We start from the raw sequence: 66,809 nt of genomic DNA, 5'->3' as shown, positions 1-66,809 counted from the left end.
AGATTTTATGGGAACATCGCATCACATGAAAATACTATGGGACCCTTGGATGGCAAGGTCGCGGCCTGCATTTATCGTCACTGAGGCTTGTGGCAGGTATGTACTAGAAGAGCTGATAAAAACCCAGACACCTTTATAGTTCTTTTCAAAGTGTGACTATTCTATCAAAAAACATTCACTATGATTTCTAATTCAGACCGCATTTGTATTCTATCGGAACGGGGCCAACCGATAATCCCTTAATAGTATACAGAGACGCTGCCCGTTCACTTTTTAGCTTCAAAATACGCTAGCTTTTATTAAGCTCTATAGCTTCCAAACGTCAACAATTACAGTATATGAACTTCAGCTTGTAGGAGGAAATATAAGGTGGATAAAATCCCGTTAACAGTCGATGTAATTAGTCTTAAAGGGCATAGTCTTTTATTGGACAATAAGTAGTTACCAAATGTAACCCCCTAAGGTTTGAAGTAGCGACTGCCCTTATACCGTCAGATTTATAACTATTTCTCGTCTAATCCGCCTTGCGAAATCTAATCACCGTAGTCTCTAGTTGTCTGTTTTTTTTCTATGATTTCAGTAAACTTTACTTTAGGTTCTATTCATATATTGATTTCTGAAAAGATTGTCTTCTTTGAAAAATCGCTGAAAAAAAATCCGTCAGGTTCGTAAACAACATGCGCGTATAAAGCAAGATTGTTCGTAGTATGGATCGGGTGGAACACGACTAATGCTGAAATTTCTTTGGTAGCTCTTGAACATTTTTGAACAGTCAAATATAGATGCCACTTAATCAGAAGCAAAGAAGAATTAATTGGCCAGTTAAATGGTGAAATGGTTTTTAAGTATAAATCAGAAACAGGCATCTGCCAACGACTTACCTCTTCTACGAGGATTAGGCGGATTAATATTGGCTATATCTGAAACGGTGAGCTCATCTAAACGGCGCTTACCAATCAGAGCTTCTTTCAATTATGCCCTCGCAGAAAACGTAAGAGATTGTTTTCTTTTTCAGCGGATCGGGAAGATTTCTACCTACGGACTCTTGGTACGGCTGTGCTCTTCAAGATTCGATTGAAAAAGCTAGGCTCAATCCTGGAGCGCTCTTAGGCTCTCCAGCGAAGCCTGCAGGCTAAAAATCAGTTCGAGACTGCAGTTATCGCTTTTGCATGCTAGAATTATATTGTAGATATGTGCTTAGTGTCAATTTGCTACCAATCTGGTGACTTTCTTTGTTGAAGGGGTGCCTTGACTGTTTCGGACGCGATTTGTTTATACACTCCGTGTCCTTCGTGGCCGTTGAAGTCCACTGGCCTAGTTGGAAAGCTTGGGCTAATTTGTAATCATTATGTTTATTTGTCAGAATAGCGCGTCGAACGTGTACCAGGTGATTTTATTTTTTCTAGGATTTTAGTGATGATGCAATGACACAGGCAAAAGTCTCATTCTTTGACATATGGCCATAGAATCCTAAGGCGACGAACAGTGTTGCCGATGCCGTTCTGCCGAAAGCCTGCTAAGGATCATAGGGCTCAGCTTCTGTACCTGCATTTGAGGCTTCACAAAGGACAAAAAAAAACGAAGAGAACATTATGTTTTCGCATCTATTAGACTTCAAATCACCATAGGTTCTTCTTATTTTAAGATTACATATATAATTAACAATGCGTAAGCGCCTAACATTATTTCTTTCTTCAGCCTTATGTTTTGCCACTATTTTTCTCTTCAGTGTGTCTATCAAATATTCAATTTAAGGCATACAAGAAAGGACTTTTTTGGTATTTGTTATCTGACTGATGTTACGTTTGGTGTTACGCAGTTGTTACTCAGACAAGTACTTTATGGATTAAGCAGTCTGTTGCCTCCAAACAATTTACAGCATTTTGGTACTCAAGACAGAGAAGTAATGGCCTCGGAAAAGGGGTAGGTTGCGATATTTGGATAAAGCCACCTAGTGCTTGTATGCTTTCACAAATTTCCTGATTTTTAGGGTTATGCTTGACATCTTAGGTGAATATACATCGTACTTTTGTGGACCAAGGTGACGCAAAATCTGTTCATGATCTCTTTCAAATCACCAATCTGTATGACTCGTTTTTATGCTATTTGTTCTTACAGCCTTGATAGTTATTACGCTATTTGTGTGTTCTCAGAGAAGCACTCGGCCGACGTAGGTTTTTAGCAAGTATTAACTAGGAACTTCCGCTAATCAAGGCCCATTTGTTAAGCAACGGACACACAATCTAACCGTCTAATGGTCATGCCATCCGATTATTACAAACACTCAAGCCTAATAAAACAATTCTTTTTGTCAATGATTATACCATAGATAGATGCTCAGCAAACACACAAACTATAAGTTTGAGAAAGTTTTATGCGGGCTCTCAATGTTCAAGGCCTTGTTCATTGTTTGGCCAGCTACCTTGGATTTGACAGTTCGCCTTTCTCAACTCCCTACTATAAATGAGACTCTTTTCCATCAACGTTGCTGTGACAGCGATCAACGAGGAGGAGATCTTTTCAGCCAAAGCTAAGAGTCTGGAGTAATGTCTAACACCTTCAGTACCAGACGTAAACCATCAAAAACATTAGCTGGACCTTGGTAAAGCAGGCTGACCACAGGCTTTAACATTTTTACTAATTGGATTTCACGATGTATAACCATGTAAGTCCTGCTTACGATACGTAACCAGGAGAAAACCGCGCATCAACATTCGGATCTTTTAGTTGCACCTAGATAATAAAGTTGCTTGACGTTTCTTGCTAACCATTGGCGCTTTACTTTCAGCCACAAAGGAGGTGCTGCTGACGTCGATCTACTGCCGAACGATTGGCAGCTTTCCCACTCGTTCCTCCGTAACAAATAGATCTGCAAGCTGATGAAAAAAAAAGTAGTTCCACCGTATGTTTTCACAGGTCTTGCCTAGTTGCCCCTAGAAGCTGCGCGTTATTTACGTTAATAAAAGTTCCTAGCGAGTTTCTGATTTCTTCTAATTAACTTTTCCAATTGAAGTTACGGAAATAGTGTATCGACAGCCGCAACGTCGTTCGTAGCATCATACTGTTAGATCCTTTGTTTTTTGCAACGGCTGGCTGTATTTCAAATGACGCATGTCACATCCTTTTCGCTCACAGGATTCATTATAATCGTTTTATCTTCATTAAGAAGACGACGGGTATTTTCTGTGTTCGGTTACACTTAGCGAGCTATATAGAAGAATCATAGGCACTACGTGCTTAAATTTGGATGCTTAGCGCTATATTTAAGATAATCCATTCGTGGTACCCTAATTTCAATAGCAATTCGTCACAAAAGTTAACCCCCGAACAACCTGTACGAACCCTCATCACAGTTCAAATGACAAAGGAGCTTCCATACGTAACACGTTCTAAATTGAAATAAGCGATTCAGGAAAGGCGAAGAAGGAGCAGGCAAATGTGCGACTACGATACCCGACAATATTCTCCTACATCGGCAAACAACTTTTTCCATTTGCAACCGACCCCTTGATCCTGTCTCTTCTAACTTCGTTGAGCTTAGATACGATTTTTGCGAATGCCCCAGATGACGCATCCCAAAGCAAATGCGGCCCTGTGCCCTGTGGGTTGGTTATTTCTCAGCATTTCCTTAGTTCGAACATTGGATACATTATTTACATAGAGAAAAAAAAAACTCTTTTTCCTTGTCTTGTAGGTCTTGGTAGGCAGTACATGATCCCGTAAAAAACAGTAATCGTGCGCGTTTAACCAGGAAACGTGACCTTCAGAAAGAATGAAATAATCTGTTCCATTAGCTATATGTATTTGTATTTTTACTACTGTGCTAGTATTAATAATATTGTTTGACATCGTTAAGTTCTACTACAAGTACTGATCAATGATAGCATCGTTGTCGGATCTTCTTGAGCGAAAAAAGTAGCAGTTACAGTGACGTAAAGTTATTGTGCAGTGAATATTTATTACCTACGTATGCATATGATTTCAGCCAACCAGGAAATGATAAAGGTTCTCGAGCCTATGTCAGATTTATTTCTGCAGTGTTTACCTGTCTTTGAAAAATACCCATTAAAACTAAGCTCGATTTTTGTTGCGGCTGAAGAGCTGTGGGCTGATTGCGCCCCAGACGGGGCCATTAGAAACAAGGCAAGTGATCCAAGTGGGCATGGTTCAAATACGAACTGGGAAAAACTGTTATTTACGTCTAGCCATTTTGGCTATGCGAGCTTTCGTTACTAATGAACTTTACTGTTACTACTTGGTATTAATACAACTAAACCGTTTGCAGGAAATACACAACCCAGAAATGCAGTGCCTCACTGATAGTCTCAGGCGGGCTATACCAAAGACGTTAACTGGGGCAGAACTCGACTCGGCTGTACAGGACTTCCACAAGTGCGTTGTACCGAATTTGCCGCTTAAAAAGAAGAACTTTGGTGCAGTTATGCATTGGTACCTTGTCTTGACAAGACTTTAAATGTGTCCTATCTGTGACCACTGGGAGACGCGGAGGCCTGTTGCGTTAATCCTTATAAAGGTGTATGGCTAACAAGTTTTTCCTATATGTTGAGCGGTCGTTTTTCATTTTCGACACATACTTAACTATAATGATAATTTTTTAATATCAATATGTATATAGACTAGATCGACTCTCTGTTTTCGGAACTCAAATAAAAGCGTTTGCAACGATACCCTCCTATGATATATCGATAGGTAGTTTTGGCTAGAAGGAGATGGAACCTTATTGTATACAAGTTCATGTCTATTTTGTATTGAAAAGTGGGCAGAACTGTTATGTAAAGTTATACATGTCCGTAATGGCAACTCCTTCTACGCTGTCAGCTATTATAGCGTCGGTGGAAAATATTCATACCCGTTAATATCTATATAGATATACACATATGTTCAAGCCTACGTACACTGAAATTATAACAACACGAATCGGTTCTTCATTAGACTGCCATAGAGGTAGAGAGCTCACGAAGTCGTTCGGTAATTTTCCCGCAACAGATTTACACCCGTAGCGGTGTATTTAGATGACGTGAGGCGTATGCGTAGAAATACAACAAAGTCATAATGTTATTAGACATTTGGTATCCTGCGAGAAGTCTCACTACCGGCCGTAGCTCTCCCGGGTTCAATGAAGTAGCTCTTGAAGTAGTTCTTTTTTTGTTGGGAACTATTGGACGGAAAGTTTGTCACGATAGTGTCAGACAGATTTTTCATGTGGCCTTACACTTAGATCCTAAAAAAAACGGTACTTGCTTGAATTTGCAATGAGGTATGAGAGACCGAATGGAAGATTGTTGTAGACAACATTTTTAAAACCTTCAATCGATAATGACCGCAATGAATTCTTTAAGGCAAGTTGATTGTTATTCCCTAGTCGGCTTTTTATTGACTGAAGATCATTTCAAATATATAAATGAGATATAAATGAGCATGCGTCTAAACTTACCTAAATTACTAAGTTTTTAGTTATTGGAAAAGATCGGAGAGGTATGAAAGAGACATTTCTGGTTCGACCGAGTTGCAGATCAAATTGAATTCATGAAGAATCCGAGGCAGTATTACAACACTTTATAAGTATAACGGTGGTTAGTTATTTACCTATAAAAAAAATGTTTCTTATATTTGAACTTATATTCGATATGTGCAAGTTCGATATACAACAACCTTTTATTCGGTCTGAGTGAACTGTAGAAGTTATCTATTTAGAAAGCAAATGCGTGAGATCTAAATGGATTTTAATTGTTCGAAATAATTATTTATGAAGAAAAAATTAAGAGAGACACAAGTGAGAATGAAGCTTTAAACGTACGGAAGAGAGCTTCTACCCGGGCGCAAGTGAACTAGCTGGATGAATGAGGTTGTTTATGCCCAAGTTATGAAGCTAAATATGTTTTTCCGTCATTTGAAACGATTCTTTGAAAAACATAACCATCAGTACCAGTGATGGTTCTGTTCTAATTTAGAGAGTGATAATTAGATGAAAATAGAAATACTTTATGCCGGCGGACCTTTGGTGCGGCATGCAATGTGTATCTTTAAAAACTTATTTACAGATAAGACACGTAAATACATATCGACGATACTCTTGAAATGTTTCATATAGCCTAACTCTGACCCAGTTAGTACGTGATAGGCGAGAGCTAGTATTTCCTTTTTAGCAGTTTTTAATAGAAACAAAATAGAAAATATTTGCGAGAGCCCACGTTTACGATATCTGGTTAAACTTGAATTATATGAAAAATGTAGATAATGTTTTTATCCTTGTCAATACAGTACCAACTGTATATATATATATATAGTTAAATCTATATGATCTTGTTGAGTTTATTAGCTTCCGATAATCATCTGATAGTGCTTCCAGATATTTATGTTCATTTAAAGAGTTATCGTAGTTACAATAGAGGTCAGCTCCTCAAAGGCGAAATGGGATCTTTCCGTACTGGTTACGTTTTGGAGGGTTGTAACTATGAGGTAATATCCTGATCTTACAGTTACCATGTGTAAGATATTTTTACATCAGTAAAGATAACATTTAAAGATAACCATTGACAGAAGATTCGATGATGATATTTGTCTTGCCGAAGATTTATTGAAGTGGTCTTACACTTATAATAGATGTACGTGTACAACTGCTTCAAGAACTTTTGGCAGCCGATAATATTTGTACTAAAGGTCACTCTTTTATTTTTTTTTTGAATATTCCTATGCACGTATAAATGTAATTGTTGTTAATAATAGTTCTCGCATTAACAATATAACAATTAAGTCAGCTGTTTTTACTAAGCAGTCGAAACTGGAGGGTCCACAATAGCCATTTACTTGAGCCAACGAAATTGAATCGGTATAGTAACTTGCTTTCGACACCGAAGCTAATGCTAACTCTTTAGCAGTAACGTTCTCTTGCCTCGGTCAGTATGTTTTGATGGGTCGCTTCATGCGGAACGGCAAAATTCAGCGTTCTTGTTACCCAACCTAGATAATAAGAGGCCTTTTCGGCTGCAGTTTGTCACCATAGGTACATAGGCATGCCGTAGTCAGCCGAGAGGTGCAGTTATTAAACCGGCCTAAGTATTAGCGTCAGACGGCGTCGCTACCAATGAAGTGGACGAGACAGAGAGATCCGTCGAAAACCCGCTTCAGTCGATATGTTAGGTGCTTTTTTCAAGCCTTCAAGTAGGAGAGTGGTCGACAGGCCCACAGGAGAGAGCTCTGGTGTTTTGAGACTGGCCGATCTCATCGAAAAGTGTCTTTTCCAAGTGTTTATGTGGGAAAAAAACGTGAACCTTCATGTGGCCAGTTTGTAATAACCGTGCAAAAATATTCAGAACTTGTAACCTTTTTACTTACCCTATGCGATCTATATGGGAGCAGAAAACCTAATAAAGGTATTTTTTATTTATGGAGATATCTTACGAGGCTAATGATATATAAAATGCACAGTTGCAAAAATTCAGCGGACGGAAAACAGCTTGTCGATAGGAGAGGACTGTAAAATCTCGTGTAGTATAACCAACGTAACGACTTTCAAGTGAATATATATGACTGGTTTGTCAAGGTTGAGCAGCTAATGGAAGCTCTCATGGATGATCGTCTTTTGCGATCAGAATATTATTAACTGGACTAGAAGATCTTTGATTGCAGTCGTCTTCATCGGCATTTCTTTAGCGATTGAGAGACACTCTACGAATATGGACAAACATATGGCGAGATACACACATCGAAACGAAATAACATACCTATACGTTAAAAATGGACCGTGCTGTATCAAGCGCAACCTGGAAGAAAAACCCTCAGCCAAGTTCTCAATTTTGTGTCTGTTCGTGTTCGTCGTGAATGCTCACTCTCATGCCCAACGTTGGCCTAAATTGCATCCTACCTCTTGATCAGTATGGATTTTTCAATAGTTAGCACGCTTCATCATTACCTTATGTGCGTTCCGGTCCATATTGTATGCCAACTCGCCAATGTTATTTCAGTGCACTGCGAACATTTTGTTGTGTGCCTATTATTCTACATTTATGACAGGATGGACGCTGTCCGATATGCAGGTGGTCAGGGTCATCTTCTCTGTAGCCACAGTCCATCATACTAGGTATTGACCTCTATTCTACTCTTGCTACATGGTTTTGGCTACGGCTGCTCATTCGTAAAACGCTAAACTTTGAAGATATATTTGTTAGAATCATTGGTATTCTGCAAAAATTTGCTAGAACCTAAGTCATCAAAGTTGAGATCTTCAGCAATAGTTCGCACAATCACACGACTTTCAAACTACAACTTCCATTGTGGCGATTACCTATACCTCAATATTTCCTCAGTGTCCTACTACGAGTAACGTGTTTTCACTATTAGCGACGCTCCCAAAGTTGACAGTCTCACGCCACGTGTTCGCGTGGTTGACTCTTGAATCCGAAAGTCCCAAGAACGTCTTCGAAGGCGTCAGAATCGGCCCTACTAACACCGTGAGGATCACCTGTCGAACAGCTCTCTCTCTCTCTCTCCCTTTCTCTCTAGACACGATCGCCAACGGCAGACGAATAGAAAGATGTCCCGCAAATGGCTATCAAAATGAATGTCATAAGAGGAGAAGACGCTTTGCGAAACAGTAGGCGTCAGATGGGTACGACAAAACGGGCTTCAGGTGTGTCCAAGCCAAACCCGTTTATCGAACGGTATAAACCCAACTTGGAAAATACGTTATCAGCCTCCTCTTGGTAACATGGTTTTGTCGCTGTTAATATCATTACCATGAATATTATGGGTCCTTACGGGGTGTCATGAAGTGGTTTTTCAGTCTTTGTCATTATCATTGGTTGGTTACACAGGTTTCTAGGAGTTATTCAGTGATGGTTAGCAAAAGATAGTACTATCGCTCTTGTAATATGTATATATTTTTTATGACGCCCTTTATAAAAGTGTAGAAAATTTTCGTTTTTCCTAATAACCCAAAGTCATTTAAGTGGAAGTACGATGAATACGGTGGGACCCGCTTTGGTAACGATACAACGACTTACGGCGTATTAGTGGTAAGCGCTGGCTATCTATATGAATATGAGTCACGTTCTGACACAGTTTCTAACGTTTGACAATATATAGGATAACTAAAACGTAATTTATCACGTAGTGTCTGCATGGAAAAGCTCATCGTTTCATTAGGTATGGTCTCAATAAAAGAGCTAGAGGACGTTGGAAGTCGACGCGCCGTACGATTCGTTGAGTGTTTTTTATCTGTCCGAATCGATCAGGCTGGGCAAGTAAGTTGGCGGGTCAGAATCTACCCGAATAAAGAAATCAATAACAGACACATTCGTTCAGCTAACACTCAAGTTGGTTGATATGCCTTTAGCTGCCATGCATACACAGCTTGTTTCACGGAAACCTACGGACAAACGACCTTACGCAACGACGAGATTAAGGAAATCGCTAAGATATGATAGCAGTTTGTTTCGCTTTGGGAGATTCTTAACTAACGAGCACCATGTACCCAGTGACCGCTATCTAGCGTAAATTTTGCGTGAAACAGTTTTCGTTTTGGAGGATGCTTTACCACCCCTGGTTGTCTAGATCGAAGTGTATAACGTCTACTATGAACGAACGGTGAGAGCTATCTTCAGTAACCTAATTCTCCTTGTGGAGACTAATATTAAGTCGAGTACACAATTAAATATTTTATTTTAAATAATAATGGAAATTGCCTATCGATGAGGACAAATAGTGTTCCTTTGACACGGAAAGTAGCGTAACAGCTTAGCTCAATACAGAAGATACTATTTTTTGACACTGTCACTACAGGTATGCTTTCAAATGAGCCGGTTCGATAGCTTTATGCTGCTTTTGTTGATCGTTCTTGCTTACAAAAAAAAAAAAGGTATATTTATAAAAAGAATGTTCAACGTTTAAATGTTAAAATGGCCATTTACGAAGCCAAAAAGCCCAGCATGTGTAGTATAATATTTACCTACTTCGATCCATTTGACTGTTTATGTGGCACTTCATTCGTATGCGAAAGATGTCATCATAATCTATCATGTATTAGTATATGGGGCTATGAAACGTTGCTGGCTATAGCTGCTGTTCGTACCGAAGTCACTGTGCTATCATTGTGCTTGCACCAAAGACCTGGCTTCACTTCGTGACGCTGTTTCGTGGGTCGTTAGGCCCTAGAATCGAACGTTGAAGGTTATTGAATTTCAAACGTCGCCTATGGTTCGTAAAGCGTGAGCCAATGCATCTATCTCTTAAGCGTTATCGACGACCTATGAATTCAGACCCACCGAGCCGGACGCCCTATTCAATGCTAAAAAGATTCAAATCTGAGACTGAAAAATCCAACTACGTTACTCTGCTATATCGCGCGATGGCTTCTAGCTGATGACGCAAATAGGAGACATTATTTTCCATTGAAATCTGCACAGAGATGCGTGTAGCGTCCAATTCCATGTATTGACTTTCAGCAAAGCAGCAAAAATTAGAGGGTATCAAGATTGTATTGTAGAATCGTGGTGAAAATTTATTTTCACCTCAATGTACATTCGCTTGGGTTATATCACAAGTCTTATTTCTGAACTATCCGTTCTTAACGTACAATCAAGCCACGAAGAGGAGCACAGAACAGCTGAAATAAGATGTTCCTAAAGTAATTGGTGAGTTTCTATTCATCTTGTTTATCTTGGGTCAAAACGGCTCGTATCAACCTTCTCCAAGTCACATGTTTAGGTATATAATTTTTTAATAATAAAAAATTTAAAAACAAAAAAACGCTAAGTGGTTCGATAGTCTGAGAAGGTTTTTCAACGCGCAGACTAAAACATCATTTTACGGCTAGATACTTCTTTACTATTGCTACGTGTGCTACTAAAAAAAGCTCTACTGTTGAAAAGTAAAGTACACATTTATATTGTATAATGATCTCACCCTTAATTTTCATTTAGTTTCGAAGCAGAGAAAGCAATGATGTCAAACACAATTCGAATTCACATACATGCGTGTTTCTGAAGTCATCTCAATTTCAGAACTACACTAGTAGAATTGTACCTCAGTGCTTCTTCTTCAAATCAAGATGCTTTATTTTATCATGAAAAATTATCGGAATTTTGAAAATCACGCGTGGTTTGTTGATCGAATTGGGACGCAACGATCGGCCCATCTGCTCTCTTACGTATGGTCCTCTATGCATTTTATGGAAATCGTTCGACTGATGGTCGCGTCACTCATTCACTTTCTGCCAATCGTAGAACAATGTCACGATGTATAAGCTGCAAGAAGCTTGAAAGCCTATTGCGCAAGGGAGATTGTCAATGAAAAGTTAGCGCATAGTTCAGCATAGATCCAATACAGCGAAACAAGATAAAATCTATTTATTTGCGAGAAAAGTTAAATTTCAGCACTTGACATTGAACTAGTGAATGAGCTAGCACAGTCAAACCCTACCCGAAAGCTACTGGACCTAAATGAAGATATCTATTTCAATTTTTACACGTAGATTAGCCGAAAGCCATTATTTTTCTTTATAATATATGGAGTTATTAATTTATGATAAGTGCTCTCGTCAAGGTACTACATCTTAGGTCACTCGAGGTCTTCGTCGATTTCTAGCAATTACCATATCGTAAACATCATGCCCGTGATTTTTTCATCGCTGCAGTGTTGCCGGCAATGCATCAATGTTGACGTTTCGTGGACTTTTTTTTTGTTAGACCTCTTCATTTGACACATCGAATCTTGCCCCTTGGCTGTACTACTATCTAAAGGGAAGTTCAAACGCTCCTCCCCCTTCATGGCCAGTAGAATAGAAACCGTTTTTCGCTATCGTACGTGTAACGCTCGAGGTCATCCATCCTATCTGATCTCGACGGATTTCGATGAGGGAACATTATTAGCGAGTTCGTTATTAGATACCTGAAAAATCCCCATAAAGAGAAACAAATCGATATTTTCAACCGAACTAACACCGTTCCGCTTTGTCAACATATTCGCTACGCGTTCGCTACTAACTTACGATCTTACATGCTATTTTACTTTTCTTAAAGTTATCTAAGTATATTGATAACAACAAATTAACTTTTCCGTTAAGCGAACACCCTTGCATCGTATACTCTCGTAGCAAAAATCCAAAGTAAACAGTAGGCGATGCAGTGACATATCAGGCAACTTAGTATTGGCATCACGACAATTATAAGACTACTAGACGACTCTCTCGGTATAATTGAATCAATCACTGACCCACAGGTCAGTGTTTTTATTAAAACTGTCACCGATTAGCATCATCTGGCCATTGATCGATCCTCTTCCTCGGACAGAAGAAAGGCTCGCCCCGTAAGGCGGACTCTCTAAAGCCCGTGCTTGCATTGTAAGGCTTGTATAGCACTGCACAGAGCTAGCGTGCAAACATTCAAAACAGCAAGAAAATCATTTCGTAACGCTCTCTGCTTATCTGGATATCCGCTACGAACTGGGGCAACTTAGACTTACCGGGCGTGCGTAAGTAACACTTTTTGCATCAATTTTTTTTTTTAATGTTTTGGTGGACCATATATGCCCTGCTTTCATTATATTCACCGTATGCTCGTCAACACAAAATTTAAAAAGTCATCACACTAGACTCTATCCATCAATGCGGAAATGATCTGTCTGATCAAATCTATGGACCAGATACGATTTTGTATATGCATATATGTATTTGACGATCGTGCTTGGTCCTAATAGCGCTTATAATTAGTGATAACCTATGTATAAGACAAGTTAGATATCGTTTATAGAATTGTTTGTCACACAGTGAAATACTGATTCGATAATAGGAGGGGATTTCTTTGGCACGTTCATGTTCATCAAGGATAAAGCTTGTTAGCTATGTAACCTGTGCATAGTGATTAAACTTGAGTCCTTTAATTCAAAAACTCTAAAAGATAAGCCTTGCTGTCCATGGTACAATAGGAATCAATTTCAATCTAATTACGGAAATGAAGTACAATGACATTTGGGCTTCTAAATGAGACTAGAAGTTACCGAAACTACTCAAAATATTGCAAAAAATCTCTAAGGCCCAAATATTTGGCAAATAAAAGGTCTAAAAAACTTTAAATGAAATAAAGAAGAACATTAGTTTTGTCCTTGTTCTTCTGAATTTTCTCAACCAATTTGATCGGCATTATCCAAGATTTCGGGATCCGAAACTCGTAGATAATTCTGCTCGTAGAACATTGAGCAGTTCTGCAGGGCTTTTGATCTAAAACTGAATTAAGTTTGTACCGATTGTAAGTGACAACACTGTTTAAGTTAAGAGTCCCGTACAGCAATAAGAAAGTGCATAAAAAAAAGTTTTCAGTTCTTAAACCTTTTACTTAATGTGTTGTAAGATATTGCACTGCTTGTATTCCTTGCCTTGTATCTCTTGCTTTTCTCGTTTTATTTATCCTAAATTACTCCCTTTCCAAGATCCCGACATCCTCTTTGAGGTGCCAAGACGTTAAGGACACACGGTGATCTAGGTTTGAATCCGGACATAAGCACACTTCGTTTCGTGCTAAACTCCACCGGCGGATATAATGACCAACGGCAGTTCGGAAGTCACATTCGAAACATTTACATGCTGTCCTACCCTGCAACAAGCCTACTCAGAAAATTTGTCAAACAGGAGGGCTATTATAAAAAGTTTACCTTGACATACCAAAACATCCTTCAACTGTCTACATAAGTCCGTTCTAATTATATAACTACTTTACGAAACCCAGCTTTTGACCAATTTATTAAATAATGTATTGTTCATTAATAATTTTTGGCCACCTTTATTCAGGCTTCTAGCGAGTTTATAATACTATCCTTTCGGAAAAATGCATTTATGTTTTTATATATTAGTCCATAGACGTATTTGTATGAATAATTGAATACATTTGTATTAAGTAGATTCGGCGAAGATAATTTAGGGAGGTGAAAGCTGTCTTGGCAGAACACAAGGTGTGGGGAGGCAAAAAAACCCCACCTGAATGTTCATGCACTATGCCGGCCGTTCCTTGGAAAGCGCCGCCTGCTACCCTAGAAGCTGTTAGAGCGTCATATTTTATTAACCGTTTGTGCCAAATCGGAAATGGATTTCGTAGCAATCCATTGTCTCATATAATATTATTTCTAAACAAAAATAATAGTCAAGAGGCATGCAAAATGAGCTGGATCAAAACAGTAACAAGTAGCTTTCTCAATGCAGATCAGTGACTGTCTACGAGCAAACTCGACCAACATCTGACGTTCTTCAGTTACTTCAACATGGCCATGGTGGTCATTCTTCTCGATCTGCTGAATCTGCGCTTCCCCGGTACATCTTACTCACATACGCCTAGGTCACGTGCACGTAATGAACGACTCTTTCGGCAGACGACAGTTACCCTTTTAGTAGTCAAATTTATAACATGATTAGCAAACATAATAATTCCAACTAATCGAAGTCCCTTGTTGCGTGTTTGGATCACCGGCAATGACAGGTATTGACGCCATAGAAAAAACACGACAATAAGCTTGCGCACTCAGCGGCTCAATGGAGGGAACGGGCCGAGGTAGTTATGTGAAAGGGAGAGAAAATAAGGGATTCGTTGATCTGCTAGATGAAGCAGCGCGGCGGGATCGATTCAGGCGTTCAGACATGACGCAGTCTAGTTAACGACCCAAAAACCGGTACCAACGACGGCTGAGGGTAATTATCTAGAAGTGAATTGAAAGGACAAGTGATTACAAGTAGTCAGTTCTAGGATCTTTTGGCTTTTGTTATATTCCGGTTTGTATATATATATATATGTATAGCCAATAGTTCGAGCCGCTGTGTACCTGCGAGTATACGTTTGCATGTATTCGTCCATATCCCAGGAGTACAGAAATTAAAAGGAGAACCAATACAGAACAGTGACTTATAAAAACGAAAAATCGATTAACTTGTATGTATTATTCATATTAGGCGGAGCAAGTGTGTTACGTAAAAATATTTCATTAAACAATACGGAAACCGTCCGACCATAGTAAAAAACGCTTTTTGAGGCAGAGGCTAGCAGGGTTCGGCAATTGATGTTGTTTTTCCTACTGGAACGGCTGAATGACGTGGAAAATTGTAGTCCTTTTGTTATGGATTCGTGTTCGATGTTCTTATTTCAAGAGGATGCGTACAAGCGCGAGCGGATAGATTCCAGTAACTGAGTAGACTTAAATTCATATGGCAAAGCCGGCCTCTTTCTGCACCCCTGTCTAGTATATTCCTAGGACCTCCAAATCCTCTTATTTCAAAGGTTATCCACGACATGACGAGGCTTGATTACTGCACCTACCTGGTGCAATTGGCGCTTTACCCTAAACCAAAAAATACGGCATAGTTCAATTCTGGCTTTCAAATCAAACGAATATTTTACGGACACTTTTGTAACATTATTCTAAACTCAAATACTACTATGATAGTATAGCAAAAGTAAATTAGATTCGAGGATGGAAAATAGCATATCTGCAGCCGATAGGAGCTCAACCTTTGAATTTTTGCAAATGACGAAGGAAGCGCATATCGATCAAAGCACGGTAACAGAGGCTGCAAGCAAGCCAGACGAGTGTAGACTCAATGCAAATTGCAAACGTCCATAACCTCGTTCCCAAATGAGACAGCTGAAGAGGTCGGGTTATCTTCGGCCACTGTAAACCCACTAAATTATGTAGATCAGTAATTGCGGATCAACCATATCTGATCATGAACGAAGAGGCAATCATTATATAATTGTTTAATATAAGAAAATCGTATACCGGCAAATCAGTAGAGTTCTCGCGAAACAACGTTTATCAGAAGAGGCTTATCAAAGCTAGTTTAGACCGAGAACATACGATCTTTAACTGTTATAGAGAATCCTCAATTGGGCGCAAAAACACCTTCGCTTTTCGCGAACGATCATTTTGCTTACAATCATTTCGGTCGACATTTATCAAACACTCAAATTGTACAGAAAATAATTTTCAACGACATGCTCAATGATGACTTTCTATCTATCTATCTATCTATCTATGACAAATCATTTCTACGTTCTGTTCGATTTGATGATATGCTTGTTCCGCTTCTAAGATAATTTGTGCGCAAAAAAAAAATGACAATCGAACGTGTATGCTGTTCATAGATGTGCTTAAACGAAACACTGTCGCCAGGCATAGACATTGTTTTCGGGACATAGAGTTGTTGTCCTTCGAGGGTTTGTGTGCCTTTATCTGAGTAATTAGACCCACATATGTACGTAATAGCATTGCGTCGTCATCATCACTAGCAATTCACAAACACGCTGCTCTCGTTCTCTGTACAATGGCGTACAATATCGATTATAAGAAATAAAAACAGAGGCCGGTCTACACTAGCAAATAGGAAGGCTCATTATGTAAACAGCGGTAGCCATTTGCATAGTAAGCATCCCTATTCTCGCCGTATTACAAATGTGGAACAAATAGTTGTGCCGACTATTGCACGTCCCTAAATAGACGTATAATTTAAATTGTATACGTATTGTGTATTTGGTTTTAAGGTAGCATATAGTTATCTAAATTTTATGTGAAATTTTTTATCGACCAAAAAAAATTAGCTTTATTTTTTCCGATCTGCATGCTCACATGTTGTCGAACAGTAGACCCCATATTTGTTCAGTCCGGCAGCGAACGCTTAGGCTCGCGCTCCTGGATCAAAAACACCGTTAGTTACCACCATCACCTACGATTTTTTAGTCACCGTGATCGTTGGATAGCTTTGCAATTATTTCAACAGGTCTCGAAATTTAATACTGATCGATATCGAAAACCGATTTATGATCCGCCAGTAATTTCAGTTACTTGGGCATGAAAGCTGTAGCAAGCAAAAACACTTCCTACACTTAGCTTATTATGTATACACGCTTTCAATTAAAATACAAATAGCATTCAACAAGTCTACACCATCAGCATCTTGTACCCTAGATGGCTCTACCCTTACATTAATCATTGATTCCCTTGCTTTTGCACTCCTCTTCCCCGCCGCCTCTCGACCCCCCCCCCCCCCAGGTACCTTTTTTATTTAACAACTTCTTGAAAAGGCGCACTGCTTCGCAGCCTAACTTATAACTTAGGGCAGCTTCAGCAAATCGCGGTTTCTTGTTACGGCCTTGGATCAATCGCAGAAACGAAATCAATACCGTATCGACAACACACTGTTGTGAGTTATTGTGCTAAGGGGCCGTAAGATACTGGTCACGGTGGTATATAAGCGCGAGAAAGGGCGACTTTGACCTGTTTGGCCCAACAACCGCGCGGGATCGACCCAGGCAGCGGCCGAAGCATGAACTAACAGGCGAATAAAGATCGTGTTCCGCGAAGACACCGAAGGATTGTCGTTATCGTTATTATTATCGGTCCCTAGCGTTAGCGGGACGAGTGATCTAGCCGGTCCATTGGTGTACGTTCTGATGCGGATGAATTTTAGTATATTGTTAGTGCCTATGAAGAAACACCGACGGCTGTATTTACGTCGACAGGGTACAGCTCGAAGGAAATTCAACAGGACCATATGCCTTAATTCCGATCCTTGGGAGTACGAGACGTTCACTGTAATCGCTGTGCTGATTCTTTTTATAAAGGCCCTTTCCAATACGTTGATAAATCGTCACCCGGTGCTGAATTTATATGATGCGAAGATACGGTGCTCTGAGGAGCCTTGGTCGATTCGTCCTGTTTGTCATTAAAGTCAAGTAACGGCATTTACACAAAGCAAAATCTGAAAAATTGTTTTTCTGTAGAACCTAGACCGAAACCGAAAATAGAAAACCGAAACGTGTGGCAGATTTCTGAAATTCGTACTAAATTTATGAAATTTATGCTAAAAAACAGCGCGCCAGTTGGTATTGCGAAAACGCTTTGCCGAACGATAGTAGGACAATGAGCACGATAATGATGTCCTAATGTTTCTGTTGGAAGAAAATTGATCACTAACACGACGTCGCATACCGCGTTAATGTACGAGGGTAAAAAGCACATTTTTGAATTGTATAATAGTTCCGCATGAGCATAGCACTGCATATTTTTAGGCTATTAGATCGTCAAAGCCTAATTAAAGACGATTAAAAAAAGGTTGTAAGGGCCTACGCGCAATTGATTCCTAAAAAAGACTGCTTTTAGGACCCTGGCCTCTTATCTTAATAGCCTTTTGTCAACTTTGTACCTGCCACTAAAATCCACGTCGAACAAAGACGCTTGCAAAGACGAAAATAATAGTCATGTCTATAATGACGTTATCATTATTTTTCTCTTTAGGTTTATCAGATTCCAGTTAATATTTTATTTTTCTTAATAATAATATTTGTGATGAGCATTCGGTTAGCTTTTAGGCGTCGCAGCCGTCGAGTTGCCCCGAGAGTTTGAATACATCAGACAGTATTCAGTCCAAAGTTGACGTTGCTTGACATGGCCTAGCGGGTGCCATTCATCCACAACAGAAGGCAATGGGGGTAGATGTACATGAGTGCCCTTGGTCACTTTCACATGTGTGACGGGTAACGATTTGCCGGGCGGTACCCTCGAACAGGGGGCCGCAAGCCGAACATTTCGTCTTCGGTCGTAATTCGCGATATAAGGACGGAAATTGTAGGAGGCGGTAGCGGCCATCAGCCGTTCCGGATGTTGAGAGAGAGGTTACACAACGGGTAAGGGAGAAAGCCGAAGAGGACAAAGCTTGGTTGGCTCCACCGACGAGTAGCGGACGAGCTATGGACTAGAAAATCTACCATTGCTTTTTAGTTTTTTGTCTGAATTCGAATCGTGCCGGGTGTCGGTGCCGAGTAGTCGGTATAAATAATGTAACGCTACAGTCCTGCGAACATCACTTCATAGAAGAAGCATTACTACGCAAACCAGCTACATGGTTTATAATTATTGTATAGCCTTCGCTTAGAAAGTGCGGATTCGCTCATTGACGCGCATTTGTTCGTGTTGCACGAAAGTGCCCGGAGGTAATTCTGATTCTAGTAAAACGTGTTGGATATTAGATAAACAAATAGTTTCAACAGTGCTAAGATAAAACGTTTTTAGAAAAGACAACGGTAAGAGGTGAGCAATTATGTTGCATCCCCACAAACTCGTTTCATTATCACAATTCAGGAACGCATTATTAACAGTTGTCAAGGATATCGATTCTTCTTTCCAATGTGTGTACCTAAATGTTAATGTAATCGTATAAAAAAGCATCGACCTTCAATTGAAGAGTGCCTTGGGGAGACTATTTATTTTAGTCTTTAATCTTGCTAAAGTTCCTGAGGAGATCGTCAGCGACTATGACAACGAATAGAATCAGAATGAATTATCTCCTTTGCGAGATAATAAATTTAACTAAATACCGAGGGTAGAACCGAGAAGTCGAGCTATTTCGTCCGAAGGGATTAATCAATACACAGATAGTACGTTCTTCAGTGAGAACTTCAAAGTGGCTTAACATAAAAAGAAAACTTAGGGCCACGTAAATAAGAAACATGTTCATATAATGCGCCGTTTAGAAATCACAACCACTGTCTGAAGGGGTTATCACACGGCCCTGTTATAACGCTAAATAAGGTGACGAGGTTTGGTCTCACGAGCGGAATAGAATGGCATTAAATGCTAGGGGCCTAGAAGTTCCCTATGGCATTTTCGTGAGGCAACCTAATTATTTGATTCCTGATCTTTATTAATCTGTAGATAAGCAAAATTATGAAGCCTTTTCTATTTGCAGTGGTGTATCAGATGTATATATAGAAGATGGCGTGGTGTACCAAAAGATTCTAATTACTGACAAACGCATACACTATTATTTGAGAAAACGACAACTAACTTCAGCTATTGATCTGTGCTTTTTACGAAAAGTTTTTTCCATTTTTGCCAATATTGAATAAAAGAATAAATAGATTCGAAGTGTTAGTGTGGCTCTGCAACGATCTATCTGATTCCTAAAAGCAACAGGGTCCTAATAGATGCGGATCGTCTAATTCCGATAGAAAAACTTCCCTCATTTTTCCTGATCACTTGTTTTTAGTAAATGGTCGACAACGGAAAAATAATTCACAACAGACGTAACAAAGCAAGTGAGAACCGTATCTGGTAAACTACGCCTGGCATGCAGACGTTTTCTACTCGTAGACAATTATTATGAAAATTTAAAAATAATTTCTTATTTCTATATCGAAGCCCATCGATACTTATATTAGATAATAGTCGACTGACCAGTAACTGAATTAAGTAAAATTCGTAGATAAGGAGTGATACGATACTACGAATTATGTACGAATTATGCAGGTTCTGTGAAATATGAATCATAAAATGTAATTTTATCTGTAAATTGGCGCATAGCAACCATTTATGCCGTTATCTTTTGGTGGACTACAGCTAAGCATTGGAAAATTGATTATAGGTCACTTGGTTTTTCCTGCTCCATTGAGCGTAAAGCATTTTTTTGTAAAGCTATTCGGAATCGTTTTCGATAAAAAAAAAGCGCCGGTTTTCCTTGGATTTCCAATGTCCTTCCTAGAAAGACATTGGCTACTGAATGCAGTTGTACTAATACGCAGGTAGGTCGACGTTTTCCGTATAAGTATCTAGAAATACTCTGATGGTGACAGGTAGCACGAATTAGATATGGCATCAGGGGTAATGTAGACTAATATCAATGTACAAGAAGGGCATGTCCTGCTTTGTTTTATGATGACCTGTGAGATGAATCAAAGTGGGCCGTCCGTTTTTTATGTAGATTTGATTCGAACTGGAGTCGAAAAATAAACTGAGACAGAAGTTATTCCTTAATATCTACCAGCGTATTTTAGAGTCATTGTTACCCGTCAATTAGGGAAATACTCTTGACGATTTTTGTTGTTAGTAGCAGGCGAGATGGCGAGAGTCTGTTTGTTAAACCATTAGGTTGTCACGTTGCGCTTGTGACATTTCCGAGAGTATTTATATTTTTCCAAAAAAAAGTTTATTTCGTAGATTAGAAATTTTGAATTAAAGCCGTGTACGAGACGTTAAATTGTGTATAACAGAGACAGTTCTAGTGGCGCTTCTCTTCTCGTCAAAAATTAACGTCTACCTCATATTTTTATAGGGAATGGGACTTGACATAGGTTTGCCGTTAGGACCCTGATGGTACTTTGCAGATTTTTGACGAATAGCTCATTATCCACTCAAAGTTCAGAGGTAGGGCAAGACGCAACCTTCAAAAAATAGACGATATTCTGTCCGATTATAAACACAGTGGCCGTTATTGTTAGCTCCTTTGAATCTCTGCACTGCACGGAGGGCACAAGCTGACTAAACACCAGTGATTCTACGTCAAATTGAAATATATAATAGAGTATATATTTCAATTACTATGCTACATTTTAACATGGCGTCCTTCAAAGTATTAAGTGTCCAAAACTGTTAATGAATTAGTAATGAAATCTGTAAAATTATTTCCGGTAGTAAGGGATCCCGTCTTCGTTACGATAACAGCATCGTGCATGTGTTGACTGTACACCCATCTGATACATGCGTTACTCAAACAATTTTCTTAGGGCTGATCTAATCTCAAGTATCACCCTGCACACTATTTTTTTATACTGTAATTAAGTTACAGGCTAAGCAGGGTAAGCAGCTGTAATCTTAATCCTTATATAAAGAACCTTTCATACGATTCATGAAGGACATTGGTTCATTTAGTCCTGCAAGGTTCCTGTATTTTTTACGTTTTTACTGCCATATAGCAATGTGTGTGTTCAAGTCTCAGCTGTATTACTTACGGTCTATTTCTGATCAGTACAATAATCAACCCAAACGATCTACGATGATTCTATGGTGCCAAATGCCCAATGGGCCGTCTGTTTCGGGCTAAAAAATCGATGCAAATCATTCATAAACGCTCGTACTTTACAGTATATTTCAGTGCGTACACTTTCCATAGGCCGGCCTTTCGTGACGGGCCAGATGAGATTCGAGATAGCGTACTCAGCCCCTAATAGCAAAACCTTGCCAATGGTAGGACACTCGTATTTTCAAGATTGCTCTATAACGTTAACCATACGAGTAACTAAGATGTTTCGCCCGTACACGCCTCGCTTAGACCGTTTTTACGAAGCTTTAATTTATTTTTGGTTACGTATTCCAAGGTTTCCCTTGGCTCCCCTAAGACATCAATAGCAGAACTGATGTGGTCCTTAATGATCGTTAGCGTGGCATGTATTACGTAGAGACGCAACGCACGGATGGTTAGTAAAGACTGCGAGGGAACAGCTCAAGTAAGCCAGTAATGTTCGTTCCGTTTAAAACGCTTCTTTAATTTAAATCTCTGTCCTGAACTAGGTATCGACCGTCATGCTGCCGGTATCGTTAATAGTATCAAAGGGGGGGGCCGTTTCTATGCGACGGCAGCACGATTCCCATAGTGTTCAAAGCTAGTTAACGACACAAGCTCATTTGACATAGTGCGGCCAGATGGGCATTAAATTTGCTCACCAAGGACCTCTTAGTGCATGTAAATCTGTGTGTGTTTCAGCCGCAAATGTAAACACTTGGTAGGTGAAGTACTTAAGAAGCTTTCCTAAATTAAAAACAGTGCAGAGAGTACCTTCAAGGATATACCAAAAATGCCTAAATAAGTTCATATTTGTGAAGCTTCGACCATTTATAGCTATAGTTACGAATGCTACCAAGTGTACGGTCGGTCAATGCAGATAATAGTTTTGCATTGTGTTTCTATTCTGCAAAATAACTCCTTGAAAAATTCATAAAATGAATCCTCTTTTTGAACTATAAAAAAGATACAGCGTCGTATTCAATGAACAGTGATCGTCTAAAAGCACCGATTGATGGGACAGTTGGACGGTTGCAGTGACGGAGGAAGTAAAATTACTATGAAGCCTTGAATTGGATCCCCAGCTGAGACTCCGTGATTTTGTTAGAATCTGATCCAATACTGATCGGCGTACGGTCTGCTGCCTAGCTGGCCTCGTCTGAGCCAATACGAAAATAAATAAGAACAAAAAAGAGACAAAGGCGAATATCGCTGTTTTGCCTCTCTTCTTCTACGTGCCACACATATCTCACTATGTGTGTGTTGAAAAGCTGGGAAGTACTTGTTCCTGACCTTTTCCTCTGTGACATCAAATAACACACAGAGTAGGCCAAAGAGCTTGAAGAGTTTTCGAAAGGAAGCGTACGGACCAAGGATTAGATCTGTCACGTTTTATCTCCACATTAGCTAGTTTAGCAGAATCTCGTTGGAGCTAGCCCACGTCGAATGGACAGTGAGAGAAAATTTACTGGGTAATATAGCTGTGTTTTATATGAAGGTGTTCTTTTCGTGATGGAACGATGCTTGCTGCGCTAAGTGGAATTAGGCAACATATGCACTCATATTCTTATGAACTACCCCTATCTGTCCCACGTATGTGGCTGCTCTATCTTAATGCCACATGTATGGTCTGCCTTGTGGTTTTTTTGTTCAAGCTTTAAAACTTCACAAAAATGAAAAATGAGTAGCGTCATTTTCAGTCAACTGGAGTGATTTCCAACGCTGCTTGAATAATGGTAAAAACAAATCAACGAAGTATAAACAACTTTCGTTCATTAGCGACTACCATTTCAGCCATAAACAGACATCTTTGACAAAAGGCCCCAGCTAAGACGTACGCGATATATTCGATGGCACGTTGACCTACGCTCCTGCTACGTAGGACTTTGGACGTCAACAAGGTTACTTAAATCAAAAAAGCTGCTGGCCAGCACGGAGTACTTGCACCCGGCATGGTGTGGACCCCGTGCTTGAGAGAATTATTCAAAAGCGGTATGAAAAGTTGAATAACGGCAGCTTCCAGCAGTCGGCCATCGTAGGCCGATAAAGACCGCCTAAAGATATTTTTTGAGTAAAACAGTCTACGAACAATTTTGGAAAGCTTGACTATAGTACGTCAGATATCTTAAATGTATGGGATGAATTCAAACATTAAGAGCTTGAGTTCCCCATGATAGGAATACAAAACATCAAAAAATACAGTTCGCCGGTATTAGGCAGTACGCAACCAAACTGACTGTTTTTTATACTGAATTTCTGCGGGGGGTCTTTATGTCGATACGAAGCAGAGTGGAAAAAAAAGTAGTTTAGGGAGGTACGTCTAAAAATAAGATTAGGTCAGACCTCGATGCGGAAAGATTTGCGTTTGGTGGCACTGGAAGTTTTCTGCACATTGTGAAATGCTGGAGAAAAACAAAAAGCTTAACAGGTGTTTATATATATGGCTCACCTGCATCGAGTGGAAGACGCAGCCCAAAATAAATGAGGCAGAAGCTTCGCCTCAAGTTATGACAAGTTATGTTCACAACAGTACGTCTGACCATAAAGAGAATCTCAAAGGACTGGCCTGATCGAATTTGAAATGATTTTATGAGACAGGAATATATAACGTGGTTGAGAACTTTGGGCATATCGTAAAGACTGACGCCAAATAACTTGTATTCTAACTTGTTGCTACAGATTGACTGAAGCGCTGATTTTATAATTACGGGATGAAACTGCCATCACCTTGCTCTGAGTATTTACTCATTTTTAACTGATTGTACAGTTTTTCGATTTGTAGAAATCTTCTACAGTTTTATATATCGTATTTAGACGTTGCCAGCATATTCTATTCGGTGTTTGCTTATTGCAGGAAGAAGAACTTTGAGCTCGTGATGTTGACTGGACTGATACAAATGAATGTGGTCGAAGTCGTAAGATTATCTTTCAGTGTCACTGTCTTCGAAGTATCCCGAACGCCTGGTTCCTAATTTATCTCACAGGCCTCAAGATTATTTCGGCATAAAATAATTACGCTGTCAATGGTATGATAAATAATTATATCTCCAATCTATACCACTTATGTACATGTTATTCTATACCACTGTAGTAATGCTAGCTGTAGGACAAATAAATCAAAAACAAGTTTGTGTTTTTAGGTCAGGTGTATGAAAACTGAGAAGGTGGAAAGGATTGAAAAACGCATTATTACCTATATTATAATTGTTCTTGCCTAACTTTATACGTTAATAAGAGCAACATTATCCAGTAAAATGAATTCCATTTACAGTTAGGGCCAAGACTCGTTTATAAATACGTACTGTATGTGAAAATTTATAAAAAAAGGGTAATTAAAACAGCAGTCCAAATAATAAAATAAGGGAAGGTGCACTATGAGCAACCTCTTGTGATAACATGATGCACAGCACCGAATCGGCCTTGTCTTTGACCGATCACAGCCAAACCCACAGAACGCCACTGTCCCCATTGTGCCGTCAGGGGATGCTTGCTACAATATATACATCTTAGAAAGCACAGTCGCAAAAATATTAGGTGGGTGGTAAGTTTGTTATGAAGGCTAATGAAAATCGATAGGCTTAGCGAGATGGAAAATTTCGGCATAAAATAGGTATAAAAGGTACAAAAATAAAATCACAGACGAGATGTCACAAAAAGGATGAACAAGCTAGAAAGAAAATCCATTGTTCTTTTCTAATGCTTCGCCTATTTTTTTCTACGAACTTCAGCGTCGTCTTTTTTTGCTCGATATATGCCTATTACATCCGTAGGGAACACAACTTTGCGCCGAAACGAGTGGCCATCCATATGCTGTCCGTCTATTAGTTGTAGTCCCATCAGATTGAGTAAAATCCTCATTGTGCTAGACATTCAGATTCTATGTGTACAGCGTGGGGCAGAAGTGTCTCGTTAGTGCTCACTCATTAAGCTAATAAGTTTAAAATATCATATAAATAAGGGTGAAAAAGAAACGTAAAGTTAAGGTTTTCAAACTGTTAAGTAATTTGCCCCACCAATATATATGAAAGTTTAAGCCCGATTTTGAGTTTGCCAAGTGTTCTTATTAGCCCCTGGATGTTCAAGAAATTTTCAAGTGAAACTGTGGCCTTTGTTGTGGTTCGTTACTGACCCGCATGGGAGTTCGCCCGTGTGTTGTGCAAAATTGCTAAGGTTTCTAGTGCCATACATGTCCAATAATGAAGTGCAAGAATCAAGTCGCACGACTTGTTTAAGTTGGCAACTATGACCCTGTTTTTGTCCACCGAATAAAAATACTAATTTTCTAACTAGGGAATTTGATCTTTGTACGAGCGCTTTATATGTATATAATTTTAACAAGATAGATTAGGACACGATAACCTAAACGTGAAGGAACGGTTATCTCTTTTGCTAGAAATGAATTGTGGTTTTCGACGATTGGCTCATAGCTTCCACCCGGGTTACTACAGAATCCTCTAAACGTATTAGGAAGCCTTACAATGCGACTAGCCTGTAACTAGAAACAGTTGAGTGTGGCGTTCTACGTGCGGTGGTGACATTGTCTGCTCGCTGTTCGGCTCGCTCCTGTGCCCACCACAAAAACCCTTCCCCCATCCCCACCCACCCCCGATTATCTTTGAAAAAAGGCTTCCGTTTTTCTTTTATAAACTTGTCATGCTTTTTTGCCCAGTTGACTGTTTACGTGGCGATTTTATAAGCATTGTTGTTCTGAAACCGAAATAGATATAGTGCTAAGATAACTGTATGTAATATAGCTTTATCCGGAAACTGTGCCGGTCGAACTTGTCTGCGTATTGTCCTATTGCCTAATCTCTATAGAGTTTATCCCGTTTGAAGTAATCACGGGCAATAATATGTGCCTTGTATTGACTTTATTCACACTAGATACTCATGAAGATGACTGTGTAACACTTGTTCTATGCACACTTTAAAAACGTAGCAAGAATTGAAAAACACCGATTCAGGACGCTTGCGACAACGGCCTGTTGACTACCTCGTTGTCCTATATTTATGCTCAACGGCAGAAAAGCAAAACCTCTACAGTTATTCGTTGCCTTGAATGTTTTAGTTCAGAGAGGGAACGATATTATCGTTGTCGAATATTATCAAAATACAAAAAACTTGTTACGGTCTGTAGCATTATTATTATTAGATATGTGTGATTTTTTCTGAGGGCGAGACTCAAGCGCTTCTGGGAAAGTAAACGACATCTATGTATACGCTAGCGGAAGCGCGATCACTACGGGAAATGTAGAAAAAAACCACACATATTCAGCATCCTATCAAAGATGGGTTAAAGGACAAAAGGCAGTTTAAACGGAATATATATATACATATGACGCTGGACTTGACGCGGCCCATTTGACTTTCCAGACGATAATTTGGCAAAAGCTGTCTTTTTCGTTGACATATATATATATATATATATATATATATATATATATATTGCTAATGGAAAATGGAAAACCTATTTGTGAACACTATCAAAAAAAAAGAAAACCATCACAGGTGTCTATGATTTCTTATATAACTGCGATAAAAATACTGATCAAAATTTCGAGATATTTACGATGGATCTCAATATATTATACATTTACATTACTAATGTAAACCAAACGGATGAACATAAATTGTTCAGACGCCGAAGCCAGGTAATCTTTTTTAAAAAAAACTATTAACAGGGGGTCCGGCATATACTGGCGACTACTGATCATTAAGACAAGCATCCACTAACATGTAGCAGTCACTCAAATAGCCTTTACCACTAGTCCAATCAATGTACTAGAACTACAAAGTATCTTTAAGATATAGCACAGTGACGCACCATTTCCAACGCAGAAGCATCTATCATTGCTTTGCTCGAATAAGGGTCCATGAGTCGATTCTACGATACCACTGAAGTAACGTATTGCCAAACATATCATCTCTGACAGCCTACCGATTTAAAATTAAGACACATACCAGTCGAAATAATTTTAAATCTAATTATTTTTCAACTTTGTCCATTTCAGTCCGCGATCTGATGGCAATGTCATCGGACCTTGCCCCTTCTGGTCGAAATCATCGAGAAGAAATTCTTAAAACCCAATCCATTTCTTCAGAATCTCCAGCCTATTTTATGCAGGGCCATCTCTGGGGACCGCCAGCACCCCTCCATAAAGTGTCCCATCTCTTCCGCCTCTAGTCATTATCGGACCAGACTCCAATATGGCTACGTCTTCACCAAAAATGTCCCCTATGCCCTCGCCTCTCAACAAAGATGATGACAATTTTGGTAAGTTCGATTTAATACATTTCTTTTTAGGCCCGACCGATAGGCTGTGAATAGAAGCGACACTGATTAATGTTGAAAGTCGTTGCAAGCGTAGAGACCATCAGTAACCTGTGGTCATTATCGCGTTCTTCCAAGGATGAAAGGTTTAACCTCGCTGTAAGATGGAAACATTCCGATTCGAGGGTACCATTTACGGGCTTGTTCTCGTAACCGTTCCTCTAAAGGAAACGTATGTGATCAAAATCGAAGTATGGAAAATTCTACAATAGTTTGGAAACACAACACGATGACGGCATCGTCAATCGTGCTACTTAGATTTGGGACAAATATGCAAAGGAATTACCCAATGATAAAACCTATAGCAAGCCGTCAATTGACTAGTCATTCTGCTAATATCAATCAAATAGCTATTGTAGTAAATTGGGACGTCAATACTCATCATTTCACGCGTGGTTCAGTTTCTCTCAGAGAAACAGACAGAAACTAGTCAACAAATGTATTTGACAGAATATTAAGTCAAACTTTAACCAGGTATTGAGTCATGAGGCTATTTCATAGAGATCGATGAGTGTAGCTGCAACTTGTTTTCGAGGCTTTTTAGCGTCGAGATATTTAAATTTTAATCGCGTTCAACATTGTATCCTCAGATAGATCGATAGCCCATAGTGAAGGAGACATGTTGGCAAGTAATATCGCTTCGACTTTGTAAATCTATTCGGTGTAATGCAGACAAATGGTTATTACTACGAGAGACGCTACGCTGCGCTGCCCCACGCTGCGCCACGCTATTGGGTTGTATGGGTATCTAGAGTGGAAGAGAGCCACGTGAAACTTTCTAATGTTCCTAAAAAAAATCCATCGTAAATGCCAACTGATTGCTGAACTCTTCTATTAATACTGTGACCCAAACCCTGCTCCGTTACATTACAGCACATAGAGATAGAAAAAACTCTTATTTTACCTAATTCTAGGTAAGTGCCACTATCAAAATTTGTATGCTACTCCTTCAATGCCGCTCAGAGCGTAGAATAAAAGTTATAATAAGGGTTAATAGAATTCTCAATCTAACTAGTAACAGTAAAACCAAAATGAAGAAATTAAGTAATTTTTATTTTCTACTTTTATACTAACATATACACGCGGACGTCTTTTTTCATTAACGAACGGTGAACATTTTTTTGCGATAAAATCCTTTGTAGCATAAAAATACCGAACATACGGTAAGCCCTCGTTTCCCCTTTTTTTTTTTACACAATCATTTATATCTAGCAGAATAATTCGCTTTTTCATGAGCTGAAACGTCCATGCCCTAGCAGTTTTGTTAACTGGACAGCGCCTCCATCTAAATAAAAATAAAAATTATAATTATAAGCCAATCGAATCGCTAGCTTTCCTTACACAGTAATATTTTGTAACACTTAAAAAAAAAAAAAAAAACTGCTCTTTTTTAGGTTCACCCTATTCGGTGGAGAAACATGGCCTGATCGAACACCTTACCATATGTAACATACTGAAACCAGTAATCGTCGAGTGCCAGATGGCAGAATGTATAAGAAGATAATTTCACCAGCCATCATACGATATTCGTTCTGTACAATATACTCAAATTTGAAACAACCAAAGATAAATACTTACATTCTACTGTACTGCCTTGACTCTGTCGGTCCATAGCGTGTAGATATATTAGTAGCGAAAGGTTTGAAAAAATCGGTCCGATCAACATAAATGTCAACATGATTTAGTGCCAGCAGACGTGTACAGGTGGCAGCACTGTCGTAGGCACAATAGTCATAATAACGATATTTATTGTTGTTCTATTATGACGGGCATAGAATGGACCTTGTAAGTTTTTAACCGTCTTTTAACTTCTAAGTTAGTAGAGAAATATCATCATATGTAGTTAGGGCAATTCCAACGAGGAGAGCAGACTATATAATCGTCTAATATTTCTAATGATAACCAATAGCTTTTGAATTCTATTCGAGTTCATAGATTCTGACTGGCAGGCGAAGAAACCTTTGCTACGAAAATGTCCGATATATTTTTATTATGGCGCGCACTAATCCCGTCTCAACATGCTGTATGCGTAGCGATTGCTACATAAGGACGAGGTACTATTATGTCATCAGTACAAGATTTACTCACTGGCACTCTTTATTATAATATATACTTCGGGCTTTCTAGCCTTACTTCTAATTATATATTTGTTAATTAAAAGCAGATTTCCTTTCCACTTGAACGGTGGGGTATATCTATCAATATAGACTATTGTATTTAGTACCTGTTTTGACAATACAATTCTGCTTCAACAATACAATGCGTCCGGAATAGTAACATAATCTAACTGACACCGGGCCAGCGAAACGTATGATCTTTACTTATCTGTGTTATTTATGCAATTTTGCACAAATTAATCAGGCCCCGCGCTTGAGTAACTCTATAAGCTGCCATAAGTTACAATTTAATATATTGAAACGATATAACAGTGCCGAGTGAGCGTCGTCAGCATCACTGGTGATGCTTCTTTTAGTTGGAACTTGAAACTGTGCCATACATGCAAATCAGCCAACGAAACGCAAGCTAGCAACCGCTTAGAAATCAATACGGTATAATGGCATACATCGATGCCAGCCAGTAACAATTCAAGCTCGAAAGGGACGAAATCTCTTCAAGACACACACAGACATCTATTTCATTGGAGCCATAATAAACGAAGACCAACGTTCGTTGGATAGTTACCGAAACACCGCCGATTAAGTGTGATCTTAACGATTAACACCAACGACGGGTTGACCTTTAAGGCAAATCCGATTTTCAATGGGACCCGTACGCGCGAGCGATGCACTTGTGTCAACGGTTACCGTTTTAAGCCCTCATTTGTATGGTAGATCCAGAGGTAATGTATGCATTGCTTGTGATGTAAGGTACACAATTTTAGAAACTTGTGCCCAGTGCAAATGTTAATGTAAACGGGATACGTAAGCCCCGCATAAGTCATAATCGCAGATGATCTGTTATTGATTGAGAATATATAAGCAATATCTAGGATCTATTCAAGATCTATACAGTTTATGCTGTTTAGTGGACGATGGTAGTAGGTGGTATTCGTGTGAGGCTGAATAACGAGAGAGCGAGAGGCTTCCGGGTGAAGCTCTCATGTCGAAGCCATGAGACAATTCCACGAGGACAATAGCGGTAGCAGTAACACTGGGGTGCGGCCGCTCAATCGATTGCGGATGATGAGTCATATGTAGAGAAATATCTATTAGCGTAGAGCGGCATTATTTTGCGCCACTCTCAAGGCCATTGTACGAAAAAAACCGCCGCTGCCAATGGTTGGGAGGGTCGCGGTTACTCCATACGAGTCGACACCTCGACGGATCCCGACGCAATGATGGGCAAGCTGTGTCGATTCGGGTTCCAAAACGAAGCTTCGCTTACGCTAAGTCAATGTGGGCATAATGTCGTTTCTTTACCGGAATGAGTTGAGAATTTTACTAAGCCAGCCTACCCAATAAAAACAAATGCGAGTTCAATTTATTTCTAATGGAGGTATACAGTATCAACCTTGATTATTTCTTGGTCAGCAAACGCTTCACGTACGCGATGCGAGACGAATGTGTTTTGGACCGTTGTCGTACCAATCCAAAGATCGATTCGTTAGATGTGACGGCTGCATGCGATACCTTGGCGTAGTGTTGACTCTCATCGTATTGTTAGATCGTCGCATGGATGGACGGCGACCAGCTATCGATTTCGTGTATTCTCGGATGACCTTTATGGTTCGTGAAGTCGCGTCCAATGCATGGTATAAAGTCGCATGACCTGATAAGCAATTACTCATATGCACGTACGGCCCTTACTAACTTGAGTTCTATTCTAGGCTATTAAGTCAAAGACTATTGCCAATACCATGTGTTTCTACATAGTAGCAACATAGAGAGAGCTATTTTAATCTGTACGATGCTGACTGGATGCTTACCACTGGATGACTCCTAACATCAGTTCTCATTTAGTACGTGCCATGGCGGACTCACAGTACCACGATACTAGTGTTACCGTGAAGTTTCACTCTGTAATAAGGTTAGGATGGGCCAAAGCTCGCGTGTGGAGGAAAGCTTCGGTGCTACTCCAGCCCAACATTCAGCTGACTATGGAAGTTACGTGACGGAGAGTACACTTAATTCACGTGTGCTTATATCATCATATCAACAAAGATTTGGGTTAGAGATTCCGTATGTACCTGGAGAGCATGAAAACAGATCTTTCCATAGGAGATGTCCGCTAGAGTGAAGTGGATCGGACGATGTGCCATGAAGTGCAGGGTAAACGCTGCACTTCCCGGAGGGAGTGTAACAAAAAGGACAACGGTACTAGCATATCGGCTAATTTCTTCGGACGATGGAACGAGGTGAAACCTGTTAACCAAATAGGAAGCGGCGAAGGGCTTGACGAAATGCCAAGTAGGTTGATCGACACGATAAAGAAAATGGGGAAATATTTATGCTTGTTTTTTCCTTTTTTTTCTTTAATTTAACAAGAATATATATATATATATATCTTGTAAATTATCGGCACGAAAACGTTTGCTAGATGAACTTAACTCAGCGAAAGAAGGGTAGGTCAGAAGAAAAAATTAGCATTACGGTACTTATCGAGTAAATAACGACTTTATAAAAATATATTAGCCAAAGAAAGTCCGAGATTTTCCATATTTTTTACTGCACGCTGTTGCGTGCCGTTGTCAACAAAACCCAGCGACAACTACGCTATCTGCCGGGTTCGGCCAAATTGAAATTCTACCTCCTCAAAGAGTGCGTATCAATAAAAGTTGCTAGCAACATCATCTCTTAGGATTTCTCTTGGGTCATTCCGAAAATCTCATAATTTTTTTGAAAATCGTGTTAATTAATTTTTAATATTAGTTAATGTTTATTGGAAAAATATATTCCACACATGCATTTATACAGACACCAGAAAAAAACAAATACTAATAAATAAATTTATCTTCTACGAATGAGAGGCACAGGTAAGAGGGCACAGGTAAGAGTGGATAAAGGCCAAAGGCTTTTGATCGAACAAATCGGTGATTTGAAACAATAAATATTGATGTCCACAATAGGAGCATATAGTAGTAAGAAAAGGATTTCTTATAGTGGAAAATTTTATTGACATTGGACAAAATTAGCGGCAATTAATTTGAAATTTCTAACGTGAACGGGATTAGAAATTACAAAAAAATGCTTACATACATGACATAATTTAATAAATAAAAACAAAAGCATATAGAACGTTTGGTAAAGAACGGCCGTGAATAAGGCAAAACTCAATAGTGGATATCATTTTTCCTTAGTTAGAAGAAGTATCATATTAGAAGAGAAAGCATGGTCAGTACACAACTGATAGAGGGGGGAGTGGTGTTCCAATGATTTCTCTCAAATATTCCCCGTCGCACTACTCCCTTGGCGTTCGGTCGTCTGCTTAAAAAATTTGAGATACAATTCGTTTTCTGTATGGCAAAGGTTATCAAAAGGCCAATGACAAGCTATTGTTTAAATATCGTCGTCTATGTATACATACATATATATGTACATATATAAGTTGGAAATGGCGTTTTATTTATTATATAATGTCCTCGACAAACATCATTGTCTTAGCTAGCTATAAAACCGTTGATTTATAGATTTATAGTTCTTTAAAGTTATTGAAGTGCTTTGATAAACGTAGATCTGTGGTTACGTGCAAAATCTCAACTTCGTACTGTCGCGTTCTACAATAGTTGTACAACAGCTATTAAAAAGAATCCTTGAGTCGGTTTATAGTTTCGTAGTTCCAACATATCGATTATCAAATGAAATTTGAAAGACTAAAATTGTATAGCTCATGTCAGCGGCTAAAGTGTAGCTCGTCGCTAATTCCTTGTATTTGAAAATGTTTAGAATCCGATCCTTTTAGAGTACGGTTCCTCATTTTACTGCTAGAATGTGCGTCGCAGTTCCCTGTGGGTAAGCCCTGCTAGTTTTGAACATATACGAGTTAGGATATAGAAATATAAAACAGAAAATAAGTGGATCTAACTTCATCACAATAAACTTAGAAGCCGTATGTGATAAAGTAGTAGTTACTGAGAAGACTGCTGTAAGTTCTAAACGTGTCTAGTAGGCTAATCTCGCTAGCCATTCGCTGACTATAACTATGAATTTTCTATTAAAAATACTTCCTTTGACGACGAACAGACATAATGTATCATTTCACTCATTCGCGCCACGTGATAAATACATTTTTGGCATATATTATATTTGGGGATATAGCATCCCTGATAATCTCACTTATATGTCAAGGAGACAAACATAGAATTGGCAAAAAATACGCCTATCGTTAAAGCTGGCATAGACAAAAGATGAGTGCGCTCATAGTTATTCATACACGAAAGTATAATTTCTAGGGATCAAAATGCCATCTGCATATGAGTACTTTGAAATTGACCAATTATATTTAACTACATTGACATAAGCTGTAAAGTTTCGTTAAATAACAACAAAGAACTGTAGAATGGAACCGGTACGTCCGAGAACAAATAACAACTACTTTATCACTGATACATGACGTTCACGGTGGGTATAGTTGGAATTTTCTTTGCTCCTGTACATCTACGATGTACAAGAGCAAAATTATGTCAAGCCAAACACTGCATTGGCGGAGCTGGTGCGATGTCGACGTAATTTAGAAACGGGAGAGAGTCACCCACTAAACCTTAATGAAAACAGTCGAACCCCACGGGGACGGATCGATTGTGACAACTAATCATCTCGAAACATTTGTCGTATAGGCGAAGCTGTGTGCACATCGGCAATTAATACTATAAAACATCCATGGCGATATTGACCTAACGTATGAAACAAAAGCTTGAAGATCCATGTTTTTTGCTCACATTTAACTAAGCATAGCTGGTCCATAACGATTTCTTGGACGAGCCGCAGTTCATAATTAAGTATTTTTAAAATGATTAGGAATTTTAAAACGACCTTTCTGGTCATTTTGTCTGTTCGCGTCAAAAGCGATCCTCATCTAGTTAATCAGCTCTAATTAATACCAATGTTAACCAAAAGTTTCCGTTTCCACTAGCTGAATTTACCCTCAAAAACTAGAACCGTGTAAGATTTTCCTCCTCTAAACGAGAGGATTGTACCTGAAAATTATTTCTTTCATTCCACCTGTTATCTTTCTGAATAGCCATTCTTGAACCTGACCTAAACTAAGAAAAATTACTTGGTTGCGCTTCAAGGTCAACGCAAGCTGCTGATTTTTGGTATACTGGTATTTAGTTTTCGCCTAATTAACTTTGGTAAGGAAGAGCAATACGCCGTTGTCGCCATCGGGTCAACATGCATAGTATTAATGGGCGAAAGCCACGCTACTGTAATTAAGGAAAGTGCCATTCATCTCGGAAATAACTTGCAAAGGAAGATCGGTCCATATGGCGAACAATTTTGTAAATTATACTCAAGGCTAAAACAGTTCCTTGGGCTCCAAGAATGTTTCACCTTTTAACTTTAGTGCACTTACTGCTGTGTTTCTACTTAAAATCACTTTACTCATTGAATTCAATTATACTGCTGATCTGTGCCTCAATTCAGACACTCGACAGTCAAGGTCTGGCCATTCTGTGTTTCGGAAAGTGTCACTTTCTCTTAGTTCGACTACGTTGAACTTTCAATCGCGCCAAAAGCATCACTGAGGAACGGTTGGTTTATTGCGCTTTTGCAGCTGTTGTGCTAATTTAAGGTAAAGCGAGGTCATAATTGTTACCTTAAAGCAGACGATTTCAGTATGACAGTGTAGTGCAAATGTATGTTTTACTACGCATAGCTAGGTCGGAATCTGGACGTAGGTAAACTTTGTTCCGTGCTGGAAGGCAGCCGTCTGAAAGACTGTTTCCCCGCCGCGTATGTACTGGACGTAAAACTTAGAGGTCAAGCGGAGCTTCGTTTTTAAAATCTTATGCAAATATTACGCCGTCAGAAAAAAAGGCAAGTTAGCACTACAAAATTGTCAATATTTTTCAACCATTTCTCAAAATAAACGTTACATTTGGCAGGAAATGAAAAAACTAACACCTCCAGTTATGATTTCGAAAATACAACACTGTACATGTCAGAAATAGAAAAACCTATGCAATCTTTACAGTGGACTGCTTCACAGACCGACCATAAAAAGCTCACTTCTTTCCTGTTTATACAGGGATCTATGAAAATATTTTTCCACTTGTTTGCATACAAGGATTTTTCTTTGGCATGTTGTTTTTACCATAGTGTTTCCCTGTCAGGTCAGGGGCTTACACCAGCGCAACTAGAGAATCATAAAACAATTCAGCCATTTCCATTTACATATATATATATATATATATACTGCTATATACCTGTCGTTACCTAGGTAACGACATCTAAATTGGGACAAACTTTGGCGGGCTGTTTGTTCTAGAAGAAAGCCTGTTCCTTCCAGAAAAAAACCCGGAAAGTAATGTGTCGTTCCCGCAACTTGAGTGAAACGAAGCTACTATCCAATCTTTAAGCCATAAAGCTAACGGTGTACGCCAGTTTTCGCGCGGCTTCTATGCATTCGAGAAAGATTTTCATCAGACAAACCGAAAAATCCTCAATAGGTTTTAGGTCTAAGCTCCATTCTTCCATCTTGATACAGAAATTAACGGCCGTTTTAAAAAAGCTAGTTTAGATTGTGGATTCGTTTCAAGCGTCAGCGGTTAGACTTTTTGTACTGGACTTGTTGACCGTCTTGAAGCCCTGCATTTTTGGGATTATTGGCCAGCTATCAGTACAAAATTTAATTTCGCAGGGTCCTTCGACATACTAATGAGCTCATACCTAGTAATATTGCTTCACATACGGCTACCATTGAACAGTTACTTGAAGAAAAAGATCTTATAAATGACTGGCGAGCGGTTTAAACTCACTCGCGGTGAACGGTGATTAAATTAGCGGTGGCTAAAGGAGCGATACTTGTAGACACAAGTTTTTGAAACAAGGCATAAGAAGAAGTTTTGCCTTCTATATGTGGAATGTTTTCACAAAATTAAGAGACGACTGCCTATCCTGTATACATATAATGTATATACAAATTCTTAATCACTTATGGTCATGCATTCAAAATATATTCAAGCTTCAATCAGAGAACTCACTAGTCTTGTACCATACATGAAGAGACATGGCCATTGGATTGGAAACATTATTCTTAGAGAGCTTGTTAAAATAATGTTAGAATAAACTTCTCTAAGGTTCTCTAAGTTCTAAGGTAATGCGTATTATTCACATCCAGTCATGGAACGAAATCTAACACATAACGTGTATACGTTTGGTAAAACAATATAGGTAAAGTTATTAAATCAAAATTTATCACACATATTTATTGGAACTAAGGGCATTTAGAGATATCGAGAGGCTTGAAGCATTTACATGCTCACAGCTTGCTATTCAAATATTCTATCTGACAAACTTTATGCCAATGCATATATAGTTATATTCACGGGCAATCTTTTTTTGTCATAAAACCATTTTAGGAGTAGGACATCGGTGTTTCATACCTATTATTTCTAAAGCTAGTCCAGAAATAGGCCTCATCTGAAGCCTGTGTTCGGTTTTTATCGGTTGCTGAGTTTTATCATATTGTGGTATCATTTTAACGCATATTTCGTCTTACTATGGTCGATTTCATATGCAACATAGATTCTTAAATTGATATTCTACAAACCTGAAACATTTTAATAACGATGATAAAATAGTGATTGTTGTCATTAGTACAAAATAATTCCTCATATGTAGCATGTTGACTACTTAAAGATACCGAGCGTTAAAAACTTGAACCGAATAAAAATAAAGATCACTGCTAAGTAACTTAGGTGTCTACTCTAATTTATGAGAGTCAGATGCTTCTTTCAAATAGTGTGTTTATTATGGTAAAATAAATAGTCCAGAATTAGGTGATTATGGAAATAGCTTGAGGTTAGCAAAAATAAGGTCTTCTTGATATCTTCCCCTTCTGCTACATTTGATTCAACTATTACTGACCACTATCGATTTGGGGCGGTTTATCCATTGGCAGCTATAAGAAATTTCCACGTGTCTAGTACGTTGTTATTAAGTGCTCCATGGGTATATGCGCGGTTTCTATGACGATTTAACTTGTAAACAAACATGGCGGCATGCACGTACCGATATCCGAAGCCGAACACCGGCTGAGCTGTTGCTAATTGAAGTTGACTATTCGCGCTCGATTATTTATCTACTCGAGAATCTTGTCTGTTATATACGCATTACAATGCTGCGAAGATCTTCAAAGTTGTTTGTGCCATGCCTACAAGGTACACTCGTCCGTCTAGCGCTACCATCAGTTCAACCCCACCGAAAATATGCAGTCGAAGTACCTGATGAGCACCGGCACAATTTCGACCCCGAAAACCCAAATTTAACTAAATTTGAAGTAGTGGACGATCCCGAGGTGTGGAAGTATGTTGAAAGGATTTTACCACAAAGAACGATACCACCCTCCCCAAAAGAAGAAGGGGCGTCCGGCTGGAAACCAGCAAGACTTACTCGAGAGGAGGTATGTTTGTGTGAATTTTTGCTTGACATTGTTAAATGCACGTATATTTACACACACAAAAAAGATTGATTGCTCGAATTTGAAATTGATGAATTCAGCGACTTAATAGGCTTGCGTTTCGACATAGCAATACGCGTTTTGTACGATTATTGAGTAATTTCGGTGTTTCTTAATATCTGTGCTTAAAAGCAATTAACATATATGAGGGTTTTATAATATTTTTTGATACTGCAAAAATACATTTTCCGGTCGTCTATAGTGTAATGTGTCACATCATTGTATCATGTAGGGTTTAGTTCACACTTCGGAACGGTATAACTGACCTATTAAATCATGCGGATTTGTACTCTTCAGAGGCTTGTTGAAAAGTTGTATTGTTTGCGATTAATTAATCAAGAATGGAACGTATCTAGTTACGATAGCCCTTAGCAGTGTGTCTCTTTGGATAATTGTATGCCTCAGGACTGAATTTTAGGATAGTGACAATTGCGTATCACTTTCGTACCGAACTGATTTGACCTTTTTTAAGGCTATTGTACACAAACCCACATAATTCGAATTTATGAACGGTAGACCTAGTTTTTATGTATTCAATTATTGTTGTTCGATGGTAAGTAAAATAAATGCAAACAAAATCGTATTTTCGATTTTTTTTCAGGCAAGAAACCTACCTTACTTCGTAGCACGCACAAAGAACCATATGCTCCCAGTTTACCTCAAAGAGGAAGTGAGAGGTGAGTCCTTCGGCCAGAATAATATATTATTTGCTGTCTGTGTATCCCTGTAGCCTTATGCTAGTGCATACGAGCCGATCTTATTATTGAGCGTATTTAGTTATATATATGTATATACATGTATATAACGAGAACAATGTTTTTTTAGTGTTTGTAGAGCACTCATAAAATGAGCAAGGTTTTAGTTAGTATCATGAGGCATAAGTTTTCTTGGACCCTTGTATCTCATACCGTTCTAAAACATATGCTTTTAGACTTTTTTTTCAAATAAAGAAAACGTTTGTTACTCAATTAGTAACGCAATGTTTTTGTAATCCTTTTTCTCTTTAGGTCCTCGATACATCACCTACGTGTGTAAAGTTCATGGTGATCCATGGGCGTTGCGCAATGAATTAAAACTATATCTAGATGAACTGTTCCCACAACAGCATATTGTAACAAAAGTAAACGAGCTTACACAGAAAGTCGGTTTCAAGGGAAAATTTGTTAATGAAATTACCGAATTTTTGCTAAAAAAGGGATTCTAGAGTATTAAGAACGGTAGATCAGTGATTGTTCCTATTTATATTTTCCGCAATAGAAGTTAATCGAGCATGCTCAAACGCAGAGATCGATAAATAAACTAAAGGAAGATGGTAAGCATATACTGATAAATCGGGGATAGTCTACATTATAAAATAACTGCCGACAATTAACGACGTTTAATAAAGTTTATTTTATTGTCGTATAGTAGACTTCTTTGGAGTCATTTTTAATCGATCATTATATTTCGGACCGAATAGACCTAACTTTCAATCATGTATAGAGAATAATTTGTGACGGAATATCTTGTTGACATAAGAAAGATATGCTATAAATAATCGCTATTGTTTGATACTAAACGTGTGGATACGAATGCATGTAGCCCTGCTGACCAATAGCCACTGTTTCTACCGGCCTTCTGATTTAAACATCGACCTCGCTTGTAAACCGCAAATATGCGTCTACTCTAGCCGATTTTTACAAACGAAGGCTCTATTGTTTATATCCGCCAGTCGTGACATATTATTTAATACTGTGGTTAAGAAGGGTTTGTGTGCACAAGTTATAATAGCAGATGAAGGCAGAGCCAATTTTCTACTGAGCTTTCCTCCAGGATGAAGTGAAAGCGTGTATTTCACGAAAAACAAATTGATACTTTTGGGAAAATGTCGGCAAGATTGAAAATACGATCTTAGCCCGAAGTATAACCCATTGTTACTGCTCTTTTTTTTTGTTATCTAAAGGTGAGGAAGATGATGAAAGAACAATGAAACAAAAAAAATGAATGCTGTAAAAAAATATTATAGCTTTCGCCACATAATAGTTTTGCATAGAAAAATCAGTTGAATTTAAAATGTCTGTCTTACGGAAATAGAACTTATGTAACGATTGAAAAAGGGTGACAAGGATGAGCTCCCTTTACTTGATTTGTTTTCCATGGATCTAAGATCTCTAACTTGACGTGCAGCTGAGCTTAAGAGGGAAATGCAAAGAAGTAAAATAAATGTTCGTTTTCAAAGAATAAGCGAAAAGAAGGGTTTGAGGGGTATAGAAGCGCACGGTGCTAAAGGCCCCAACGGCTTCAAAATTCCTATTGATTGAATTAGTCGAAAGTGCACCATTTGTATGACAAGATAAAATTCAAATCGAGCAAAATTAAGCCAAAGATTTGTCCATTCTACGAAGATGTATGATATACAGCACATGCTTAAGCTTGGCTACGTGGCAGTCTTGATCATAATAAGTTACCGTAAAAGTAACCTTATTCTATTTCGCATTAGTACTGGTATTCTCAGTGTCTGGCCATTGTAAATACATTTTTCTTTGTGAAATATTAATTATCCTGTAGACGTCAATTTTTAATACATACAGTTCACAGTGTACAATTTCTATATAATACAGCTACACAGGTGGCGTATTTTTCGGCATATACCGAAAGACCTCTTGATGGAATACATCTTGTGCTTACATTGTTACTCATTATCTTAAAATTTTAGAAACCAAGCTTTATTTGGTTTATTCCAGTCTCATTTCTTTCGATCATTCTTTTCGGCGAACACTAGATTGTCATGTCATCGGGGCAGAAGGGGGTGATCTTTATATAAGTTTTCAATCAATGGAAGTTGCTCGTAGAAGACTAGAAATGCAAAAATAACAGTAGTAGAATAGGATGAATATATATAACAGAGTTTTCAGGCACTAGGGTTCATCTCATCGTCCGTGTTAGAAGTGAGCAAAACTCTACTGCTCCATTCCTATGTGTCATTAAATATGATGGATACCCGTGCCGCAAGCAATCTACACAAGACATGTTAACTAGACTCGGTTTCCTCAACGACCTTTAGGTTTGCAATAATCACCCTACGAAATAGAAACCGAGATTTGAGTGTCTAAAGTATCATGGACTTACTGTGAAGCAATCCGCCACGCAGTATCTCCAAAAAAAGGGGAGATTGAACAAACAAGTTCAACGATGTAGTAAGTTTCTCTATTTTGGGAAGCAAGAAGGGTGCTTTATTCTCACGCGGGTTAATTACCATTAATACAATATTAATGTGTTGCGCATTACGAAGCTGAGGTTGTTCCATTGCAACGTGAATTAAATGCATTTCTTTCGAAAAAATTCTAAAAGTTATGCAGAAACTATCATAGCCGAGACCGTTCCTAGATATACTCGTTTTAGCTGAATTTTCGAAAAAAAAAAAAGAAATCATTGTGTGTAGGTTGCTATTATTAGCAAGAAAGCATATACGCTAGAAAGATAATCTATTTGTGTCGGTACAATGTTGTTCTCACGTAACCGCAGAGTAAAAAAACCACCTTTGAGTACTTGTCTTGTGTGTGAATAGCAGAAAGAAAAACCTGTGTCGTTCCTACGATGCGGATAAAGCGTACGCCGAGGCACAGAATAGAAAATTTCTTTGCAATGCTTAAGGAAAACAGACGTTTGGCTTCGCGTTTCGAAAACACCTTCTTAGCTTTCGTTTCTATTATTAAATATAGCCTTTGTTAACAGAGGCATATAATCCAATCAGTATAAAAGATTTTAGAGAACTTCGTCGCTCCTCACTTTAGGGATAATTCTATATTGTATATGCTTGAAAATCGATGCATCACTTAGTGCTTCGCAAAACACACTCTATATTGTTTTCGTCAACTTGTCTACGTTTAGAAATGTAGTCTGCCAAATACTAAACGTATACGGTATTTTACACTATGTTATTATACAAACAAATGACTTTTCAGTGATTAGTCTTATTCGTTTATCTTACCATTATAGTATTTTACTTATACAAAATAACATTAGACAGTCATATTTATCTAGTTATTATCTAAGTATTATCTAGTTTTTAGTATAGCAGAATGTGAACACTTAGCCATTTTAGCCACTATCAGCCCTACAGTGATGAATACCATTGTCGAAAGAACTTACTACTTTGGTAGAAATCATCTATTTAAATGTTTAAAACATACATGCCGTCCAGCCGATTCACAATAGCGCAACGTACGACATGAAATATGTGACATTTAATGATTCAATGTTCGTGATAAAGATAAGTTTAACTTAAATATTTGGGTGTATTTTAATGTAGGTTTCAGCGCCTGCTTCTTCCTATCCACACACCCGGAACGTACCTGCTGTTAGGCTCTGATGTCCATATGAGTCCTGTGCTCATACTCTCGAAAAGTGTTTCTTAAGGGTTTATTGTTCCCATCTTACTATGTTTCAGTGTTTTTTTCTGTGTGTATTTTCGTACATGTATGACTTACCGTGATCAATGTGACCGAAGATCGGATGCGTCTAAGTAGGCGTTTACAAAATCCCGTGCATCTAGGTTTGGACCGGTAGAACTAGCATGTTTGTAAAGATTTTACCTTGCTGAAGTAGCCGCTTCTTTACGCAATAACTAACTTCTCCCAGTAGTAAGTATAGTTCCCCAAAAGTAACTGTAAAGCGAACGCCTTTATTTTACTTCGGCAATCCGTTTGAATGTCAAGAACATTTCCCTTCCCTGCATGTTTACCCACACTCTTTGCCTTTGCCCAAAGTGCCGGATACGACTCATAGAACTGTAAGCGATACATCAATTAAGTTTACTGTGATTTCGACGTAGTAGGTTCTAATTGCCTCTCCAGGGATCCACCTTAAGGTTACTAGTAGCCGCTCCATTGTCTTGAAAATCTCTATTCTTCGCTTATACGGAGCGTCTTCTCAATTTCGGATTTTTTGAAGATAATTCTCATTTGATAGTCAAACCAATGCACACCGAACGCCTGTTTCTGTTAATGCTGACAACCACTATAAATCCCTATAGGAAATGAAATTTTACATTATCAAACCCCTTTAAATTATCTTGAAATAATTCACAGAGCTAATTGATATCAAATTCGCAGAAAAACCATCGCTAACTAAAACTGGCAAACTTAGCTACGCATAAGCTGAGATGCTTTTCGTTTAGACGATCGAACAGGTGATCACAAACAATTTCGGCTCGTACCTTCAAATTACAGACCTGTGTCCTTTAGAGAATTCATTCAAAATAATACTAATAATAATAATAATAATAAGTTATATAGTTGAAAGGATGCTACTGTCTCTGTCTCTAGTTTTATTCTTGTCTTAGATTATAGATCCAAGACTAGATGCGATTGAGGGACAATTTGAGAGCCTTGTTACAACCATGATCAACCATGATCGTATCTGTTATGTATGGCTCAGGGGCTTGCGTAAGCAAGCAAGGATGACGCTGTAAACTCTTCGAGACCCAACCTAAAAATTTATGCTGAGCTTAATCAGCAGGTTAATGAGCGGAAGCGTCAGCGTCCATTTAGGAAAAATCTACATAAAGCTGAGTTGCCAAACAATAGTCATTAATATGAGAACGCACCAACTCCGATCTGTACGGTATACCTTGACTTGTTTTTTAGCAAGACAGACTTGCACTTCGCCGCATGGTTGAAGTACGCAGACAATGTTTTCATATAATAAAACGACTGTGTCCTGTATTAACAGAAATGATAGCAGTAAGTTTCATTGGGTGCAAAATAGCCAGCTTTATGCATTTATTGTTGAAAGAAGAAAGATGCACAATTCTTGATTGATTGATTGATTGATTGATTGATTGTCTATCCAAGAGATCCATTTGGCAGACTATCGGTGGGTGCTTTTGCTTATCTATGAATGGCAGCACTAACTGCGATTTCTGAGCAAGTATTGTTTCTGAAAAGCAGCTTCCACAAGATATACCATATTCGTTACGTCTGGCCTTTCGAGACGAGGGTTAGTTGCTTGTAGCCTATGCTTTTATAAATATCAGTTAAGATGTCATCTCATTACAAATGTAATTCAGTCTGCACAAGGTGTACTACTCCTCCCTTATTGGGCGGCCTCGGGGCTCTCTGAGTGCTCGGAGACGATCAACTATCATTCTTGCACCTATAGACTACTGCCTAGTCAAAGGTACCTGTAGTTCGAGAACAAAGCTAGGAACAAGGTCCAAAGACAGAAACAAAGACTAAGCCATACAGTTTATCAGAGTGCATCCGCACGCCGCCCCTACCTACAGCAAATTGTTAAACTTCAGTCAAGATCTACTATTTTAGAACTTCTAACAGACATTGAAACACACAGCATTTTGACTGCAATAGTACCACTATTTCTAGCCATACGTAGCGGACTCACCACCGTCAAGCGTATGACTCACATGGGTATTTACCTCACTAAATAGACTTATATTTGTCCGTGTGCGCTCTTTCGTGAGTCTACGAAGCTGGTTATTGAGTTGTTTGCTATATGTGTATGCACAGGACGCTCACTTCACCTTCTTTAGTATTACTGCTGCCATCCCATTTGGGGGTAAATAATTCCGACGGTTCGATGAGTAATGCCGTTTTAGAGACAGTATTCTGATACCACTTAGTCCATACGGATTTCCAATACGTTAGGCATGAACTGTTCCCATATGTGGGGCTCAAACCCTATGTATACTGTTTTATTCTACCTTAAAATGGTTTTTATTTCGCGTAACCTTTTGTTCGTTTCCACTGACGGAAAAAGTTTGAGAAAGAAAATTGGACAGATGTATCTGAGACATTGATAAATTTCGTCCGTATTTTTTCATAAATTCACCATTATTTTTTAGTAAAAACTAAGCCTACTATTAGGCTGAAGCGGCCATCATAGTTCTGTGCTGGCAATGTCTCGTGCTCTAATGCGGCAGATTTTGCTATAAGGATGCTAGGATTTTCCAGGTCGTATTAGTAGTTAGCTTGATTGAATTGGCCCTCATACGTGCCTCTCTGCACGTTTCGTTCAGAAATGTTAGGCACAAACAAAATACTTCAATACACGTTTTTGTATGCGCTAGGCTGCAGCGATTCAGATGACAATTCAAGGATAGGTGTAAATGTTTTTATTGTTATAGTCATCGCCTTAACTACTCACATGATAAGTTTTTGGAAAAACTGAAATCGAATTGCACGTTGCCAGGGCTGCGGCCACAAGACAATAGAAGTTGCCGTTTATGCTTCTGCTGCTGCTGCTGCTGTTTCCACCAACATCGGTGTATCGACACGATATAAAAGGGGCACTTCTATGCATTTTTTACACTCCCTTTTCACTGTTTTTTTTTTTTCACCTAATTCGTAATAACCCCCTTGTTTCCTGTATCCCAATCTCTCGGGGACACGACGACCGCGCTAATCGATAGACAATGGTTGGCGTCGAAAAGCAGTCACGTTCGAAAAACAGTGCTGGTATCTACTACTGCTGCTGCTGCTAACGTACTGAACTGCCTGAAGTGTGGCAGCAGGGTGTCGCGTTGATGGTCTGCTGTCGAAGGCCATTGTGCAGTACGCTTGGCAGCTTTGTTTTTGCAGGAACAATAGCAATGATCGTAGAGGCTGTTCTAGGATGTCCCAAAGTCCATTCAATTCACAGCGGTGTGCATGCCATTGAAAAAAAGTGGCCAATGATGCCAAGTACAGCCGTATGATTGGCTAGCTTCGACATGTACGTTTTACCCGAAACATTGCTACGCATTTACCTGGATACACACTAAGATTCTACGCGGAAGAACGACGATAGAAGGGGACGGCTGAACATCTTGGCCAAGGGGCGAACTACAGGTGGGCACTTGCTAGTGTGCCTTTAAGTCACAAAACATTACAAAAGCTAGAAACATTGCAAAGCTCCTTACAACTTCTTGCTAGACGAGAAGCTTGCTTCGTGTCGCCTGCGGGCATAAAAAATATTCAGTTAAAATTGAGTAGCTCTGTCATATGGACGCACAGCGTCGTGTTAGATGACACATAGGAAGAAGACTAGAACTGCATCAAGGGTATAGCTGAGCGGTATCTAAGAACTGATGGATTAACTTAGGCATGCGTACTAACAGTAATCACTTTTGATCATTCACTTGTAGCGCATAATTTATTTATTATATGGTGTAATTAAGACGGCTCTTATTATAGATCCAAGCTCTATTTATCTATCTCTATTATTTATTTAATCGAGAATCTAATGTATTCTCGCTTAATGATCAATCGATGAGAATGCGCTTAGAATACCTTGGACGGAGATCACCTGTGGACACTCGCAACCTACCTTCCGTCCCACGTCATTGTTGCTGTAGCAACGACAATGAGCAGTTTTCAGTATCAAGGCACATTGTATCAGGGTACTTTTTCTATACTTTCCTATATACTATAAATATGTACCGTATTTTATCTAGGTACGGCATCCATACAGATATACGTCTTCCACATGGGAACGAGTCAAATTCACTATTTGATATCACACGTATAAATTTGTGGCGCGTCATAACTATCAAATACCGCCCTGAAAAATTATTTTCTGGATACTAACTTAGAATATTACGGAAATAAAAATCAATTTTTCGTGAGCACACTTTGGGTAAACGACTAAATGGCCATCTGGCTCTCTAGGAGTAGCGGAATAAAGTTGTACTTGTCTAGATCATGAGTAAAAAAAAAAATGTAAAACGGCGCTCGTATCGCACTTCCTCAATCTGTAGTCGCGATCAATAGCCAACGTTAACTAATGAAATTACATTAGTTTATTTAATGCAACTTTTTTTTTGCGGATGTCGAAAATGCAATATGTGCTACATTTATTGTACCTAAAAAAGTGCTCTGATTATCTAAAGATCTTTCTCATTATGCTTAGCGCCATGAAGGGCTTATTCCCGAAGAAGAGTACCTATAGATAGAATATAATTCATCACTTCGTTGTAACGTTGACATATCAGTAGTTAAGAGCTTCACTATAATTTGATTTGTTTTACGCAACTAAATAATAAGATTAATGTAATTTTTTTTTTTTTAACTAATTTTTCTATGATTATTCTTCAGTAGGAGCCGGCATAAACAAGTGTTCGCAATAACGGCTCGTAAGCTGAAACAATTTTGTAACTAATAGAACTTAAGAATACTTCGTTTATTGTATACTCGGCTGAAATAATAGGGTGTCAAGGTCGACCGTCGATGCAGCATATACCAATAGTAACGACTGATAATATACATTGTCGCCATTACTCTACGGTCGTGTTTACGTTTCAACAGATTCGCTGGCGTATCGATAAACGCTCTACTTTGAATTAATGTTAACTTTCGACCCACTCCAGCTTAGTTTGCTTTTCATAATCATTGTACTTGATCATATCCTCATGTTATAGAGGTACGAGCTTTTGTTGTGTTTAATCACTGACGCACAATTTGTCGCAGCAATGAACGATATTTGGTTTCTGTTCTTCGATGCTTTCGTAACTCAAAATGATTCAAGGCCTGGACATACGGACACAAATATTCATAGGCCTAGAAAGCATCGTCGGTACCAACTGACAGGAGTTCCGTGCATACAGACTTAGCAAACAAGTATAGTTATCTATTCCTGCTGATACTTACTGCTGCGGTCGCTAGCACAATGGAAATAGAAAGAAGTATAGACCTTCCGTAGACCCATCGTTTCAAATAATTGCAAAATGGGAATATACGTATATATAATATATTCAGTGACGTTACGCACAATGGAGTATCTGTCATGGTCTGCGACAACCAATAAGTACGATCATATATAATTGTATATAGAAAATCACACACAAGCGATATAATTCATGTAAACAGTTTTTCTGAAATTTAATGATCGTTTTTTAAGACTAATATTTTGACTTCAAACAGAGATCTAAACATGCTTTATATATATAACCTTTTTTCTTTACTCGCCAAACACTTAAACAGACGCTAATTTTTTGTGGGGGAATTTGTCAAAGAATTTTGGCGAGACGAGCGCGGGTAGGTCAACGAATTACCACCCCATTATTTTGGGGTTTCGTTTTACGTCGGATAAGTTTGCGTGGCGCGAATAGTGGCATGGTAATTGCCGTATGTTTCGTCCGAATAATTGTCAAAAACGATTAATAAGCTACATGTACGCAATTATTGACAACCGTTCCGGCCATATGTGAAGTTCGAAGAAAGCTAAATTTGTGTGCAAATTCAATGATTGGCTTCCCTGCCGTGCTTCCGAATCCTCTTTCGGATGAGGACGTACATATGCCATACACACTTGTTTCTGGTTGTAATATGATTAACAGAATAATTTTTTACTATAATTAATAAAATGCTCAACGTACAAAGAGAGGTATTTTAATTTTGTTTGGTTGTCTCTCTACTATTTCCGACCGGGAAGCCATCGAATGTTTCGTTTCACTGCCAATTTATTCGCAACTACAAACTAGCCGCCGTCCAATTCCTAGATATTAACGGCCACAAAACTCGTCGCTCCATAGCGGAACCCCTTTGTTTATGTACAAAACAGCTTGTCGATGCCTTTGCAGAACTACCGGTCGAACAAATGTAGACAAAATCGTTCGATGTAGAAGATAGACAGCTGCGGTCAGACGTAGTCACAATGGCCCATTATTATCTATTTGGCAGCCGGATCGATTGATAAATACTATTTTGTCCAATATATTTGCTGCATAGTGAAGCTTCGTGATATGAAAAAATGGCGTTACCGTTACCCATTGCTGGCAGATTTGCCGCACCATAGCGTCATTGTTCGCCACCGATTGCCGATTCTATAATCGTTGAATTTAGTGTAAAGTTTTACTACATGCTACAGTAAAATAAAAATGGTACCTTATCATTACATTATCAGTAATAAAGGGGAGCGAATGTTTGTATGATTAGCTGGTAGATAAGTAATCAGCATAAATTAGTTAGATGTGAGTAGTAAACCGGCAAGTGGTACGCTATTAGTTGGCTAAGAATTATTTCAAAAACACCCATTATGTTAATGTCATAGTTTGTTTATTTATTCTAAAAGAGAATTTGGGATTTCTTCTTGTCGAAAGCTTTTTCGAGGGTACACCTCAGTGTATATAACCTAAAGGGAATTTTCCTTTCCAACGCATGCTGAAATGTTACTGCTTGTCCGACGTGACAACATGAACTTTCCAAATTAATATTATCTAACTTACATTAACTAAGATACCTGCACCAGCAAATTGAACGTCTTCAAAATGACTGTCTTAATCTGTTCTTGAGATGTGCGAACTGGAACCAGGACAACAATGAATACGTTAGTTGTAATCTCGTGCCGCTTCATTCGTCCTGCTAGGCCGAAAGGAGCTGAAGTAGATCTTCCTGAACGCACAACCTTGCCAGCCGAATCACTGTTTATAACGTACTCAGTTGTTTAAGGTTTAAGTTGTTGTCATAGGACTGTATACGGTATTGAGCACGGTGAGGACAAGAAAGGACTACAGAAAAAGTACACATACTCCTGTCAATATAGCGTACGATATCCCATTGCCACGAATTCAACAGATTTGCAACCGTTTAATTTTAACTTTCAGTCTGATATTAAATTATACACGCGTGAGCTTCAATAGGTAGGCTTTCCCAATAAGATATCAACTAGTGGCAATTGTAAAACAGAAAATGCAATGTTATGGGTGTACTTAGCAAACTGTCAAAGCTTGACTTAACTTGTACAGCTTTAAAATTTAATGCGAACATACTCAATGCGGAACCGTTCTGTAAATCCATTGCATTCACTATTTATTGGTCGTTTAGGCTAAATAGCTGAGCGTAACCCGCTGATATCGATCTGACTTTGAGAAAATAGATGGTACTGGTAAGCATTCCTCAATCAGTGACTCGTTGGCCAGATGGTCTCGGAGTCTGGAACTCTTACTTTCTCCTAAGCAGTTTTTCAAGGGCTAAGTTGTCTATCATTTTCTAGCGTTCTCGTTTTAATCTGATCTTCGGAACGAACCGAAAACGTTTCACATTTGACATAGAACGCTTCTTGTCCATGCTAAATCTACTCTGGGCCGTTCTGCTGGCGGTGGATTCAGAGGCAAACCGACAAGGAGATGATCTCGACACGAGTACACCCTCGAGTCTCGGAACCGACTCCTCCTAACGACTGCCAAAAATAGTTATTTTCCGAAATTCTAACGCTATTATCTTCTAGTAAAAATTGAAGGGGTCTCGGAACGTCGCTTGTTTTTCGTCGTGATATGTTTACAAACAACAATGACGCTTAGCAACATTGCTATTGTAAAATGAAACGATTGCTTCGGGACTGTGGTAACCCGTAGTGACACATTTGTGGATGATGTGGTCAAGCCGGTTGGAATAAACCTTTTACGTCAATAGTCGCTCCTTATGTAATGCTCATAGGGGTTATAAATGATTCGAATGTTACGATCGGTATTGTTTTTGAAGGACGCTGCGGAACAAGGCTAGCACCTCCTAACATAAGAAAAAAAAAACGAATGGTGTGCCTGATCTTAGGTGCCTAAACTTAGGATGTTTTTCTTAAATTTACTAAATAAATATGCTATCGCTTTATCTTTAGAAAAACATAACTACAGATATACTTGTAGTAAAATGGTGTATGCCAAAAAGCTCACACGATGTTTCATTTGTGTTCGCTGATACAAATATATTAACGACCTTTGCGATTACTCTGTTTTACGCGTCATAAAATAACTAAGTCAATAGGCATACAGTCTATTTGCTCTTAATAGGTGTCCTTGAGAGAGATGCTATATTAAATGTTATTCATTGAGCCGTGCTTTGCTGCTTCCAGATCCGGAATACGCTGCAAAACTCCGCAGCAATCCAGCAGTCCAATTGGCGGTCAGATCGTTTCGGACGATGCGCCGCAGTGCGCTGACTCCAGTAGCTCGGAGATTACGTGACGTAATGGTTCAACGATATCCTGTGTATCCTCCTGCGGTCAATCTGAATGCACTGAACAACACCGACTGGACCGAGGTATATATGTATTCTAATATGGCACCTCTTTGAGTTGCCGGCTCTCTCTATTCGATTTGTTTAAGATATGAATTATTTTAATTAATATGGATTTCTCATGGACGTGCACTACCCAGTGGGTTTCGCGCATCTTGCTTTAGACATCGGTCTCGGTGAACCCAGTTATCGTATATCCTACTGAAGGCACATGATTTTGGCTCACAGCATTAAGTGCATGTCCTTCCAACTGTCGATAATTACTTGTTCTGCATAACACGTATACGGACAGGAACCTTGTGTTTGCATCTCTCCGTCACCTGCGTACCTCTTCAACTATTTCTTTCATTCATCACGAAACCTTCTGTGTTGTTGATATCATTTTTCAAGTATCAATATATTCATGCTTCTGTTCGGTAATAATTGTTTTAGGTGGCTATCAATGTACCCCGACTATCGGCAAGTTATAGCATGGATGCCGAAAGAAGCTCTAAGGGTCTCCTGCACCTCAACAAACTTTTACGAAATACGTTCGGCGCAGACATCTTTATCATGGTCGGAACATTACTCGCGTTCGTGGGTAAGTGAATCGCACGTTTACACTACACCACATTTATAATTTGGACCATCTTTCGTCATAATTTTGCCTTTTATCGATATTTTTAGGAACGCTTTCCTTCTGCTCTGAAGCTTTCCCTAAACTCGACTGTATATGCATACGGGAACGATTACTCCATTAATAGAAATCCAATATGAGACATCAATCTTCATCGCGACATGGTGATGAAGTTTTAGCCTCTAGGCCCGTTATACACAAATGGATGCTCAATGCATTCATAACAAAAGTGTCAATAATACCAGAGTGTTTTATCTAGGAGGTGTTAGTGATTATCTTTGGCTAAAAAGCATCTCATTGTTCAAAGTAAATCATCGAATGAATCTGGGGCTGGTTGAATTGTTATCTCCATAATCTAGTTCCCAGTTTACTTTCTTATCTAGCGTTAAGTTGAAACATTAAGTAACTCATATGACATCGATTTTTTTAAAAGAATGCATGGAGTTTGTCAGTGGATCATAATTATGATATTTGCAGAAAATCTGATTCAAATTTTGCCGCGCCTATCCTAGACTTGTTTGGCGGCTGATTTTTACCCTTCACGACGACAGTTAACATGTATTATGTATGAATATAATGATACAAGCTAACAGCGCTATACTTGAAGGTCAAATATAGACTGTCAGGTCAGATAGAACTGCAGTAACACACGTGCTCAATTACATGTACTCGGACATCTTTCTTATAAGCGCCGCATCTATAATGAGTACTCATGAAGAAATTATCTAGATTTAAATAATTCGAAAGAATCGAATATTAGATCACTAGTTCCTGTTCCTACACGTATTCTTCTTGTGACGTTAGAGATCATGCGAAGTAAACGTGCAGTATAAAATCGTGAAAGAAGTAAATGGAGACACTACTAAGACCCTATTCGTAGAAATCCCGCCATCACCTACAAGGAATAATTCATAATTCGTGATTTTTTTAAATATATTTTACGTGTATAGTAAGGTGAAATTCCAATAGTAAGACTTGTACATCTCTATTCTCGCTAGTCTGGGTTGTCACGCCGGGAGAAACATGAGCGGCACTGAACAGCTTTTACTTGAAAGATTTAGTTAGGAGTTAGTATTGTTGACTCGAGCAATAAACACTGACCTCTGCCTACTAAAATAGAGGCACTTTTTGCCAATTACGTGTTCTTTCGTGCCGTTTCTTACCATCGGATTCCTCTCGTATACCAACACCGGTAAGCTTCTGGCTGATTTTTTAATGCCTATATAAATAAAGCCAATTATTCGCCTGATTTCAGCCTATCCGAACGTAAATCAACATTGCAAGAAACCATTCTGTGTATATGTATGTATAGATAAAATCGTTGATCGTGAAAATAAAACGATACGTATTATCTCCATGTCACGCTCTTCCGTCAATTCAAAATCTGCGTATCAATCTCAGAATCTGGCATGATTTTTCGACTATTCTGCATTGTTTTCGTCTGTTAAAAAGCGGTACACTGAAGTAAACAGATGCTATTGTACAGCATACAAAAAAAAATATGAAATGTTCATGTTAAATCATATATAATATCCGCAAATACTGTTGATTGAATAACAATACGTTATGATTAACTGAACTCAGAGCTTGTTCATTGATAGTTGATTAATTTCATAGCATTAGCTTGTTGCATATTTGCGCTCGTCTACTGCTAGCAGCCTACATATGTCGTACTGCTTAGAACGAATATCAATGCAGTGCCCGTCAGAAGCTTCGCCATAGGGCTATCATTGTTTTTTGACTGATTTCGTTTTCAGGGTCGGCCGTTACCATTTTTGCCAGTTACGGCAGCTTTGCTAGTCCGGAGACTCGACCACTTGTGCTCGGACTGGGCCCGCCACTCATCGGAATTGGCTTCCTCTTTTGTTTGTTACGACTGTTCTTTTGCAGGTATATACATTGTCATAATGAATCAGAGTGGCCGTTGTATTATCTCTACTGGCCTTGGCTAGCGGTGCTTTTTCAGAAGAAGGTATCTTCATAGCTGGGCATTTGTGCCCAAATCTGTTGTCCTGCGGCACTAGTGTAGTTGGAAGGCACGAAAAGCGAAAGAGCCAATTAAACGGAAGAATACACGAAACAAATATTATACATGTGGGGCGGCATGGCTAAAAGGCCGAGCGTACGCATATTACAGTTTTAATTAAAGCGAAACTGTAAAGCGAAAATTTACGAAGCATTCCAGGCTGAGAGTTAGCTTTGTTTGAAGGTATATAGCATCACAAATATCCTATATCAGATACTCAGCACATTTAGTCACTAAATAATGCCACATGTTTATGTACAAGCTGTCTGGTACAGGACATGGTATAGAAGCCTTGGCAAGTAGCGTTAGTTTACGTAGCTGCATTCTCTTGAGAAAGTATCGAAAAATATCAGCCAAAGCGGCCAAAGATGATACAACCCCGATACCAGCCCTCTTGTCTTGTACTCGGTAATGAGTCAGGATTTCTTCATGGTGCTACCGTCAGGAGCTATAGCATTGTCTATCACATTATCTGTACGAACATACATCTGGTACTCAATGCGCAATAGCGACGTCGACTTATCATTCTAAATATAATAGATTTAATATCGCGAAAAAAAAGGTTTTCAACATAGAATTCTAATTTTATGTCAGGAACATGTAACGAAAAACAACGGAACCTTTGTCAACGCCTGTTTGGCTATATATCGAATGCATATTCGGGTTTTATAAGCCGATAATAGCTTAGCTATGTGTTTTCGTTATTTATCTAACGTTATAGCAATTTTCAACCTTACGATCAACTATAGTAAGTTTAGAAATCCACCACCTTCCACACAAAAGCGTGCCTATTCGTTATAAAATCGCTACCCTTTTTTTACACAGGTAAATTTATATTGAACTGTTGTAAAATCTAATGCTGTACTAGTGCCGATACCATTTTCAGATCGCGTAATTTGTGCATGCATTGCACAGCGTATTGTCAAGGGCCCGCCGCTGAGGATGAAACGAAGACGAAAACAGGCGCATCGGGAAGACTGTTTACCGTAATGAGCGGTAAGAAAGTCCATCCGATACTCGAGCAAATACAGTATGGACACAATGGACTCCACATAAACGGAACTATCAAGGTATAACTGGGTCTGAAATTACAGCTTAACGATGGATTTCAAAAAAATGTTCTTGTTCATGGGCATCCTTAAAATTTTCGATTTACAATTTGTAGTTTTAATGCTTGAAACGTAAAATCGGTTTGCACTATACGACAGTGCTCCGCCCGATCCGGAAATTTACAAATGGAATTTCTGCTATGTCGACACCGACAACCCTGCAAGAAAGAGGTCTGAATGAATTTGGTCGTGGGTTCGACCCAAAGTCTATCAGTGTATTGTGTTTAATGCACAATCGCGTTACAATGGAAAGCGTTTTTTCCTCGTTTCTCGTTTCCTGGTTCTCTCTGGTTAAGTTATCTTACCACGATACATGAAAAGTCTCTAGAAAAAATTGTTCGGCCACTAATTAGGAGGAAAACCTGTACACCACCTCCAGCTGGTGTGGTCATAAAAACAGACTTTGCACACCTCACAGGAAAAACATTTTGTCACTTCGATTTTGTCAGTGCTGAATAAACGAGATACGCGAATGTGTTGGTGTGTTAAAAGCTTCTGCACAGTCCGAGTTGCGCGAAGAAAGTCACATCGAGGATAAAGTAATCGTAAAATGTGTTTAGCGAACGAATATAAATTATCGAAAATATCGATGAACTGATCAGGAGAAATGTCGGCGTCGATGTGATCGGACTATCTGATAGCGATGAATTCACTCAGAGCACAGACTCTGCAATTTTCACGAAATCAGATGTTTTCACCGTCCATCTATAATGGATGCACTACACCGCATTGCTATTTCCAACTAATACTATTTTTCGGTGTATTACACAACACTCAAATTACTGGTTCACTGCTATTTTCTTATTAGTTTCATATCTTTTGAACGCGTAAAGTTCATTGGCTTCGATTTGCTGGAAGTTAGCATGACTACCTTTTGTCCACGTGTAGAAACACGGGCGTTCGCTGTTAAAGCCTGTGTGAAGGCAGACGTAATAATAACAATAACAAAAACGCGTATCCTCTAACTCAATGAAGGTTTCACCCGTCTGCAGCACAGTGGAGCACCTAGTAACAGCATAATAGTTGACATCGTTAAAAAGCATGCTCGCAAAACTTAGCGCCGTGTTTTGTCCACTCGATTAAGTAAATGGTAACCCTGGAGTGCGTCTACCAGGCCCAGAATATTTCGTAAGTCAGCGTGCATGAGAGCAGGCACTGGAGTAGGTCTTTTTCCATCCGTTGAGAGCCGTCTCTCACTTGTGTTGGTTGTTCTTGTTTGTGCTATTTATTTCAGAACGGTTGCCCAGAAGCATCAAGCAGCGGTAACGCAGAACGAAAATATAATGGGCCTATTTGGACAATTACGTGATCGACGTTGTGACTACCGCTAGCCGCGTGACACCTCTGGTAGCGATCTATGCAGGTAACATGTACATAGAGAGGGAATGGATGAGAACAAAGACAACACTCACATGTATTATAGATAGAAGTCTAAATAGAAAACTCCTATTACTTCAACGATGGACTAGAGAATTAGCGCAATGGAACAACGAACTACTATGTTTGCAGATGCCCTTTGCAGTGCCTAAAGCTACGTATACTATACAGATTTGCAGGTATCAAGAACGATTCGACAAAGCCGTGTACGTTAGTTGTCTATAATTATTTGCCGATTGTAAAGTACAGTGTCAATTAAAAAGGGCATGTCGAACTTGAAAGAAAAGCTTCGATTTGTCGTCAACAGCTACTATGTCTGATCCCTTATCAACCACTGTTAATTTGACTTGCAACAGCAAAGTACATATCGTTTTCACACTAGAATCTAATTTAGCTTTGTAACGTGACGTGGTAGCTTATTGCTGAAAGCATAACGTCTTCAGAATCATCATGCAATCTATTTAGGTATCGGCATTCGTTACTCAGAGAACAACGTTAAGACAGTCTTCAGCGTCAAATCGAAAATTCTGCTAAGACATATTAACTACGAAACATATGACGTTCGTAACCGACAACGAATTCAGATGTCCTTCCAATCTGAAGTGTCGGTGTCCAGCTTTGCATATAAAGTGCGGTGTGACTTTTAGATGAATCCGTTAATTCAGTCTGGCATATCGTTGAATTTGTCCTGATCATATATTCAGATCAATACTTGACCAGACTGTAACACGACTGAATGCTGAGATTTTATTAAGTACAATATACTGTAAATATGAAAGACCTAATTCAAAGCGTAACGGAGAAAAATTGTCAACGTTCTCTACAGCCTATGTACAATGGCTATGAGAGAAGCGTAAACTGTCCTCGATTTCCTGCGTATTGAAAAAGTGCCCGTCGATTACAGAATTACTCGTCTACAGCTTGTTGACTAGCGTCGCCCTTTACATACTATGTTACGTACGCGTATCCTTTAAGAATTGTTTTATGTAGGCTATTTTCATGTAAGAGGTCGAAAAATACTTCCTATACTTAAATAGGAATAAAAATTAAAATATGAATATGGTAGTGAACGAGTATACAAGTGCCAAGTGCAGCCATGAAATACTTTGGTGATCATTACCTGATGCCGCGCACTTCAGGGATGTAGAAGATGCCTCACACTCGGAAATTTATATATTTGACAAAAGAAGGAAACGCTTGCAGTTTGGTTATAAATAAACAGTCTACGTATTATTGTATATGAGCAGTCATCTTTTCCTGATAGCTTGATTCGTGAAGTAAAATGTTCTATGACGCCAATCACGAGGTGCGAACTAGGTCTGAGTCAAACGAACATTTTGATGACCTGTACATGCTAAAAAGCGTTTCAGATTCGCAATACAAGTAAGACTATAGGGAAAGTTTCAACCGTTCATTGAATCGTATCAGTTTTTTAGCGACAGCTTATTCTTATCGAAGACAAGAAGGTTTCATCGAAGCTATCAGAGGTGAACAAAAGTGTCAACCAGCTATGATAGTCGACGTACTATAACTGCTTTTACTTATACTTGCAGAGATAGTTATAATATTGATTTATCAGCCAGATACAAAGTTGTCTATAGTGACTTTTATGGTCGTTCGATGATCATCTGGCACCTTCAGTGCATGTGGACTGACACATCTGCCCTCGTTATTTTGTAGTCAACTGCTGAAAACGATCTACAAAGACGATTTTGTTGGGATCGATTTTTAAATCAGATAAATTGAGCAGGGGCTAAACAGATAAATAGCGGGTTCCCAATACCGTTTTTGCCGTGCTTGCTTTTTGAATGTGTTCAAATTACTACATAATAGCTTCCTCTTTGAATAAAATATCAGGCCCGTTGCATGTGTTATCTCTAGCAAATAAGCTTTCGTGAAATAGCTTCGAGCAGACATCTGGAACCAGGCCAGGTAACTTCGTTTTTGCTCTAGGCCGATGTAGCCTTAGTTTACTATAGATCTCGCGTCACCAGCACACTGTCTCATTCACTTAGAGGGTCAGAATCAATAACGATAGGTCGCAAGCTGAACACGGTTTCCGTTATAGTGATTTCATCTATTTTATACAGCATCTGAAGGAGGGGATGGGGTCAGATCTCAGCTTCTTATACCTCCTATAACGTAGATTTAAAAGCCGCATATATCATCACACATCTCGACTTTAACTAGAAAAGTTAGTGAAGCAATGGCTCAGTCCACTCAGAACCGCCGGAAGCTGTGATGAGAGAATCGTTAGTTCGACCTCGCCATTCCCACGCACGACTATGCTAATAAAAAGGACCTAAAAAGCCTCGTGTAACTAGGTAGTAGCCACTACAGATATATATACATTTGTCAGACCGAAATTCTTATCATTATAGGAACTCAAGTGCCCAAAAGTGCTAGCTTTTTTGATCATTGTCACTCGGAACGGCCGGGGTGTTTTGAATCGAGGTACAGCTATTTCGTACCTAACAACATCTGCAGATCAAAGAACATTATTACCAATGAGGACGGTTTAGCCAGGTGTACATAGTGTCTTATCCTAATTTTTAAAGTGTCTATTCTTTTTGCAAGACGGTTGTACCAGTGAGCTTTTTCTTTTTTTTTTTAATAAAACAAAATAACAATGCGCATCATTTCGTTAACGGGCAGTAACGTATCTGTTGCGCCCAACAGCAGTGGTTACATAGAATTAGCCGCCGACGATGTCCTTCTGCAAGCCGATAGCTCGCGATACGCTCTTTCCGTTCATTTACAGTAAAGGTAAGACACCCACTTTTGGCTTGGGACAAAGGTAGCCTTGCAGTCGGGTAGGAACTTGGCTCCGGAATAGAAGAAAAAACAGGCTTCTTGTGATGAACGAAACAGTTTACCGCTGACACAGATGCCCCTTCAATTATAAATCTGCTTTTTGTCCCTACCCGTGAAATTATTTGCTTCTTATGATAGGCTTGCGTCTTATCCAACTGAGACATAGTTACTAACTGAGCATAACTACAACGGCTTTTCTTCTGCTTCGTAGCCTCCAACTATAGGGTGGACCAGTTTTTAAGTCATTCCAAATGAACAAATTACTGTCGTATGCCCCACTAGATATTCTTTATATAATAGGGAATATATGTAATCGGGGACAACAAAATGCTCAATTTACTGAAAATGTGTTGGTCGTAACTCTGCGACTTTTTCAGATCCAACATTCCCTTGGTTAGGCCTATCAAAGAATGTTTGATTATCAACAACCATTGGAAATATAATTTATTTAACAAGAGTATTGCACGAAATTGCAGACATACACTTGCTATTGCCTTTTCAGTTACCTTCTAACAGTAAATTTCTGATAAGTAAACTTGTAAAGGAAATTCGCACCGAATTTCGATATCTATTCTGGGGTTTCTCGATTTGCTGTTATTACATACGTAAGAATGAATGCTGCCGGCAGTTTAACTAAGGACTCAACCGACATCTTATTGTATGTTATACTGATCAGGATGGCCGCAGCTAAACGCAGTTTAAGTTCTATACACACAAGTGATAGTTTGTGTAGAAAAACTTAGTCACGTAGATTAACAACGGGTTTAGTACGAACACGAATTATGTTTATTACGCGTAAAGTGCCATGCAAAGCAGTAGATGTTTCAAAATACTCAAAGTTCATAGTACATAACGAATTTGAATACGCTCAATAAAGGTTCTAGTAGAAACATTTGAGTGCTATTGCAAGAATAGAATATTACTTGTTTAATAAACAATGTGGGTAACCCATAGAGTTTAACCGAATGAGACGAATGATAATAATTGAAAACTATCTGCGTCAGTTTTTAATAGAGCCGACTTGAGCTTTCATGTTAGAACGCTCTGGGAAAGTCTTCCTTTCACTCTATACGGATCACGCATAGGGGATCGTATGTTCACCTCGTTGCAGCGTTTTCTTCGCTACAAAATTATCTCGAGTTGTTAGAAGACATAAAGCTTTAGTAGTAGTTCAGCTGCAATATGTCTGCCTCACGAATTCATGTTATTATTAACGTCATTCCTTTCGATGCAGCTTATGTTTTAATTTGCAGTTGTCTCATATTTTGGTTAACGTAGCACGTCCTCCCCTTGATAAGTTTGTAAAAAGTTTGATGTCCCGCCCGCTATCGTTAGTTTGCTTACTTCCACAAGAGTGCTGGCCTTGCCTTCAGAACTCAAGGCATTTAGGTCTATGATTTAACTCCAAAAACCTCGTTCGCTAAGTAAGTACAATTGGTTTAATCAGTAACGCGTCTCAAGTCCTCAAACTTCAGTTTCGTATGGGTAGTTGACGAAAAAAAATCAATAGCTCTAAACAAAATCAGCATAGCAGAACTTATTTGTAGGTAACTGTAATAACTCTAGAGAGGCGCATATAATTAGTATTATTGTAACATACATAGCATGAAAGATATATCTAATCTGATTACTTTTCTTCGTCCAACACATAATTGATTGTACCTCTGAACCTTTGGAATTGCGTTAGGTTGGACTGTCACTTGGGATAGCAAATATTATTATTTATTTAAAAAGTAAGATTATTTAATTAAACATAAAAAATCACGGCTTTTACCTACTCAAGGTGCCTGGTTGATTAATGGCCAAGTTTAATTAAGCAATCATGACTTCCTATAGCGTGTAGCATAACATGTAGAATTACAAAAGCAATCAGAGGTGTTAACTTGTTCTCCACTTATAATCGAACAATTACATTTTATTACCTCTGTTACGGTAATGGACATAACTAGTTGAACATTACGTATGTGGACCTTGTCTAATTTGCCGATTTTCTCGAAACTGTCTATTACTTGAAAAGTGAACGTATGCCCTGGGACTTTTCAGGGCTGAATCCAGTCGGTTCTCCACTCGGACGTAAGCGATGTCTTTGCATCCGAGGAAATATCAAAATATTATGTCAAACTTATTATGGCGGTGCGTCGTTTTCGAAATTTAAACCAAGATCAGCTATCATCTGGTATTTGTATACTGGATAAATTTTCAGCAGCGTTAAAAGCTTATTTGTTGCCCAAAATCGACGATGTATGCTATTATAACCTTACATGCAACTTCTGAAAAGTTTGATGGGGCAAACCGGAGACTTATTATTGGAGTTTGGATTTAATAGGTTCAAAGATTCATCAGGGTCGCTCAAAAAGCTCGTTTTGAGTTACATAGGTTTTTGATATAGAAATCAACGGCCGTTTCAAATAGGAGTATATTTATTCGGGTTACCGACTAGGTCGTTCAGATAGGCTTCGACGGTTGGTCTTTTAATTTGCCTTTTTTTGCACCTTCCAGACGCTTCAAGTGCTCGCATCATTAAAACTTTTGACCAGCTATAGCCCTAAAATTGGATTGCGTTGGAATGTTGTGTACGTAGTTTTTTTAACGATTTTATACCTGCCTCTATCTCCTTACGCGCGGTTACTATTAAAAGGTGATTTACGGTTTAAAAAAGGAATACTTAAAAAGCTGGTAATTTAGGTGCTTGATTGAAGCTGGAGTCATGCTGTAAATAACATAATGTCAAATAAACACGACTATCAGAAACGTTGAAGTATCTGCTTAGATTTAGAGGTATAGCTTAAGCCAAATTTAGCCGTGATTTGTTGAGTGTAAAATTCGACGCTGGCTACCGATATACCGAAGGCTATTTAATGGAACTGGCAGCCACATTATAAAGTAATAACATACTCGTGTATTTACGTGATTCATACTAGCTCATTTCATGAATTTGCGTATAGTTGCTGATGTCGACAGATATAGGATTCACTTGCAGTTTAGTTTGAAAGAAAAGCATATTTGAATAAATAATTGAAAAGTTTTTGAATAGTTCATATGGCGACAAGACTCCAATAAAATTATCGTACAGCAGAACTTTTTGAGGCTGCCTTGTTGTGGGGTTGAGGTAAATCACGTTTCCTCATAGCATTATACTTAGTTTTTATGCTCTTTAGATCGAACTCGCACGATATGCGTTACATCTTAGATGTTACTCGCATCGGTATCTCGTCTCTAAAGCCCCAATGCTCTGGTAAGTATGAATGAAATTGAATACTCTTTTTCTTTCTTAGCAGCTTCCCCATGTGCCTAGCGGGCAGTTAGGCAAAATGCATAGAAAACTGCTATATAGAAAAACATCTATATTTAAATTCTAACCGTAATTGTTTCCAGATACAGCGCAGACTGTAGCAGTATCCGATTCAAGTGCCGACCATTCATTGACTGACAAGTAAGTCTAAGTTTAACCCTGGACATTAGGCGTTTACGTACTTTAACTTGAAACACATATTAACTCTGTTCGTGCAGGTGACCAGCAGGAAGCGATGCGTGAGTGCGTGAAAATCAGAGAATTACATATCCTTCCGTTAGAGACGGCTAGAGCTTGACGCGGTTTCACGTCTATGGTCGACACTCGATCTAATCATTTAACGCGAGATACGGCAGGGCAAAGCTGCGCACACAATGAATAACACTCACGCAGGTCTCGCTTTCGATTCCGCTCGTCATCCGTTGTGATTCGATATAACCAGAATGATGGCAACGTGACGGGCTGATCCCGTAGCAGCAGTGGCCTTGAATAACGAAGGGCCCTTTTCAGTCTGCACATAGTGGTGACTGGTCGATTGGGTCTGCCGATTTTTTTCATGCTTCCCACGTCTTCTGCATCCTTTCATATAGTTGCGAAATTGATTGCTGCTAAAATAGAATTTTCATCTAGGGTTACTTTGCTTGTGACAGACAGTATTATTTCAGTTTCGGCCTATGTATACTTTGCCAAGTGCTCTATATGCAATTTTTTGATACGTTTGGCTGCTTTTGTCCTGGATGCCGAACAGGCGGCTTTCAATTAGATGGGCTTCTTCTTCTTCTACGAAATTTTTTTCTATAGTATGCTTCTGTGCTTTCTGTATCCTTTGTTTGGTATTGAAATCTTTTGTTCTTATCCTTTGTTTTATATGAAAATGTATTCATAGTGCCAAAAAAATTTGTTATTTTTAGAGAAAAGTCTCAGGAAATAGGAAAAAGGTATTCTACCTTTAAGCGTCGTTTCAGGTGACAGTTAGTTGACGTGGCGAAAAGTAGGGCATTAGGCTTGCCTGACGCGATGCCTAGCGGTGATCCAACAACAGTAATTAAAAGTATTACGCCTGTAAACTCTTATCGAGATTGACGTCTCCAGGCTTAGTCAAACATTATGCCAATAATTAGAATTATGAAAGATGCTCTCACTCAAATGATCGCATTTACGCCAAAAAAAGGTGTCCAGTTGTCGAACCAGTGCTTCAACAATAAAATGAACCCGCCTGTGGACGCTGAGTAGTTTTTTCTTTATTACTGTCAATTTAGATTTTTTAAACACACAAAGTCGCTCCAGAAGTAACAGGGGAGGAACGGTCATGATTTTTTTAAAGCGAGTTCCTAAAAAGTAACGTTTCTACAGAGAGCTAAAGTTTTAGCATCGTATAAAAATATATTTCTTAAATAATCTACGTTGTTTCTAAGAAGCACGACATTATGTTTTTGAAGCTTTATGGTTAAGGTCGTTGACCGAAACCATTCAGATTAACTCACTGACTGCCCGGCGTATTGCGGCCGAATTGTCTGATGCGAGTTTATCGATTCATTGACGCTATGTGCGCGTTACGGCGTAATAGACCTTATTGTGCTTCCTGAGCTGATCGAAAAGCTCTACGACAAGAGCAGATCTCTAAAATATAGGAAAGGATGCTTTTCTCTTTTAAGGGCGAAGTATATGCGTGGAAAGGGGCAAAGGAAATAGCTCTCATTAGTTCTGCTAATGGGAAATTAAGTGGTACATGAGTCCAGGAGACTTCAGTCTGGAACTAGAATAGTGAAAATTGGATCTAACATTGTACTCTATGGACTATGCTTTCGAACTCTGATATTTCTTATTTGTTTCTCCTCGAGTGTATATTCTTGTTCTATATTAGAATAGTTTATTCACGATTAAATCCAGGGATCATTAAACAGCTTTCAAGGGGACGCAAGGGCAATTTCGCTTATCAGACAGAATACTATTAGCACCGCTTTCTAGCGCAGTAGCTGGGGGAGGTTACCTTAATCGGACGGGTTTTTACAGACCTTCTGGATGTCAGCTTTATTATCTTGTCGGTGCGAATGGGAGAAGGCGGGACACACGTACAAAAATATGGTTCTCATTGATGTACTTTACTCACTCAACTCGAATGTTCGACAGCTATAAAACAATGAAGAATTGAATTGTTACTGGAATAATTATATATTAACATTGGATAATATTGTCTGTTAACAGGTAGACCTCGTTTTCCGAGATGTGATAACTCATTCAGAGATAATGACAGTCAATTTTTTTTTAATCCTATACTTCTTAAAGCATATCGAAAGCGAGCGTGGGGCAAGCCAGTTTAGTGGCACTCTAATTCAAAAGTCCTCTCAAATAAGCGGATTTTCTTAATTAAGGATTAAGAAGAAAATCTAAGCGGATCAATAGGCTGATGTTCTCTTCTTGTGAAGAACATTTGCTGGTAAAACGTTCCTAAATGTAGTCAGTAATCTTCCTGATTCACCACTCTCAAATCACTAGTTATAAAACGAATCAGTTGCGCCTAAATCGTGCCTTTATATGTTCAGCAAACAAATAAAATATAGATTAGTATTTAAATTATGCTCGACCATGACGCTATATCATAGGTGTTGTATATTCTTCCATTTGGCAACTCTAAGACCCATGAAAACATTTACGACGTTTCACTTCTTTGATGGTCCCACTTTGAACGGATTCTCCATTGTTGGGCACCGACGCTCTCTGCGAGTGGTGTATTATTATGTGGCTTTGTGTCCCGGACCATGCTGGCTTGCCTGGTCGGTTTTTGCTGTTGAAATTTGTTGGGGGCAATAAAAGTTTACAGCCTGTTGAGCTAAGCTTCGTCAACTGCGCTGTCAGAAGGCCCACATGCAGCAGCTATTTTGAACTCTGTTCGGTGTTTTCTAACTTATAGACTACCATGTAAAATACAGGACTAGATCTCGGCCGATTAGGGTTTAGACAAACCACAGACCTGGTTATGATTTTTTGCTGTGCTACTAAATTAAAATAAATTATGAAGCATCTTTCCCAGTGATCCCTTCCGTATATGCGTTATTTTCGGCAATTTTTAATACGCACTGAGGCGACTCTGCAGTTTATTAAGCATTTTTTTCATTAGCTCGCTTTTGATTTGATCGTATTACATATATGTATAGTGAGCGTTAAAAGGCAAAAGTGTTGTTGTACTAACTGATCTGGTCTGGTCTGATCTCTGGTTAAAGCACTATCTTGCGATACATAAAGATATACAAGTAAAGTATCAACCATCCCATCTGTATGTCACATAGTTACTGGTCCCCGTCTGAGGTCAGGATCCAGACGACTTAGCTTGAGGTCTGAGACATGATTCCGAACGCATTGTACACTGTGATTTAGATTCTTCATCTTTACACCCAGACAGAGCAACAATGCGTAATAATAAATAGATTAGTCACATTAGGGTACGTAGTCCAGCGTGAGGGATAGCTCTGTATGACGGCTAAATAGCTCGCAACTTTACATGATACACTTTTTTTATATTGAATCTTTGTGCGGTCCTTAATAGCTAAAAAAAAAGCTCTATTTTTAAAAGTCTAGATAAGAGTCTTGTTGTTCCCAAACTTCGACTTCAGGTTGCGATACCGTACCTCTCAATGTTCTCCACTTGAAGTCAAATAGGATTTTCGAAGTAATTGAGGAAAACTACCTGCGTAGTTCAGTGCAGTTCCAAATACAAAGCCTTGGCTGAACGGTGTTGACATGTTCGTCGATGCCGACCAAACCGCTTGCTTTATTGATAAAACATTCAGACCTTTTGAAGAGGATTCATTCCACTT

General features: G+C 38.9%; 2 protein-coding genes and 3 long non-coding RNA genes across 5 annotated transcripts; 4 read left to right on the top strand and 1 right to left on the bottom strand.

Moving 5' to 3' along the window:
* Positions 1-10,879: 10,879 nt before the first annotated feature.
* On the bottom strand, positions 10,880-30,810 carry LOC111260978 (uncharacterized). Its single transcript, XR_002680672.2, has 2 exons — positions 29,736-30,810; positions 10,880-11,907 (listed from the first exon to the last, which is right to left on the bottom strand). It is a non-coding gene; the product is annotated as an uncharacterized LOC111260978 (long non-coding RNA).
* Positions 22,461-29,728, top strand: LOC147753431 (uncharacterized). The gene is made up of 4 exons (XR_015311290.1): positions 22,461-22,547; positions 24,681-24,852; positions 27,838-28,100; positions 29,552-29,728. It is a non-coding gene; the product is annotated as an uncharacterized LOC147753431 (long non-coding RNA).
* Positions 30,811-38,304: 7,494 nt separating the features above from the next.
* On the top strand, positions 38,305-40,185 carry mRpL49 (mitochondrial ribosomal protein L49). The gene is made up of 3 exons (XM_022834114.2): positions 38,305-38,717; positions 39,376-39,451; positions 39,782-40,185. The coding sequence occupies exons 1-3, from the start codon at positions 38,433-38,435 to the stop codon at positions 39,976-39,978; spliced, it is 558 nt and encodes a 185-aa protein (XP_022689849.2). The 5' UTR covers positions 38,305-38,432; the 3' UTR covers positions 39,979-40,185.
* An 11,416-nt stretch (positions 40,186-51,601) lies between these two features.
* Positions 51,602-52,500, top strand: LOC147753430 (uncharacterized). The gene is made up of 3 exons (XM_086968523.1): positions 51,602-51,784; positions 52,193-52,340; positions 52,427-52,500. Exons 1-3 carry the CDS (start codon positions 51,665-51,667, stop codon positions 52,498-52,500), a joined length of 342 nt encoding a protein of 113 aa, XP_086824649.1. The 5' UTR covers positions 51,602-51,664.
* Positions 52,501-54,032: 1,532 nt separating this feature from the next.
* LOC111260976 (uncharacterized) lies at positions 54,033-58,103 on the top strand. The gene is made up of 3 exons (XR_015311285.1): positions 54,033-54,266; positions 55,289-55,472; positions 56,746-58,103. It is a non-coding gene; the product is annotated as an uncharacterized LOC111260976 (long non-coding RNA).
* Positions 58,104-66,809: the final 8,706 nt, after the last annotated feature.

Source organism: Varroa jacobsoni, unplaced genomic scaffold, assembly GCF_002532875.2.
Source record: "Varroa jacobsoni isolate VJ856 unplaced genomic scaffold, vjacob_1.0 scaffold_499, whole genome shotgun sequence".
Classification (NCBI taxonomy): domain Eukaryota; kingdom Metazoa; phylum Arthropoda; class Arachnida; order Mesostigmata; family Varroidae; genus Varroa; species Varroa jacobsoni.
This window is presented reverse-complemented; position numbering and strand designations above follow the sequence as displayed.

What these genes read in the sequence shown, in the direction of transcription:
- mRpL49 (XM_022834114.2), top strand. Translation starts at nt 38,433, where the DNA reads ATGCTGCGAAGATCTTCAAAGTTGTTTGTGCCATGCCTACAAGGTACA. An exon ending in CAAGACTTACTCGAGAGGAG is followed by an intron (nt 38,718 to 39,375) that starts GTATGTTTGTGT and finishes ATTTTTTTTCAG; the next exon opens with GCAAGAAACCTACCTTACTT. An exon ending in CCTCAAAGAGGAAGTGAGAG is followed by an intron (nt 39,452 to 39,781) that starts GTGAGTCCTTCG and finishes TTTTCTCTTTAG; the next exon opens with GTCCTCGATACATCACCTAC.
- LOC147753430 (XM_086968523.1), top strand. Translation starts at nt 51,665, where the DNA reads ATGCGCCGCAGTGCGCTGACTCCAGTAGCTCGGAGATTACGTGACGTA. An exon ending in ACAACACCGACTGGACCGAG is followed by an intron (nt 51,785 to 52,192) that starts GTATATATGTAT and finishes TAATTGTTTTAG; the next exon opens with GTGGCTATCAATGTACCCCG. An exon ending in AACATTACTCGCGTTCGTGG is followed by an intron (nt 52,341 to 52,426) that starts GTAAGTGAATCG and finishes CGATATTTTTAG; the next exon opens with GAACGCTTTCCTTCTGCTCT.